Raw genomic sequence first — 72,089 nt, forward strand, 5'->3', positions numbered from 1 at the left:
TTACTACTTGCTCCTGCAACTCAATTGGTAATAGAGCTAGATCTCTAAGGATTGAACTTTCACTGCACACACATTCCCAGTTAGAACAAATGATCGTTTTTTTGTTTCTTGTAACAACTTGGACAAAGAAAAAACAAACATACACACTACTTTTTCGGGCTGCACTTCATTTTAAAATAAAATGAACACATGTACATCAAAAGAAGTGTGGTAGTTGATGAGAGGTAGAATGACAGGGTTTGGTGATGCAAGAATTTCTCCTGCTCTTTGGGCACCAAACATGAACACCATTCGTTGTTGAAAATGGATCTTTCTACTAATTGCAACGTTTATTCTAATGTGTGGAGTAAAATGAAAGGGAAAAACCTCTATTCCTGGGCCATTATCCATGGCCTATGCATGTCCTAATGCTTAAAACAAAACAAAAATATAGACGTCCAAACTAAGGTCGTACCTAATGAGAGGCAAAATAAAAGGATTTACTGAAGCGTTTATCTCGGCCAACCTAAGAGGACCTAAAATTCTACGAATGACACGTTGAAATTGCAACTTAGTACTAACAATTATGTGTACCTTTTGCCTTGCAATGGGAATGAAGGGATCATACAAAGCTTCGTGATTCATGCAAACTACTTGACTATGCTAAAGGTTGATTCTACACAAAAATACACAAGCCGTCCTCCGTGGGGGCACCAAAATTGAGGCGGTCCGGGGCGGGCAACAAGAAGAGTGGCCTCTAGACACCCTTCAAGGCTCCCGTGCTGCTCAATGGAGCTGGGGCACAACACAACACAAACCAAAATAACAAACCCACCGCCAAATCCCAACTACACAAGGGGCACCACCTAGTTTAAGAGCGAACTAGGACGCAAAAGAGGAGAATCGTTAGAGAAACCCACAAACAAGCAAGGAATTTACACTAACCCTAACACCAATGGAATACTCTCACACACTAAAACACGAGAGAGAGAGAGAGAGAGAGAGAGAGAGAGAGAGAGAGAGAGAGATAGTGCTCGGGCTGCTTTGAAACGTATCGGCAATGATCAAGCAAACACAACTATATATTTAAGAAAGAGAGAGAAAGGGGGAGGGGGTGCTTGTTGCATTAATACCTTCTTACAAATCTGTCATGACAAATCAAAGTGAGATTAGTACTTGTTCAACATAGCTTGCGTAAATTTCACCACAACACATCACTAGAAAAGCCACCCCAATCACTGTCTTAAGGCCAGGGGAGTCCTCTCCACCCTGTTGCCCTCTTACAGTATGTGGGATTTATGGCTAGATTGATGACAACACCAGAGACAAGCTATCAAGAACTTAAAAAAAAACCAAGACACTTACGCATCATTGTTGTCCATTACTTCACGTTGGAAAGGAGACAAAATATCCAAGATTAGTCCAAATCCACCCTCCTTGATTCAGCGAATGTTGGGCTTACACTAGTAGGAGAAATGATAGATTTCCTACTCTCAATTGAATGATCACTCTCTCTCTTACAATGGCATAGATTTCCCTTGCTAATCCCCTATTACAACACATGCACATGCATAAGACAATGAGCTTCCACTCAAGAGCTCCTTCTAGAGAGGTTGAGCTTGGCTTCTCAAGCTATAGCATAGTGCTCTTGCTTATGGCTTCCCCCTTTTATGCTAGCTACACCCTCCTTTTATAGCAATTTTGAAGGCTAGGGTTACTCCTCTAACCATGGTTGAGTTAGATTTTCAGCAATTTATCTAATTTCTTTTGCTTGGAATTATCAAGAAGTTGGTGGGGAAAGAGAGCGGAGAGAAATGGAGGTGATAGGACTTTTCATAGTGGGTTAGTGTTAGTAGAGTTAGTATTAATTTACAAATGGAATTGAATATTTACAATGGGAGTATCCATGTAGGATACAAATAAGGAAGAAAAACTCTTAAGAGGTAAGAAAAGGTGGATTTCTTACAAGGTTGATGCTCCAAGTGTTTTGAGTAGGGCCAATTTTGACGCTTGTTGACGGTCCACTAGCTTTGACGGTACATTTTTTCTCCACTCTTGACCTTCCTTGAGAGACAAGGTAATTGAAGCTGAGTAATCAACCACCATGATGCTATCTTTTAAGAGAAGAGGCTGAATTTTGTGGTTTTTTTGATAGATATGGGTAATTTGGAGGAGGAAAAATGAGACTAGGTGGTCAATTTTGGAATGGAATTGTGTGTGGGAGGTATGAGTTCACCATGGTTTCTCTTATTCTTCAAGGTTGAGGAGAAGGTGAGTAGTGTGCAGAGAGGAGTGGTGAGAGAGATGGGGATGATGAGTGGAGAAGTGTGTGTGAAAGAGGAAAATGATAAAGTGGAAGAGAGAGTGTGGCTACATAGCATGGGAAAACTGGGGTCCACTAAAAAAGTCATAGCTCACAGCTGGTAGCTCCAAAAATCATGAAAAAATTTGGGGTGATTATTCAGAGCGTGGGCTACATTTTCTCTTTTGACCACCGCTCCAAATTCGGAGTGGAGATAGGTGCCAAAATTCTCACCAAAAAGCCTGTTTTTTATGCCTGCAAAAGTCTTTTAGTGGTCCCCTCCTTTGTTGAATTTGTACAATGCATCCAAGAGTGAGCCCCTCCTTTGTCATATTATAATACAAAGCATTCAAGTTGCCCTTGACCCATGCATGGAGGAGGATTATTGGTGAAATAAGAAATATATACATGGTGGGACTAGTGTATGGACTATTCATGGACTTTAGCTCAATGAGCACATGGTGTTAGAATAATGAGTAAAAATAATAATAAAAATATGGAGGAGTTATGGATATGGAAAGATATTGGAATCATATGATATGGTCCCTCCTTGAATTATGTTGGGTGAAAGAGGAAAAGGTATGCAAGTAAATAATATAATAAAAGTAACCAATGAGTAGAAATCAATTTTTTGTTTTCACGAGGGTGAGGGTGAAAATGTGGGAGTGATTTGTATAAAGGAAAAATATGAGGTTAGAGTATGTACATATTGGCCAAATATATATATATATATATATATATATATATAATTATGGTGTAAGAGGATGAAAGAAGGTGTACATAGGTTTAATAAAACACATACCTAAGTAGAAATATTTAAATAAAATACCAAAATAATTATTAAAAATCCCTATATTTAGGCCATATATACAATGAAATATTTACACACAAAGAGGCCATAATATACTTTTATTTTTTTTATTTTTTTTATTTTTTTTGGCTCACCTAGCCCAGTGACTAGCTAGCTGAGGGTTTTTAAGAAGATATGGGAAAAGTCCCGTGACTCACGCACGCCTATGTACAGTGAAATGGTAGGGATAGCCACAGTGTTTGGGTGATTTTGGTAGGGTGAGGTAACTCACTGTGGCAATTACAAAGAGCCGAAAAAACGGCTATCACTACCCACTGCAGACGCATATGGAATCTTACCCATTTCAACATGTTCTTCCTCAGACACAAGACAATCTTGTTTGCTAAGTTTCACATATGGTGGAAATGGAGCACTCAATGCCTTTCCCTTCTCCATATTGAAACGTTGAAAAACCTTGTCAATATACTCTGTTTGAGATAATCAAATCAACTTCTTTGATCTGTCTCTCTCAATGCGCATACCAAGTATATGACTTGCCTCACCCATGTCTTTCATGTCAAATGATTTTGCCATCTTTGACTTCAAAGCTGAAATTTCTTCCAAGTGCTTGCCAGCAATCAACATGTCATCCACATACAAAATAAGGATTAGCCAATTGCCATCCTTAGCCTTCTTTGTATATAGACAGGATCGAACTCACTACGTTTGTAGCCTTGAGAAAGCATAAACTTGTGGAACTTATGGTACCATGCCCTCGGTGATTGTTTTAAGCCATAAAGACTCTTTAACAACTGGCATACCAAATCTTCCTTGCCTTTCTCAACAAACCCTTATGGCTGCTGTATGTAAATTTCCACATCTAAATCACCATGCAAGAACGCTGTCTTGACATCCATTTGATGCAACACCAAATCTAATATGGCAACCAATGCAAGAAAGCATCTCAATGTAGTCATCTTGACCACCGGAGAGAAGACTTCATCAAAGTCAATGCCTTGTTCTTGCTTAAATCCCTTGGCAACAAGCCTTGCTTTGTACTTTGGTTGACTATCATGAGCGGTGATCTTATACCTGTAAACCCATTTACAAGGTAGAGCCTTTTTGCCCTGTGGTAATTTAACTAGCTTCCATGTCTGGTTTTTATGCATAGCTATCATCTCTGACTGCATGGCCAATTGCAATTCCCGGAGTCCTTCATTTGCACTGCTTCCTTGTAACATGAAGGCTCATTGCAATCAGTCAACATGACATAGTTCATAGATGGAACAAACCTATCAGGAGGTCGCGTGATACATCCAGATCTACGCACAATAGGTGGCTCAGGCTCCACAACCTATGGTTCCACTCTATCCTGTCCTTGCTCCTCCTGAGCCCTGACATTTTGTCTTGCACGTGTAGGTCCATCTTCTTGGAAGACAACTCTTCTAATCTCCTCAACCCTCTCTGGTTTAGAATGATATTTGGCTTCATTAAAGTGAACATCATTACTACGGATAACCTTTCTGGATTAGGGATCCCAAAGTCTGTACCCCATCTCACCAGAATTACCATAGCCTAGAAAGATGCACTTTCTACTCTTTGTCTCAAGTTTGTTCCTAAATTCCTTTGGAACATGAGTATATGCCTCACAACCAAAGACTCTGAGATGCTTGTATGAGGGCATTTTGCCTGACCATACCATCTCTGCCACTGAATCCTTCTACAAAACCTTGCTAGGAGATCTATTTATAAGATGAACAGTTGTTGATACAGCTTCAGCCCAAAACCCATTTGGCAGTTGTGCATTAGACAACATACTTCTGGCCTTCTCTTGTATGGTCCTATTCATCCTCTCAACAACACCATTTTGAGGAGGATTGTAAGGAGAAGTAAGTTCATGTTTTATACCTTTTGACTCACAAAAGTCCTGAAAGGCCTTTGAAACATACTCTCCACCATTGTTAGTGCATAAGCATTTAATCTTCTTGCCACTCTGATTCTCCACAAGTGTCACAAACATTTTGAAAACACTAAACGCTTCATCCTTGTTCTTGAGAAAGTAAACCCATACTTTCCTCGAGTAATCATCTATAAATGTCATAAAGTAAGAAGCTCCCCCTAGAGATAGGTTAGGCATAGGTCCACACAAATCACTATGAACAAGTGCCAATTGTGTATCTCTTCTACTGCTTCTATGCTTATGTGGCTGTTGTGTTTGCTTACCATACAGACAATGTTCATAGAATTCAAAATCATTAAATGACAATCCAGGCAAATAACCAGAACGAGACAAGATTTCCATTCCCTTCTTGGACATATGTCCTAACCGGCTATGCCACAAAGAAACGTTCGGCTGCTCAGTTACATTGATTACATTTTTAGAGACATTTGATACATAAATCATGTAAAGTCCTCCAGACTTTACTCCATGTGCTATTGTCATAGAACCCTTGGATATCTTCCACATGTTCTGTCCAAAAGTGGTGACGTAGCCAACATCATCAAGTAAACCTGTGCTGATCAAGCTCTTTGTAATTGCGGGAACATGTCTCACATTTTTCAGCGTGAAAGAAGAGCCATTTTGAAACTTCAATTGAACATCTCCAACACCTAAGATCTCACATGTATGCCCATTGCCTAGCCAAACATGATCCTTAGTGGTCACATAAGAGGTAAACCACTCCTTGTTTGGAGACACATGAAGTGATGCCCGTGAGTCTATAATCCAGTCACTCGGTGCAGTTCCATCAGATGCTGTAAGAAGAGCTGAGTCCATTGTATTCTTCAAGAAGTAGATGTCTCCTGACACTAGACTGTCATCCTCTGCAACAGTGTTTGTCACATTTATTTCTTGAATCTTCACTGAGGACTTGTTCTTCTCACCATGGTCTTCAGCTTTCTCTTTGCCTTTTTCTGCTTTCCATTCTTTGCAGCCTCTTTTCATGTGACCCTTCTTGCCACAATGGTAGCATTCTATGTCACTCTTGCCTTTAGCACTGCGGGACTTGCTACGAGACTGATTCCTCTTTTCACCTTTGTACTTTTCTTTGGTCCTTCCCCTGACAACTAAGGCTGTTCCTTTGCCTTTGTCCATTGTCTTTCTATTGGTTTCTTCAGTAAGCAGACTGCCTTTTACACCTGCTATGGTCAAACCATCTGGAGGTGAAGAATTACTCAAAGTTGTGCGAAAAGTGTCCCAACTTTCTGGCAATGTGATCAACAGGAACATAGCTCTAACAGGTTCATCAAACTTGACACCTTGAGCTGACAACTGACTGTAGATGGTGTTGAATTCATTCAGATGATTGGACATAGGTGTCCCTTCTTTCATCTTCAAGTCAACAAGCTTCTTAAGCTAGTATACCTGTGAAGCTGCACTCTGCTTCTCATAAAGATCACTCAGCTTTGTCCATGCTTGATAAGCCGACATCTCGTCTGCTACATTGAAGTAAACGCTTTCTGCCAAAGTCAGCATAATGGTAGAAAGTGCCAATTCATCCATTTTGCTCCATTCATCTTCGTCCATATCTTCTGGTTTTATCCCCTTGAGCTTTATAGGTTTTATCTGCTTCTTTTGTACCAACAAGTGCCAAATCTACTTCTTCCACAATGGGAAATTAGTTCCATCCAGCTTCTTGATACTGTAAAGAGCAGTGTCCTGTGATCCAGCCATAACTATGCTTCACAGTAGTTTACTTTCCTGGGAAAAATTCGGCAAAGTTTCCCTTGTAAACTGTCCTCTGAACCAATATCAACCTATCAAATGAACCAAGAAAGCTTCAGATTCTGCAGAAATTTTGGCAGAGTCTCCTTTGTAAAATGGCTCTGGTGTACTCAAAAACAGACCAAAAACAGCTCAAAAAACCACTATCTCTCTAACACTGTAAGCTGTGGGTGTCCTGCACCTGTACTGTCCTGTCACTGTCCTCTAAGCATAGACTGCGATAATGCCTCAACGGCAGTAAAGCAAAGATGCAATCCCAACTGTCTAACTCACAGTCAATACATCCTAGCTACCTATCTAAGGGTGCTTGAGGGATCGCTCCAAGACCTGTATCACCGAAAGGATCTCAACATTCGAGAATCTCCCAGCTCAATAAAACCTCACTCGACCCTCAACAAAGGCTGCAGTAAATCTGACAGTACATAGACTTCCCACAAAGTCATACATCCACAAATTTCCCACTGTATGTTGTAACCGCTGCGGCGGTTGTTTGCTGCGTGACTCACAGCCAACAAACCCTCAACAGACATACATCATCTCTGACAATACATCCCCTGAATAACTAGTGGATGTCGCCTACAGTCTGTGTGTAGGTGCGCTCGTGTCCTATGTGACACGCCTCCAAGAACTGTGAGCCGTCCTTCGTTGTGTAGACAACCACAAATCAGCACTCTAGAAGTGCAGATATCCTCAGCACTTGCAGTCGTAGACCAAAACCCCAAATTTGCAGAGTCGGATCTGCACCTGCCGAGACCACGTAGGCGAGAATGGCTTGTGCAGATCTTTGTCGAAGCCGAACGGTGGCCGAGATGACCTCAGAATGAAATTCTGAGAACACCTAGCCCTTTGGGCTTACCCACAGGAATTGGGGCCGTGTCTTCGCCTATCAAATCTCACTCCAATCTGATCAGGTGACTCTAGCTACTTGCAAATGCTGCCCCGAGCCTCGATCTGAGCTCTGATACCAGTTGAAGGAGTACGAGCGGAAGTGCGACGCGAGAGAGAGTGCGAGAAGAAGAGCACGACAATATGGTGAACTCGCTCTATTGTAATGTGTAGAGCATAGTAAGTTCTTATTAGGTTTTTACGAAAGAATATGTGTACATACCTGGCGGCCCGCCCACTTACCTAGGCGACCACATTGGGCTTTATACCCCAACATTTATTCGTCATTGCTTCCACTCCAGGTATGCTACTTCCCTCTCCTCCCTCTCATGTTTCCTTTCCCTCTTTCTCTTTATCGTGAGCAGTCTCACAAGCAGGGACACTCCTTGGTGTGTCATGAAAGTATGATATGCCGACTACGTCGTCTCCAGGCCGACGCAGCACTGCGCTCCGAGTGCGATGGAGGCTGAGGTTGCAATTGTGAAGGAGGTGATCCGTCTCTATTCATATATGATGTTTGTCCCTCCAGTAGATCTAGTTGATCGGGTGAAAAAGACGCTAAGAAGCGCTCTATGTCCGCTTTGCTGGGGAGAGCACTACTACTGCCATGATCACTCATAGTGATGGAGTCCGAGAACATGCAACTGCCCAAGAATATAGAAACCTACATATACAAAATACATTAGACATACCGCTCCCTCTCTCTCGTGACAGATAAAGATCTGTCGTAAGTAATTGAGAAAACAATGGAAAATAGAAAAGAAATTTAATTGATGACCAGAGTGTCTTGTCACAGCTACATATAAAAGGCATGTTGTTCAAGACATAGCTTTTACAAGATACGTAGAATGCACATGGGAGACAAATTCACAAGAACTTCACAGGAATATCTCTACACAGGAATCCCTCCCCCTTTATGAGTCCTCTCTCTCTCTCTCTCTCTCTCTCTCTCTCTCTCTCTCTCTCTCTCTCTCTCTCTCTCTCTCTCTCTCTCTCTCTCTCTCTCCCTCTCCACAGGAATCCCTCTCCCTATTATCTATAGTATAGATTATAACTTGTCCATGTTTTCTTCTCCATTCAATATCAAGATTAAATGTTTGTGTGTTTAATGTAGGTATGGATGATGATGAGTTTCTTTCTTCTTTGTCACCCCAGCAGAGGAGGTGGTGCAAGGAGCGCCATCGCTCTGCAGCACCATCACGTCGTTCCACTCCTTCAGCGTCTCCATCTATTTCGGAGCATTCAGCATGCTCTAAAGCTTCGATGTCGAGAGACAATCTTCACACTCGTCTAGGCACCGACGCTCTAGTGGTGGCGGGGATGGTTGCTGTGCGGATGCCCCCGCTGATGCCTCAACACCGCCTTGTGTTTGACGAGGCTCCTTATCTTTCCCTTCTTTACCCGCCCCACATTAGCCACGACATCGCCATCTACGCCAGGTTTTCTGTGGCTATCGGGCGTTCCTGGCTACACACCGCTAGCTATTCCTCCGGAAGTCACCCCAGTCGACACTCCTCGCTTCGGGGCCCAGACTCCAGTGGAGAGACCTGACGTCTATACCCCCATCAAGACACCGCTAGCGACCCCTATTAAGACACACAGGTTCACGCATGACAGGCAAGAGGGCTTGCCGTACTCGATCGACATCAGCGGCGGCATCGTCTTGGATGAAGAAGGCAAGAAGGTGATCTCGTGCATGCACGGTCTTTGCTCTCAGGTGTTTCAACACTATGTACTAAACACTTGGAGTGAAGTGCCAAATGAATTAAAAGGCAGAGTCATCAGTATGTTGCATGACGAGTTTCCCATGTCAAGTCGGGATGAGCGCTTCAATGAAGATCTGATGAAGGTTCGAATGCGCGAATACTGCAAGCACAAGCATTTTGAAGTACAAAAAGCAATAAATCATGGGTGGAACATACCAGATTGACTCGCCAAAGAAGATTGGAAGAATGCAAAGTGAGCATCGCTTGAGAATCCTGACAAGTGGAAGCAACAAAAGGAGGCAGCCAAAGCGTGAGTGGAGGCAAGGAGCTTGCACCACTTGGGGAGCAACAGATAGGCATCATTTGAGGCCAATTTTGTAAGTGTTTTTGCATTGGTCTTTAGGTTTGGTAGTTATGCCTATTTGTACTTTTAAATTCTAACATAATGGATTCTTTGTATGTATGTTTTGAACAGTGGTCGATGATGACAGGACGTGACCCCACACCGTATGAGCGCAAATACGCAGATAAAAAGGGCTTAAATTCCTTGATGGACATTCTTAGTTCTCGTCGCGGCATGGTTATTATTTCACTTTACTCTTTTACATTTGTTGTATTTTAATGATAAGCTAAGAAAATAGATTGTTTTGTAATTATATGTTTATACTTACAGAATGTCTTATTGTTTTTTTCTACAAAATCCGATAGATATGCCGCTCGGACGCGATGAGACGTCTAATTAGACGACGTCAATCTAGCCATAGCCAGATAGCATTAGTTTTCTTTTGTCATAGCATGTATAATGAGATGACGTGTATACGTCTTTTGTAACTATTGGAAAACCATGTATTTTCTCAATAATGACAATTGTGTTGTAACTATTACATTTTCACAGCTTAACAATCAAGTGATTTTTCCTATGATGTGTATAATTGTCATTGATTTACTTTCGTCAATTTACTTTTGTCAGTTTTGTATCTTTGATCTGCACACAATACTATGCATGATGGAGTTAATGGTTACATTGTCTTTTTGCAGGTGACTACTTTCGGTCTATACCTTGCACTTTCTTTCAAAGATGAATTTGTTCTTATCTTGGACTCATTTAGGTATACTTTATTATGGAAACATTCAATATGGTTGATGGGTGGCACGGCATTCAATGCCCTGCCACCCAAAAAAATTTACTCTCCGACGTCGCTTTATGGTCTCTATATAAGGTTCTGCAACATCGCTATAAGCGTTGCTACAAAAGGATTGCAATCATCGCTATAGCCGTCGCTATATAGTGACGCATATAGCGTCGTTTATAGAGACGTTCCCGTAGTGATGATTTTAGTGACGAGCTTAGCGATGTCTGGGAGAATAAAAACCCAATATATTTTTGTCGCTAAAAGCGTCACAAGTGCACATAACATCTTGTATAAAAGTTATCTTTTGAATGTAAAAGTTCATTTATGTGTTATTATTTATGTTAAAACAGCCACACACACACACACACACACACACACACACACACACACACACACTTGGTCAGTCCATCTAGATATGAGTATTTCACCCAGCTATACACACTTACACCTAAGCTACTAAGATAGCTAATGATTATTTTGTCTTACGGGTGCCCGTATCTTGGAGGAATCTGGTGAAGGCATAATGAAGCTGATGTATATACAGCTTCATCTCCCTTGGGTCTTACCTCTTGGCATAATTAGACGGCTTAGATAAATATTCCTATTAGGGGCTAGATGTTACTTTTCTTGGAGTATACATATACACATATCTTATGGAAATATACCTTACTGATCTCATAATCCTTGGGTAGGATACTGTGGCTTAAGTGTGGCCTATCCTTTACCTTGAAACCCTTGGCTCAAAATCCTAGATCATAATGATAATCATTAACTTGGCTTAAAATTTGTGGCTCTCCTATGGGCCGAACCCTTATTCGGCTTATGGCTCTTTGGTTTGTATGCATCCGGTGGAGTGCACCCCTAAGTACTCTTGAATTAAGATGCTACTCTCTACAATTGGTGTGATTTTCCCCCTAGAAAGATTACTTTCAATGGGTATAATTATCCTAGCACAAATCAGTATAGCCCCTAAGGAGCAGCCCCCCCCCCCCCTTGCCAAGCAAGATGGGTTGCACCATAATGGCTTTCTCCCATTGCTTTGCAGGGCGATCCCTAGGTTGTTGTTGAGACTCTACTCAAGTAGCGCATTAAAGTTAACCTAAGTTTTCCTCCTGACTGTGAGGTGAATAGAGCTCTGCAGTTCATCATCCTTGTCTATTTCTTTGCAAAACCACCTAGTCTCTACTCTCTCTCTCTCTCTCTCTCTCTCTCTCTCTCTCTCTCTCTCTCTCTCTCTCTCTCTCTCTCTCTCTCTCTCTCTCTCTCTCTCTCTCTCTCTCTCTCTCTCTCTCTCTCTCTCTCTCTCCCCCCCCCCCCCCCCCCCCCCCCCCCCCCCCCCCGCACCTTGACCATAGATGCAGGCTCATGTAGAGATGGTGTGGCACCACCTGATCATCCTAATTTTGTGCGAACTCTTTGAGAAAAACCTGCAAGCTTGTCCATTTATATTCAATTGATGGAATTTTTATATAACTGTGAGAGTGGATTATGCCCCTCGCTTAGCTTGGATTTATAGATGTGTGTGTGTGTGTGTGTGTGTGTGTGTCTCATGAAAATATAGAGTAGGCAGTGTGTTTTCTGGCTGACTTTACTGCTACTCCTCTAATCTTGGTGGGTTGTGGGTGTGGACTGCGTTTTGCAATACTTAAAAATTACACCATGGTGATAATTGAACAAGGCTCTTCTTCTGCCATAATCTTTTAGGGTTTATGTCTGCACTCTATCGCAACTAATTTATTTCAATAGATAAAAGGTTTTTTGAACTATAGAATTTGTTTTATATCATCGATGGTTTTTTGAATACTTTACTCTGCTTGATGTAAGCACAATGTCACCAATTTGCTTAAATGTCTTTTATGTCTTACCAACGTTTTTAAACCTCTTCCATGAGACTGATTGAGCAAATTGTTAGCTCCTTCTCATTTTTTATTAAGTGCAAATTTTAGATATTGCTCCTGACCAATTGCTTGCTCAATTTGCTTAGATAATAGGGAGAGTTTTTCTCCATTTGATCAAATAGAGTTCATGTAAAGGACATCATGGCATAACCATTGAGGAATAATGAAATCGTAAATTATCTACTGCTAGGATTACTACCTTGATTTATGCCATTGCTGAGATATTGATGTACTACTAGCTTAAATATTATAGCGCTTGAATCTCTCTATTGGTTACAAATCTGCTAAATGACGACTATATGATTGCTTTGGAAAATGAGGGTATTTTCAAGAATATCTATGAATGGTAAGAATAGTGGGGATGATTGAGCAATATTAGCTCCCTCCCTCTGCTCATTTGAAAAATCTGTTATATATATTTCTCTTGGTCCTACTTTCCATTTGACAAAGTTGCCAGCTTATTTATTTACTTTATGTAACCTTTTGAGTTATTCTGATATCCCTCACATTTTGACAATTAGGAATACTTTTACATCAAAGTACTTATGTGGATCTATCCTCGTTGTAAATAATTTTGGGCATGGAAATATTGTACCCTATGGTAGGCTTACTCCTTTGCACATGTTTTTTCAAAAAACCTGCTGGTATACTTGGTTTAATTTGACATGCAATTTTTACTAACAATTTGAAACTTTTATCCTCATCTAAGATAATCTAGCCAAATATAGGAACATCTTTTTCATAAGGTGATCATGGGCATTAGATGTTACCTACTGGCTGGTGGCATAAAGTTTTATTGTCTCCTTGGTTTCTAAAAAAAACCCTATAGGGGATGTCGGCCATCTGATGGCTCAAAATGCCTATTTGATTTGATTCTATTAGGCTTTCCTAACTTAAGTACGTTTTGTTGATAGACTTAAAAGACTCGCCACTTTTTTCCATTTAGGATTATGAGGAGTACTAGCCACTTACTGGCTTGGAATACCTGGCTGATTTGGGGTTGCTAGGTTTTCCTACTTATGTTTTGATGCTAGACATGTTAAACTCTTTACTTTCTTTCTTTTAGGTTATAAAGGGGGCATTTTCACCTCAAACCTAGCGTACTGATCAAAACTTAATCTAATTAATATGTATAATTTCTTTTTAAAAATTGGGTAACTACTTAATTTTACTACCTATGATAAAAAATCCCACTTGGATCAAAAGGGGTGATGGCCTTCTAATCACAAGCCTAAAATGACTTTTAAAATAAAAAACACACTTGACAGTTGATAAGGAGGGATTATGGCCTCTTGATCTCACTATGATAGCCTCGTAACATTTTTTCTAAGAATGGATACTCGCGGTATTTAACACTACATGGATGGTAAGTATGAGTTAAACCAGTTTTAAGTAGGACATGGATAACAATTGATAGGCTTGTTAATACATAATATACATATTCAAGTCTAGCAACCCTGTTGTCTTCTTGTTTATATGGATGCAAATGAGGGCTCTTTTGTCTATAGGCTGGGATTAACCCACTGCCATTAATTCCTTGTTAGGTTGGTAGGTATTAGGTGGTATTTCCTTGTCTATAGATTGGATTCCTACTCATAGCTATTGTAGTCTTTGACTCTACTGGTTTGAGGTTGCAGGTTTATCCAAAATACTTACCCTTATTATTTTTTATTCTTATAATTTCAAGAACATTTTACTTGTTAACGGACTACTCTTGGCTAGATGTTTCATCCATTGAACTGGTAAAAGCATGGAAAACTTTTACAACTGATTATGACTAGAATCCATACTATTTATGACTAGCTAACAAAGCCTTAAAACTCCAACTGGATTATAATCCTCTTGGTTAACATTGTCACTTATTGCTCTAATAAGACTCTTCGAACTTTTGATATGATACAACTCTTTTACTTTAGAAGCTCTTTTACTTCAGACTTGACTATTCTACTTCTATCAACTTGGTGAGGTAGTGGGCCCATACTGAAAGGGCTGAGCCTATTGTCGAATCATTGAGTATGATTCCTAGGTTAGGGCGAGCACGCGCACGTGCACACACACACACATACAAAAAAAACACACACACACACACCCACTCGATCACTCCGTCTAGGTATGAGTGTTTCACCCAGCTATACACACTTACACATGAGCTCTACTAAGATAGCTACTAATTATTTTGTCTTATGGGGGGCTACCTTATGCCTGCATCTTGGAGGAATTTTGCGGAAGCATAATCAAGATGATGTATATATAGTTTCATCTCCCTTGGGACTTACCTCTTGGCATAATTGGATGGCTTAGATAAATATGACTATTAGAGGCTAACTGCTACTTTTGTTAAAGTATACATATACACGTGTCTTCTAGCAATATACCTTACTGATCTCATAATCCATGGGTAGGATATTGTGGCTTAAGTGTGTCCTATCCTTTACCAGGAAACCCCTGGCTCAAACTCCTAAATCACAGTAATAATCATTAACTTGGCCATGTCCATTGATGGACCTTCCACTTAAATCTTAAAATTTGCATCTCTCTTGTGGGCCAAACCCTTTTTCGGCTTATAGCTCTTTGTTTTGTATGCATCTAGTGGAATGCACCCCTAAGAACTCTTGTATTAAGATACTACTCTGCAGTTGGTGTGAATACTCCCCTAAAAAACTTACTTTCAATGGGTATAATTACCCTGGCATAAATTGGTACAGCCCCTTTAAGGAGTTTGTTGAGCCTCTACTAAGGTAGTGCATTAAATTCAACCTCGGTTCTCCTCCCAATCATGAAGTGAATGGGGCTCTGTAGTTCATCATCCTTGTCTATTGCTTTGCAACACCACCTAGTCTCTCCCTCCCTCCCTCTCTCTCTCTCTCTCTCTCTCTCTCTCTCTCTCTCTCTCATGTGCACCTTGACCATAGATGCAGGCTGGCGTAGTGATGGTGTGGCACCACCTGATCATCTTGATTTTGTGCAGACTCTTTGAGAAGAACCTGCAAGCATCACCATCCATATTCAATTGATGAAATTTCTATGTGAAGGTGAGAATGGCTCATTCCCCTCACTTAGCCTTGCTTTGTAGATGTTTGTGTGTGTCATGGAAAGTTAGAGTAAGCACTGTGTTTTTTGGCCGACTTTACTATTACACCCCTAATCTTGGTAGGTTTTGGGTGCGCACTGTGTCCTACACTTAAAAACTACACCATGGTGATAACTGAGCAATGCTCTTCTTCTCAAGTTGGTGCCATACTTTTAAGGTTTACATCTACACTTTGTCGCAATTGATTTATTTCAATAGAATATAAAAGGTTTTTGAAATAGGGCATTTGTTTTATATTATTAATGGTTTTTTTTAATACTTTACTCTGCTTTGTGTAAGTAGGATGTCACAAATTTGGTTGATTTTTTTTTAATGTCATACGAGGCTTTTTTTCAAACTCTTCCATGAGATCGATTGAGAAAATTGTTAGCTCCTTCTCATTTTTTATTGAGAGAAAATTTTAGATATTGTTCCTCACCAATTGCTTGCTTAATTTTCTTAGATAATAGGGAGATTTTGTCTCTATTTGATGAAATAATGTGCATGTAAAGGACATCTCAATATCACGATTGAGTCATAATGAAATGGTAGCACTTAAATTACATAGTAAGCAGTGTATTTTCTGACCGCCGACGTTACTGTTACACCTCTAATATTGGTGGGTTGTGGGTGTGCACTGCGTCCTACACTTAAAAATTACACCATGGTGATAACTGAGCAATGCTCTTCTTCTTAGGTTGGTGCCATACGTTTAGGGTTTACATTTGCACTCTATCGCAAAACTGATTTATTTCAATAGATAAAAGGTTTTTGAACTATGGCATTTGTTTTATATTATTAATGGTTTTTTTAAATACTTTACTCTGGTTTGTGTAAGTAGGCTATCACCAATTTGGTTAAAACGTTTTTTATGTCATACGAGGCTTTTTTCAACTCTTCCATGAGATTGATTGAGCAAATTGTTAGATCCTTCTCACTTTTGATTAAGTGAAAATTTTAAATATTGTTCCTCACCAATTGCTTGCTCAATTTGCTTAGATAATCGAGACAGTTTTTCTCTATTTGATGAAATAATGTGCATGTAAAGGACATCTCAATATAACAGTTGAGGCATAATGAAATGGTAGCACTTAAATTACAGAGTAAGCACTATGTTTTTTGGCCGAGTTTACTGCTACACCTTTAATCTTGGTGGGTTGTGGGTGTGCATTGAGTCCTACACTTAGAAATTACACCATGGTGATAACTGAGCAATGCTCTTCTTCTCAGGTCGGTGCCATACTTTTAGGGTTTACATTTGCACTCTATTTCATTTGATTTATTTCAATAGATAAAAGGTTTTTGAACTATGGCATTTGTTTTATACTATTAATGGTTTTTTAAAATACTTTACTCTGCTTGTTAAGTAGGTTGTCACCAATTTGGTTAAAAATAATTTAATGTCATATTTTTCAACCTCTTCCATGAGATTAATTGAGAAAATTGTTAGCTCCTTCTCATTTTTTATTAAGTGAAAATTTTACATATTGTTCCTCACGAATTGCTTGCTCAATTGCTTAGAAATAGGGAGAGTTTTTCTCTATTCGATGAAATAATGTGCATGTAAAGGACATCTCGGTATAACGATTGAGGCATAATGAAATGGTAGCACTTAAATTACCTAGTGCTAGGATTGCTACCTTGATTTATGCCATTGTTGAGATACTGATGCATTACTAGCTTAAATATTATAGCACTTGAATCTCTCTATAGATTACAAATCTACTAAATGAAAACTATATAACTGCTTTGGAAAACCAGGTTTTCTTCAAAAAATTCTATGAAAGATAATAATAATGGGGATGATTAAGCAATATTAGCTCCCTCCCTCTGCTCATTTGCTAATTCGGTTATCTATATTGCTCTTGGTCCTACTTTCCATTGGACAAAGTTGCTAGCTTGTTTAATTACTTTCTGTAATTTTTTGAGTTATTTTGATATCCCCCACATTATGACGGTTAGAAAAAGTTGTATTTGTGCAGATCTATCCTTGTTGTAAATTAATTTTGGGTGTGGAAATACTATACCCTGTAGTAGGCTTACTCCTTTGCACATGTTTTTTCAAAAAACCTCTTGGTATATTTGATTTAAATTGACAAGCATTTTTTAATAACAATTTGAAACTTTTATCTTCAACTAAGCTAATTTAGCTAAATATATAGGGGCATCTTTTTCATAAGGTGATGATGGGAATTAGATGTTACCTACTAGCTGGTGGCATACAGTTTTATTGTCTCCTTGGTTTCTAAAAAAAAACCCTATAGGAGATGTCGATCATCTGCTGGCTCAAAATGCCTATTTGATTTGATTCTATTAGGCTTTCCTAACTTAAGTTTTGTTTATAGAAGTAAAATGCTAGCCAATTTTTTCCTTTTAGGAGTAAGAGGAGTACTAGCCACTTTATGACACAAAATACTTGGCTGATTTGGGATTTCTAGGCTTTCCTACTTAGTAATGTTTTGATGCTAGACATGTTAAACTGTTTACTTTTCCCTTTTAGGTGATAAAGGGGAAATTTTCACCGCAAACCTAGCTCTCCAAGACAAGTTTCATTAAGGTATTTATGTGGTAAGCAATAAATTTCAATTTTCCTTGTTATTTCCTCAAGCACATGTTGCATCCCGCCCGACATATGGCTTGTGCCAATCGTGTGGTTCTCATACCATAGCGTGCACGTATGGGTTTATCAAACTTTGATTGCCCTGAGACCACTGATTGTGTTGATCAACAGCATCAAGCATGGCTTGAGTATGACATGGTTATGATGTTTCTAACAGCAAGGTAGGAGTTTAGCAAACTTTGATCTCCCAGAGACCATTGATTGTGTTAATGACCAGCATCAAGCATGGCTTGAGTATGACATGTTTATGATGTTTCTAAATGGTTAATGTTCATTGCAACATTTTTCATCACGCAAGTACAACTTGATTTTGTAACAACAAGGCTGTGCATTGCTTAGGAAGCGCATTCTTCAAATAGAGGAAGTATCACCTCTATTGCATAGCTCTCGCATGCATCAGAGGACATTGCATCTCTATTGCATATCTCTACATGCATCAGATAAAGTGCATCTTCTGCACTCCAAGCACAAGCACGGCTTGTGACATTTATCTGAAGCATTAAATTTTTTTGCATACATTGTTGGTAAAATCCCAAAGATAAGCTTGCAAACTTGAATCATGCACGGCTTGACTCCCAACCATCTGGTGTCGTGCAGCTCCACTCCCATGCTAAGAAATATGCCAAGAAGATGCAGATCAAGCTTATTGGAAGCCTACTTGATTAATGGTTAGTGATCAGGGCTTGTTGACAGGCTAAGTCTAATGGTTAATGTATGCCAGATGCAGCTTAAAAGGGCCAACAGATGCCTTAATGATGCCAAAAATGAGAATGTTTGAAGTGAGCATAGATGGAAGATTATGATCTAGAACTGCACTGCTTGAAGTGCTCTACAAGCCTGTCTTTACGACTTGTCGATTGGAGCTACGGTGAAGAAGTTATGGCGTATTGAAGTATGAGTCAATTGAAGATCTGTACCAGATTGGGAAACTGCAGCTGAGGTGACAGAAATGAAATGAACATTGTCCAGCACTTTGTGGATTGTTTCCATGCTCACCTTGCCAAACTTGTACAATACTGACAGCTCAATGGATGTGGTGTCGAGGTCTTCTGGTATGTCTTTGAAGGTAGATGCATCCGTTAGTGTTGGTGTCCTTGAGGCCATTAGGCTTGCAGCTCCCAATATTTCTTCATGATAAGCCCAAAGCCATAGCCTTATGGCATGGCCGCCCATACAATAAGACCGGCCGCCCAATGAATTTGGCCGCCCACATGCTAAATTAAAAAGGGGCAACCCTATTTTTTTATAAAGGAGGTGTGAAGCCAAAAAAATGCAGACGGCAACGGGCAGCGCATGCGAAGAGGAAGAGCTCATAGTGAGCTCTGCGGGCATCGGATGAGCGTGGCTAAGGAACAAAAGTTGCCTAACAAGTGAAAGCAAACCTATTCGGCTCCGCTTTGGCTTTTTTTCATGCTAGTCATCACCGGGCCTACCACGTCATTACCTGGATTCCCGCGCCATGTCAGTCACGGCGCCGTCACTGATGGGCAGGGCAAAAATAAGGATATAGGGGAAAATAAGGGCATGTGTGGAGTTGTTCGTAGAAGAGAAGAGGGGAGCAAAGAGGCAAGCAGGGCTCTCTCTCCCGATCTCCAGCTCAAGCAAGGCGTGACGAAGAAGAAAGGAAGGAAGGAAGGAGGGCAAGAAGCTCAAGCAAAGAAGCAGCAATCCTTCTCTCTCACGCTCTCACTTGATCTCTTTCTCAGGCTCTCTCCCTTGGCATGGAGGAGCTCGATCTCTCGATAGTGAGGACTTAAATGCTATCTCTCTATCTCGCTCTCATCCTCAAGGCAAGCAAAAACGAGGGCATCGAGCAAGGGGCATAACAAAGCGGACCCCAGTGGAAGCAAAACGAGGAGGAGAGGGAGAAGGGAGGTTCGAAGAGTTGCAAGAGTAGGGAACGAGGAAGCAAAGCGAGGAGGTGAGTGTAAGCAAGAAGGCGAGTTCTCTCTCTCTCTCTCTCTCTCTCTCTCTCTCTCTCTCTCTCTCTCTCTCTCTCTCTCTCGATCTCCAATCAAAGCAAGGAGGCTCACTCTCTCTCTCTCTCGGCTATAAGCAAGCAAGAGCTTGAGAAGCGACCAAAGCAAAGAGAATAGGGTTATGAGAAGGGAAGTTCGGGAATCTTGGAAGGTGAAAGAAGCAAGTCCCTCTCTCCCTCTCTCGACTGTAATCAAGTGAAAGAAGGTAAGCAAGGCAAAGCGGGAGAACAAGAAAGTACGAAGTCTCTCTCATCCTCAACCTCGAGGTTAGCTCAATAACGAGAAGAATGCTTGGCAAGAGTAGGTAAGGCGGATCTCGGCAAGGGAAAGAGTGAAGTTTGGCAAGAGCATATAAGAAGATTTCGGCAAGGGAAAGATAAGGTGAGTGAAGTTTACCAGATATGTACGTCCTAATCAGCTTCAAATGGCTCTAATGGCAGGCATAAGTGAGAAATTTACAATCGTAATCTAATTTGAGAGCATTAAACTCTCCTAACACCATCAGTGCCGTTAACGGCAAACATTTGTAATCAAATTTCACTTCGGCTAATCATTAGTAGCTTAAAAAATTCCGGTTGTCAAATTTTTAGCATTTAAGGTGTTTTGAGAGTCTTTTGCTTTGTGTTTGGCATCTAGTCTCTTGCACCTCCCACAGCCAGAGGCCGGCGCCTTCCCGGCTCAGGTAGCGAACACATATCCCCCGACATCTTTGGTGAACCCGACGTGAAACGAGCCGGGGTGGGAGGTAAAGATGGAGATGCCAAAACAATTAAAGCAGGTTATTGAAGATTTCAATGCCAATGGATTTGATAAAAATCTACCAATTACAGATTTGTCAAAAATGATGGAATTGGTTCAGGGGTATCTACAGGAAGCAAAAGCCATGCAGATAAAAAAGCAGATTGATGATGCTGTAGAGCTAGCACTTGATGCTGTTCGGGAGCAGTATTATAATTTTCAAGGATATGATCCAGAAGGTTTTATTGCATGTTATGAAGCTGAGATGAAGAGCCGAAATGTTCCAAAAGATTGGATGATTGCAGCTTTTGAAGAGGCTGTAAACTCGGATTTTAAGAAGCAGGTTCAAGAACTGGCAGAAGAATATCCCACACGGTGGGAGTATTTTGCAGAGGAATTTATTTACAAAAGTTTAAGGTTTCTAGATCAGGACATAAAGGAGATTATTGAACAAAATAAGGTTGTCTTCAGTAAAGGTGAAGGGGATCAGATGCAGATCCTCAACTATGATGAATTCTGGGAGCATATTTCTGCAAGATGTAAAGCCAAAGAGAATGCTAAGATGGAAGTAGCAAATTCAGTTTCAGAGGAGCTTAATTTGATCAACGAAGAAAAGGTAAACGATGAATTTAATGTTGAAACAGATTTGTATGAATTGTTTTCAAAGATTGCTCGCATGGATGCTACCTCCAATAATGGTTTCAATGAAGACATAAACTATACAGCAAGTGGTTCACACGCTGATGACCTTGACATGGGTTATTTCGAAGGAATTCATCAAGCAGATAAGCCTCTACAGGACATTACTAAAACTATCGGCACTATAGCCGAGAAGGATAACATGTCTACTGCAGATGAGTGCATAAATAAAGCTATTATATATACAGTAGCTGATGAAGTGACTAAAATTGTGGACCCAGCACAAGATGAGCTTGAGGATGTCAATGAACCTATAATTGCTACTAACAATATGCTTGCAGATGATGCTATCACAGAAGAGGATGCTATAATCAATGAATTTCTGTCTAGATCTGAAGGAGATGTTTGTGGCAGTATAGAGGAGCTTTCTGATGCGTATACCTCTTCAGAGGGGGTGCCAGATGAGCCTTTACAGTTCTATAATGTATTGCTAAGTGCATATGAGGAAGCAGAGGATGATATGGATGAGTATGAAGACTGCCTAGGTCATGTTGATTGTGAACAAGTTATCGACGACAGGGGTTTTATATCAATGCTTGTAGATGGACTACATGAGGAGATAACTCCTACAGTTTTGATTAATGTTGAGACTTCCAAGGGTGATTTTCTCGAGGATATTATGGATGAAGATCTACAGGATGAAGCTGTTTTTCATGATCAAGCTGAAATCCCAATAGGTGAAAATTCGTCTGATGATACAGGTCGAGAGACTCCCAAGGTTTTTTGTGATGGCTATGAAGCTAGAGGGGGTGATGATGCTAAATCCTCCTTGATACTGCAAAAGGTTCACATGGTTTTTTATTTCCTTGGACAATGTGCCAAATGTGGCTGGATATGGATGTTATTCCTATTGATGCTTATGTCAGTGATGTCTTGGCTGCCGGTAAAAGGGAGTCAGACTTCTTTAATTCTTTCTGGTAACGAGATTAAGTTGCCAAAAGTTTATGAGATGTGGGTGCTGCACTATGCTTCAAGTGAAGCTGTAGTATATTGCGGAGCCCATCAATGCTATGTGATCTTGATGGTGTTTGATCTAGGAGATTCTAAGGATGTTCATAATCAGATTCAATATGGATGGATACTGATCAGTATGCATAGTAATTGCGTGCTATTTGCACCAAGGGTAGCATATTTGAACAAGAAATTCTTGATGTTGATTGATACATGGAATGTATGCTCATGTGGATATTATGATGCCCCAATGTGTGGGAAATTCCTTATTATCCCATTTGATCCTGGGGGTTACTAAAGTGCAAGTTGCAGATGCAGAGGATACCAGATGCCTAATGTAGCAGGCTGCATGATTTAAGATTTTGTTTTCTAGGTTATGTTAATTCAGAAGAGTGGTTATGTGTTCAATAAGTTTACATGGTTGGCTTTCAGTGGACTTCTTTGGATAATTGATGAAGTATCTTCACATCTTTTGAGTTGGTTCTGCTAACAGAACTTGAGGTAAAGGACTGCAGACAGAGTAAGGCATACTTGAGCGTGACAGGGTTCCTTAAAGAGAGCTTAATGGTCAAGACGTGTGCATCATTAACTGGAGCACTTGAGTGGCGGGGTTCACTAAACAAGTTATCCATGATTGAATGCTTTGAAGATACGGCAGATACAGTTCAGAGATTTTTGATGGGTAGCTACCTAATGATTAAGCTAGAAAATTGATGATAGGGTATAAGCCTTATTTCATTTTGTTTCATATGTTTATCAGTTATGTGAGTCTGATGATGGGTAAGGAGCTTAAGGTACCTGTAGCATATGCAGATTGAAGTGCTGTTGGCACATACCGGAGGCTGTGCAGGTTCAGAGGGGGTGGATGTCGTGCAGCTCCGCTCCCATGCTAAGAAATATGCCAAGAAGATGTAGATCAAGCTTATTGAAAGCCTACTTGATTAATGGTCAGTGATCAGGGCTTGTTAATAGGCTAATTTGAATGGTTAATGTATGCCAGATGCGGCTTAAAAGGGCCACTAGAAGCCTTAATGATGACAAAAATGAGAATGCTTGAAGTGAGCATAGATGGAAGATTATGTTCTAGAACTGCACTACTTGAAGTGCTCTACCAGCCTATCTTTACGGCTCGTCGATTGGAGCTGCGGTGAAGAAGTTATGGCATATTGAAGTATGAGTCAATTGCAGATCCGTACCAGATTGGGCAACTGCAGCTGAGGTGACAGAAATGAAATGAATGCACGGGCCTGAAGTGCTCACTTTGTGGAGCACGTCGGTCTTTTCAGATCAGTGATCCGAGTCCCGGTCGCCAAGATATTAGCCGTTAAAGATTCACCGAGGACCGGCTCTGTACCAGTCGGGTCTGCTCGATCGGAGTTCCATTTGGAATTTGAGAAGCAACCAGGGTTTTGAACGCAACAGAGTAAGTGCTTGAGGAGAATCTTGTCCAGCACTTTGTGGATTGTTTCCATGCTCACCTTGCCAAACTTGTACAATACTGACAGCTCAATGGATGTGGTGTCGAGGTCTTCTGGTATGTCTTTGAAGGTAGATGCATCCGTTAATGTTGGTGTCCTTGAGGCCATTAGGCTTGCAACTCCCAATATTTCTTCATGATAAGCCCAAATCCATAGCCTTATGGCATGGCCGCCCATACAATAAGACCGGCCGCCCAATGAATTTGGACGCCCACATGCTAAATTAAAAAGGGGCAACCCATTTTTTTATAAAGGAGGTGTGAAGCCAAAAAAAAAAAGGAGATGGTGTGCAGACGGCAGCGGGCAATGCTTGGGAAGAGGAAGAGCTCATAGTGAGCTCTGCGGGCATCGGATGAGCGTGGCCAAGGAACAAAAGTTGCCTAATAGGTGAAAGCGAACCTATTCGACTCCGCTTTGGCTTGTTTTCATGCTAGTCATCACCGGGCATGCCACGTCATTACTTGGATTCCAGTGCCACGTCAGTCACGCCGCCGTGACTGATGGGCAAGGCAAAAATAAGGATATAGGGGAAAATAAGGGCATGTGTGGAGTTGTTGTTTGTAGAAGAGAAGAGGGGAGCAAAGCGGCAAGCAGGGCTCTCTCTCACGATCTCCGGCTCAAGCAAGGCGTGACGAAGGAAGAAAGGAGGGCAAGAAGAAAGGCGTGACGAAGGAAGAAAGGAAGGAAGGAAGGAGGGCAAGAAGCTCAAGCAAAGAAGCAGCAATCCTTCTCTCTCACGCTCTCACTTGATCTCTTTCTCAGGCTCTCTCCCTTGGCATGGAGGAGCTCGATCTCTCGATAGTGAGGACTTAAAGGCTATCTCTCTGTCTCGCTCTCATCCTCAAGGCAAGCAAAAACGAGGGCATCGAGCAAGGGGCATAACGAAGAGGACCCCAGTCGAAGCAAAATGAGGAGGAGAGGGGGAAGGTAGGTTCGAAGAGTTGCAAGAGGAGGGAATGAGGAAGCAAGGCGAGGAAGTGAGTGTAAGCAAGAAGGCGAGTTCTCTCTCTCTCTCTCTCTCTCTCTCTCTCTCTCTCTCTCTCTCTCTCTCTCTCTCTCTCTCTCTCTCTCTCTCTCTCTCTCTCTCTCTCTCTCTCTCTCTCTCTCTCTCGATCTCCAATCAAAGCAAGGAGGCTCACTCTCTCTCTCTCGGCTATAAGCAAGCAAGAGCTTGAGAAGCGACCAAAGCAAAGAGTATTAATAGGGTTATGAGAAGGGAAGTTCGGGAATCTTGGAAGGTGAAAGAAGCAAGGCTCTCTTTCCCTCTCTCGGCCGTAATCAAGTGAAAGAAGGTAAGCAAGGCAAAGCGGGAGAACAAGAAAGTACGAAGTCTCTCTCGTCCTCAACCTCGAGGTTAGCTCAATAACGAGAAGGATGCTTGGCAAGAGCAGGTAAGGCAGATCTCGGCAAGGGAAAGAGTGAAGTTTGGCAAGAGCAGATAAGAAGATTTCGGCAAGGGAAAGATAAGGCGAGTGAAGTTTACCGAATATGTACGTCCTAATCAGCTTCAAATGGCTCTAATGGCAGGCATAAGTGAGAAATTTACAGTCGTAATCTAATTTGAGAGCATTAAACTCTCCTAACACCATTAGTGCCGTTAACAGCAAACATTTGTAATCAAATTTCACTTCGGCTAATCATTAGCAGCTTAAAACATTCCGGTTGTCAGATTTTTAGCATTTAAGGTGTTTTCAGAGTCTTTTGCTTTGTGTTTGGCATCTAGTCTCTTGCACCTCCCACAGCCAAAGGCCCGGCGCCTACCCGGCTCACGTAGCGAACACATATCCCCCGACACTGGCTTCAAAAAGCACGGCTTCTCAGCAGTTCAAATTTTGTGCCAATGGACTCTCAAGGAGATCGGCACACCATGTGGATCGCCTTTATGAAGGGTGCATAGAGCTCGGCATGGCGGACTTCTTGTCACTTCTTCCAGCAGAGCAGGCAAAGATACTCACCACACGGCACTAGCCAACTTCAATCAAAATTTCTTGACAAGGTCAATTCTTGTATGCCATGATCTTTGTATGTCAATACCAACATCTGTTCACTACAATTTGGGCATCTTTCCTTGAAGATTCCTGCAATTGGACTATGCTATGAGCATACAATCTTGGCGGGGGAATTGGCAATATGATTGCAGGATCTTTCATTACATACGAGATGAGCGTATATGATATACGATGGTGCATATGTTACACACGATAGTTATCTCTTGCGCAATGGATAGGGCTATGCGTTGCCTTTGAGAAGCACGTTTTTCCTTGACATCTCAAGACAACTGGTTCTAGCAGGACAACCAGGTTAGCCAAATTTATGTTTTGTTTGTTTTTTCATGATTACATATTTACGTTGTTTGTTATGCAAAACAATGTGCTTTGCTAGTTCACATGAAGCACGGCTTCTAGATCGTGCTCAGATAATGCCCATTGACTTGGCATCAAGGGCATTGGCACGCAAGTTTGGGAAACGGGTATGATAAAAAATTTGCTCCCATTTTAGGTGTAGTGACATCCTGTTATGATGTCCCACTACCCATGCAGACTGTGCAAGGCACTTCTATTTTTGGCTCTCGCGCTTAAGACCGTCACAGTAGCCAAGGGCTTACAACTTGCCTGCAAGGAATGCTATCCACGTGGACTGGACTCCACCAAATCATGGATTACGCTTCCGCTATAACACCAGACACTTTGTCATGGCCAAGATAAGTTTTGGATTGTATATATGACATGCTTTTTGGTTGTTGTCAACACACAACACCACTAAAAAGAACCTAAAACTTTGACTAGATTCACCGAAAAAGTTCCCTCTTCAAGTCATCCTCGTACAATTACGACTCTATACACGGTAGATGGTCAAGATTTGACTTGTCTATTCTGCTACCTCTCTCGATGCGAGCGTCATACAAACAGATTGTTATATGCTTATAGAATAAGCTGCAACCTAGGCATAAGATGCACACAAGCACATGGATTGGGTACGCACTACATTACGTTAAGAAACCTTCCTCAACCCAGCATGCTACCTCTTTCTCTCTCTTTTTCTTATTTTTCTCAAGAATAAATGAAAACTTTCTAAGACGCTTTTGATACATGTTTTGTTTGGGAGTCTACATGAGCCAAGGTGCACTAACTCTCAGCTAGAAATTGGCCAAGATGCCATTCACATTAGTCTTCATCGGTTTATCCACTGAACACTAATTGCCATAAGGGCTAGGATCCACACACAAGCTGACTAAGAGCCATTGTCAGATCTTGGGTAGGACCCAACTATTGGCATTCCTTGGGTGATTGTTCTTACGACCAAACAGATCTTCCTAGTGGAGTACACATCGAATACATCGCCGTTAATGGACGAGCAAGAGTCTTGTCATTTTGGATGATTAGGGTGTCATTTTTGCACTACATGTTTTTAGTGAGACGCCCAAGTTGAGTTTTTGATACTCTTGAACTCACATCAGCTGATCTATACCAAGGATTCTAGAGGCAGCAAACAGTTGAGACAGCATGGCTATTCTTACGAGCTAGGCATCTCACTTGTGTGGATCTCCTGCTCTCTCTATAGCACTAGAGTGTCTATGAAAGCACAATTTTGGGGTAAGACCCAATGGGTGATGACTAAATCACTCCATAGGTATTCAGGATCACATTTTGATCTATCCCAGTTGCACTTTCAAGGAAAGACGTCTACAATCTACCACGGGGTAGTGGAAAAATTCAACTTTTCAAGTTGATTCCAATCATCTTTGTACACACTTGACTACGTTGGTTACCGTTACCTACTAATTGAGAAGTTTCTACAAAAGGTCTTACCAAGGGGTTGCCTACGTAGATTCTACCCAACAGGTTTGGATTGCGAAGGCAACACCCAGGGTTTCCAGTGCAATGTTGCTCGGTTTTTTCAGAGAAGAGAGACGTACTCGTGTGCATTTGAATACGGGTAACTGAACTTTCAGTTCAATCCCCAGGGCCATGCCAAGGGCATGTCAAAACAAGTATTTTGGGCCATAGTGTCCAATGTACATTATGTTGTTATGCATCCACTTGTAGGATTCGATTTGGCACATGTTGTCACATGGGATACAACATGGTCTAGGGACTCAAGGAGTTCGGTTTAGCCAGTGTGGAGCAATGAATGAGGGTCCCTCTCACTCTTGTCGTGGAGTGTTTAGAGTTACCTCCACACACAAGTACATCTTGTACTTCCACGATGTTCTTTTTTAAAAATCCTTACATGAGACATATTCCACATGTTGAGAATATGAGTCTTTGGACTGACACTGGCGCCCATTATTTCAAATATGTGTCACGACAAAGCCCCTAGGTGCTGGTCAAATGTTTTCTAGACCATTTTCAGCACGACATATCAGGAGCAATTTCGGTGGCCAAAAGTTGTCGGATACTTAGAATGACTTGTTCAGGTACAAGTACTGCTAAACAGCATTACAGATGGTTGTTTATACATATAGCAAGGCTCTATGTTGTTAATGAAAAAGTTTCATTGTTCGTACCTGGAAGTGATCATTGTTTCACCTTCTATTATGGTTCAAACGTTTCAGCAAGGCTTGCAAAAGATTGCAATTGAAAGTATTTTAGTTTCTTTTCAGGAACTATTTACATTTCTTTTTAATGTGTGCTAGGTGCATCACATTTGCCATAAGTATTGGCAAGGATCACCATGGATATACAGGTTCGGATCTGTTTTTTGCTAAATACATGCACACTAGGTGTTATGGACCCTAGTGTTTAGCAAAGGCTGAACTGGAACGGCATGCGTATTCCTCAAGTTGTTGCTTATGAAGTATTTTTCACTCTATGTGCAGTATCTCTATGAGATAACTTTTTGGGTCTACTAATCACCAATAGAGGTCATGTGTGTTCTAAATGGAGTCTACACACTATGATTGGATAGGAATCGGTAACACAAGATGGTTGCAAATGGACAACAATGTGAAAAAATCAAGATGTTACTCTTGGTTTCATTGAACCTCCTGCTGAACCGTGTTCCGGTCAACCAAACAGTTGGATCCATGAAGGATGCCACTATAGAAAACATTAGTGTATCATCACTCTTGTTTTCAAGGATGAAAACGCTTATCCAAGGGGGGAATAATGTCATGCCAAGGGTAGGACCAGGCACGACCAAGGGCCAAGATGGACATGGAGTCAAGGGGGTCCCTATATTTATAAGGACAAGGGTCTATATAGGGCATGGCTGGGTGATGATGAGCATGTTCCAGTTCCCTTGTCCTTTCAAACATTGGCATCTATTTCGTAATGAAATGTCGTGACAGAGTCCTAAGGTACTGGTCACATCCGTTTGTTAGACCATTTTAAGAAAACAGTACCAGGAACAATTTCAATGGCTAGGAATTATCAGGTACTAAGTATAGACTTGTTGAGGTTACAAGTATGATAAACAATATTGACAATGGTTGTTTACATACATAGCAAGGCTATGTTTTGTTAACAAAAATATTTCATTGTTGGAACTTAGATGTGATTGACTTTTCACATTCTATTATGGTCCAACTATTTGTGACAAGGTTTTCACGTATGTACCTTGGAAAGTCTTGTCCATGCATAATATGGACGACCAATATAATATTCCCTTGTCCAAATCTGATGAATACGATAGTATATAGACCCAATTTATTAATAACTCACTTGAGTACTTTAAATGAGCTAAGAATTTCCACGGTATTACTCTCTATGCATATATGGACGACCAATATTTTTAGGTTAGTTTTCCCATGGTGGTTTTGAAGGAAATTATTCAGGAGTTTCATATTTAATTTCCATTATTTCAATGACTATGCCCAATTATATAGGTACTCAAATAATGGAAAAATATTTTTCACAAAAAATATATATTGTAAGATCGCACTTTTGAAAAAAATATATTCAGTTGATCAGATATACTTTGATTGAATTTTACTTTAATCAAGAATATTTCACTCGAAAACACTCTACAACAGGCAATGCACTTGCAAACCTCTCTCTCTCTCTCTCTCTCTCTCTCTCTCTCACATCTGGAGATCCAAATTGAGCTCATCAAATTATATAAGGAAACCATGTGGAAAATGATGCATTCTGGTGGACAATTATCACTAGTCCTGTAATTGGACACTCAAGTATCTTGAGACACTAAGTGTCTTGTTTTCCTACCAAGTTTTGGCAATTTATTTGTCAAGCTAGAAAAAGGGTTTCTACACCTTGCTTCTACCATAGGTTGGTTATTAGGGAAAGAAAACATTGGATTTTTTTCCATGTTAAAATACAAGTCTTATGAAGAGAATAGAGATGACCTTTTTTATGTTTGTAAAAGCGAAATGTTAGTACTCAGTGTACAAAACAATGGAATTCCCTTCAAGGACTAGTTTCCAAGTCACTTGCAAGCCTATAAACATAATTTTATACTTGAGCATGTGCTAATGAAAAGCATAATTTTGGCCTTCCAAAGGTTTTCTCATAGAATTAGGGCTATTCTAGTGCCGTTTGACAACTACGTCAAATGACTTTATTCGTTGAAACCAAGAAACTACATGTTTTTTCGGCTCACTAACTCTATTAAATCTCGTTGCTTGAACTCTATCTTGAAATTTCTATTGTGCAAAAGCTCTTGAAAATCATAAGTCTTCCATAATAACATTAAAACCAAGGTTTTAGGTGCTCCAATTGTGTCCGTACCAAGAAATTTCACACATTTAGTTGATCTATGTGGAAAGCTTGAAGTTATTTGCAGTTTTAAATGCTTATGTGTCAAGAATTAAAATATCAAAGTTTTCTTATACGCGGTTCTAAATATTTGAAATGATCAAATAATTGTTCCTTACCAAAACACTTCTAGAAACTTGTCACCTTGAATCCTCAACGGAGAGGGTAAGCAACGTACCACTTTCTAAAACTCACAAATACATCAAAAACATAGTTTTCTTTTGTATACAAAGATATGCTTGAAATGACCATCTCAAACACGTAGAACTTCCCATTATTTTATATACTCTCAACTAATTGTTTTTGCACATGAAGCTTGCAATTATCTATAGCACAATTGTGAAAGGGTCACGTACAATTTTTTACAAGGTCTCTTCATTTTTCTTGAGCTTGTAAAGTCGATTTCATCAAAGCATCAATCACAGTCTAATTATGGGGGTCCACTTGATCAGTATAATTCTTGATCATGATAGCTTCTAAAATGTAAGGTTATATTTTTAAAAGATCCTCTAGCTAATATATTTAATCGTATCAAGAGGGTTTTCTTAAATACACCGTATGATGCAAGTAGCATTTAATCAAAATTTGTAAAAAAATGACACTTAAGTGTCCTTTTCTGGTACCAAACTAGTGTTAAAAGACTTGTTACCTTGATTGAACCTCATAATATAACACTCCCTGTTAGAATGCTTATCCAAGGCACATTTTTTATCTTTCACCTCCACTGTATGTTCAAGTATCCATCAACTTCTTTGAGCGTGCAATGCTTTATAGCATTTTGAGGTAGTAGGTGTCTCTTTTGTCAGTAGAACAATCATGATCTGTATCCTATTACAATTAACTAATCTATGTTAAGGCGAGAAATTCTTTGCACATATTTTACTCAATTCGTGCATCACTCACTTACCTCATAAAAGGGATACCTCATCTCCTCAAGGATAACTTGTGGACATACTAGAACTCCTCTTCATCAACGAGCCAAAAGATTTTTGTTTAGTTGTCCTCTATGGTGTGTAGATAAACCAATTAGTTTGATCAAGGTAGGCATACCTAGCACAAGAAGATTTAGAAATTTTCTCATGTAAGGAAACCGAGTCTTTCTAAGTGTTTTTCATACAATGCATAACATCATGAGCTTCTGCTCCAGAGGCACCTCATATCTAGCTAGGGGCAGGGGACCACTGGCCCCCCCACTGGGCCGGCAATCCCCTGCCCCCAATCGTACCTAGCTAGGTATGCGACGCCTCCCTCACAAAAGCTCATGATGTTGAGGTAAGTCACAATGTGGAAAATATTGTGAGAATTTGTCCAAAGATTCGTGGTAAGCATTATAAGTTTTGGTTCTTTTTGCTATTTTGCTACTGGCCTATCCACTTATTAAGTGGAATCTCGGCTGATTCCGTGCCCTGACCCGACCCCCTTTCCCTCCATAAGGTGATGCTGGTGCCGTGCACATCCGTCGACGACAGCTACTGGCCTCAGGAGGACATGCCGGTGCAGAGAGCATACATTGCCCAGTGTTGCTGGCGTCAGGGTTTACCCATCGCCCAGTGTTGCTTGCCTTAGGTCTCATGCCAGGACGTCACACCAGAGAGAGAGAGAGAGCCTATCCGACATCCACACACACTCTTCCCTTGTGCAACCTTCTGCACGGACTGCGCACACATTTGCTTCCGACTTGAACTCGTTCTGCTCTGCGATCCGAGAGGAGATGAACTCGCAACCGTCCTCTGCTCCCGCCGTCCCCTCTCACCAATCTCAATGACGACAACTAGTCACTATGGCCAGCACAGAGACCAAGCTCGGTCGGCTCCTGCTCCCGTGCACACTGATTCCCTTGCGCTCCTGAGACAGATAGAGATAGATAGAGAGAGAGAGAGAGAGAGAGAGAGATTATCCCTGCGTTGGCTCTGCAATTCGAGACACGCAGATGTCATGGCTCAACTACGTTGCGTCCACCCCTGGCTTCACTCTACGACGCAGACAAAACTCTCCGCCTCAACAAAAGAAAATATCCCAGCTCGCTCTCTCTCAATACGTACTGACACGCGCCCCCCTCCCTCCCTCCCTCTCTCTCTCTCTCTCTCTGTGTGCACCTCCACGTCACTGCAATTTGATTTTGCTTCGCTTTTTGAAGGGTATCTCCATGAGATACCCTCTAATTTGTCCTGCCTACAAAATTGAGGCAACATACTTTGCTTTGTTCCCATTAATTAGTGGCTTAAAAGTTTTCGTGGCTTCCATCTATGTTTGTTACTAAGGATCTTAGTGCACAAACCCACTAGTTTACATTAATTTAAATGCAACAAATGCGTTCTTGAATAAAATCGACAGTATGTGTAGAAACGTAAAGTTGGTAAAGAACTTGTGGCCTTTGAATAGTCTTGATAGCGAATAGATCAACATAAACAAAAGAATAGCTTCTACTCATATATATGTTCTAGGATTTCCATATAGTCTTAACGCCTTCTTATTTGTTTATTTGTTTAGGCCTTATCATGCATGTCTACTTGTTAGCATTGTCGTGGATTCCAAGCAAAGATATTATTCTCGGTGTCAAAGATAACCTCAGTTGAATGCAAGCTAACAGCACCAATGACCATGGATGCGAAGGTGCTGCTCTCTTCACTCTTCTGTAGGAATGGCCAACACATGCGTCGAACATTGTTGTCGTCAATAAAGATGAGTTGGGTGGCTTCAGGTGAAAGCCGGAGGACGTTGCCGTTGCTAAAAAGGAAGCCAATGGAAGGGAGACCAACAACATTGGGGTAGTCCCAACAAGTATCAAGGCCATCGGGGCCGGGAACACCAGGCTCACCAAGGATATCAATAACAGCATTGATCCATGCAGCACGAAAGGGAGCGTAAGCATCAGTGGTGATGATGGAGACAATGTCCCCTACATCCACAATGACACCACCAGTTTGATCATCTGAGTCGATGTCAAATACATCTGCAGGGACGCCCACCCTTTGGTCACCAATCACAAAGTCCACCAGCTCAACGTAAAAGTACACGCTAAACCCTTCATCTTGCAGAAGTGGCGTACTGGGATAATCAGATGCTGCAAAGAAAAGAGAAATGATGCTTACATATACAATATCTCAACTCATGTATAAATAATGTAATATTATGCTCAAGAGCAACGTCGTGTACCTCATGCATATTTAAGTGTTAGCAACACAGGCACGTGCACGTGCACATGTACGAGTGCACGCTCGTGCACATGTGTGTGCATGTAGGCACGTGTGCACGCACACACACACAATCATGTGTGTGTAAGTGTTAGCACGCAAGCACATGCACGAGTACGAGTGCACGCTCGTGCACATGTGTGTGTGTGTACATAGGCATCCACGGGCACGCGTGCACGCGTATGCACATACACACACACACACGATTTGCCGATGCCCCCATCAATCGGGTGATCCCTTGCCCCCAACCACACCTAACTAGATAGAGATTGCTTCCCTAGTAAAAGCTCATGATGTTAAGATAAGTCACAAACTAGGAGCTTATCCTAGAATACATCTATACTTCCTGTCTATGGGTGGCATGACAATTCTAGTGCTATAGGAAAACTACCTAAACAAGAAATTTCTTTTTTAAACAATACAATGATATTAGTTGCATCTATTTGGGGGAAGCTTTTGAATATTTAGAGCCTCGTCGCCTTGGGACAACTATAGAGTTTTCCAGCTCTATTTGTCGATTAAGGAAACCGATGGCTATGGAGATAAATGCTTGATTTGATTGAGCGATGAGACAAACCTTGAGCAGTTTCTTGCTATTCGAGAGGGCCCCAAAAGTCAATTGTGCAAGGGACTAGTTCCGACTTGGTTTTGAGGGAAACCTACAAGGCTCTGCCCGTTTTGAGGCTCTTAGCTACCACGATTAGATTGGTAGAGAGAAAAGAACCAATGACTGGTGATCGGGCGGTAGACTAGACATCAGGGCCACACGACCTGGTCCTTGCTCAGGCAATTGTGGCTCCCCATAGTTTTCAAGATTATGAGTTGGTGCTCGAGGGGGGCTGCATTCGTAGTGGTAGGTGCGGCTTGGGACAAGGGAGTGATAAACCCCACCTTGGATTGGCAATCCTTTGCCTCCAACCACACCTAGGTATGTGGTCCCTCCCTCTTACTTTCAACGTCATGAGCTACCATAAAGGAGAGGACACAAATCTGCTATGTGTGGTTGGGGCTAGGGAGTGATGATCCCAACCTTGGACTGGCATTCCATTGCCTCCGACCGCACCGCACCCAGCTAACATGGTCCCTCCCTCTCTACTCCTTGGGAGAGACCACCTATCTACTAAGTTGCATGCCCCACTCAGGGAGTCCAATCCTCCTAGAATGTGACAAAAGCTTTTTAAATGGTGGAAGAAAAAAGAATAGTGGACACGAATACTCACGCGGAAGTGCTCCGTCACCAAACATGAGCCAACCGGAGTTTGGGTCGGAGAAGATGGGAGCGAAGCAGAAAGCAAAGGCGGGGCTGACCCCGTTGAGCGCCAAGAACTGCTCGCCCATGGAAAGAGCACGGCCGAATCCCATGCCCAGCACGCCGGACACCACCGTCTGGACGCCGTAAGTGTTCTTGGTCCCGCAGCCGAACCCCATGCCAGGCACACTGACAGTCACTCCGTCCGATCCAGCACCGGCATCCCAGAAGTTAAACTGATCCTTGGCTATATAGCCGAAGGTGGAAGTGCCGTCGGCGTAGCCGGTCTGATAGTCGCAGAGGCTATCGTCGGCCCCGCGGCCGATGGTTTCGATGGCCTGCACGGAGTTGCAGTAGGAGTCTTGGTTGTTGGTCATAACGAAGCCTGGGGACTGTTTGGGGTCGAAGATGGGGAAACTCTGAGCATAGCATTGATCACAGGGCTGGCATTGCACCCAAGCGAGATCGCTGCCGGTGTCTATTGACATCAGAACCGGCTGTGACGCTGAGCCAATGCTGAGCTCGACGTAATACTCTGACACCTGGCCGCCGGAGAAGAAGCCGTGTTGACTTCTCCCCAGGGTATGGAGTCCAGGCGGCCACCGGTCGACGTGGCATTAGCAACCACACTGTCATTGCTGTGCAGAGATGCGCGGCGTGCCCGGACGGCAGCGTCATACATCCGGCGGCGTGCCTCCCTTGCCTCACCGATTCGCTTCATTCGGAGCCGTGATGCGCAGTCATCATCGCAACCGGCCGGGCGGAGAGGAGAGTGTGCATCGAAAATATGGCTCACTCCCAATCTGACTGGTCGTTTGTTTACTGCTTGCAATGAGGTAGCTGGTGCACCACTAGTAAATATTGCAAGTGCTAGTAACGAGCATGAAAGCATGAAAGCGTGCTGAAACCCCATTGCTCTTAATCAAATTTGCTATGATCACGAATTGCCGATTTATACAGAATTCCCGGGAGCATATGTATGGAATGTACTGCACGATTCTTTCTGCCGCCCGTTTTGCAGCATAGATTTCGACAATAAACTGCCCTAAAGCCCCTCGATTTTGTAAACAACAAATTGTCTAAACAACAAAAGCCGTTCTGATATATGCAGAGGCTGTCGTCGGCCCCGCCGCCGATATTGGTTTCGATGTCCTGCACGGAGTTGCAGTAGGAGTCTTGGTCGTTGGTCATAACGAAGCCCGGGGACTGTTTAGGGTCGAAGATGGGGAAACTCTGAGCATAGCATTGCTCACAGGGCTGGCATTGCACCCAAGCGAGATCGCTGCCGGTGTCTATTGACATCAGAACCGGCTGTGACGCTGAGCCAATGCTGAGCTCGACGTAATACTCTGACACCTGGCCGCCGGAAAAGAAGCCGGTGTTGACGTCTCCCCAGGGGATGGAGTCCAGGCGGCCACCGGTCGACGTGGCATTAGCAACCACACTCTCATTGCTATGCAGAGATGTCCGGCCGGAAGCTGCATATGCCCGGATGGTAGCTTCATACATCCGGCGGCGTGCCTCCCTTGCCTCACCAATTCGCTTCATTCGCAGCCGTGATGCGCAGTCATCATCGCAACCGGCCGGGCGGAGAGGCGAGTGTGCATCGAAAATATGACTCACTCCCAGTCTGACCGGTCGTTTCTTTACTGCGTGCACTGAGGTAGATGGTGCAAGTGCTAGTAACGAGCATGAAAGCAACGCCAGCAGAAGAGCGTGCTGGCAAAAGAGAAGCCTCATTGCTTTTGAAATTTGCTATGATCACGAATTGTCGATTTATATGCTGGGCCGGGCGCATATGTATGGTGCAAGTGCTAGTAACGAGCATGAAAGCAACGCCAGCAGAAGAGCGTGCTGGCAGAAGAGAAGCCTCATTGCTTTTGAAATTTGCTATGATCACGAATTGTCGATTTATATGCTGGGCCGGGCGCATATGTATGGAATGTACTGCATGATTCTTTGTGCCGCCCGTTTTGCAGCATAGATTTCAACAATGAACTGCCCTAAAGTCCCTAGATTTTGTAAACAACAGTGACAACGCACCGCGTCACTATTTGGTACCAGATCATCATCTATAGTTCTAACCAGGCGTCCATTCAAAATCGTTGAAAATGAACCACTTAGGACATACTAGCTCTTTGCCCCATATTCCTCCCGTCCCAACCTTGCCACTCAATTCTCTCTTTCCCTTACAAAAGGAGGAGGAGGACTATGTATTAGAACTCGCACACCAAACTTCAGAACATTTCACGAGAACTACTCCCATGACCACTCTAGAAGTAGGAGCATGGATTCTAACTCACACATCAAACTTAAGAACATTCCAAGAGAACTCCCGTAAAAACTCGAGCAACCATGTGGATCAGCTGCTACTATGGCGAAGCCGTGCTTTTAAAAAAATGGTTTGGCTCCTCACACAAAGCAGGATGCAACCTCCCCCCTCATCGTTCGTTTCTCGAGCAACCATGTGGAGCTAATACTACGGCGAAGCCATGCTTACAAAAATAAGGTTTGTCTCCTCACACAAAGCTGGATGCACCCTCCCCCCTCGACGTCGTTCGTTTCCCGTTGCAGCTCTCAACAACCATCACTGTCCACCACTGCTTCTACCACCTGCCATTGTGGTTGCTGCCCATGCGCATGAACCTGACGCCTTTAGCTTTGGTTTCTTTCCACAAGGGATATATCGCATTTATTAGTTGATTTTTCCATTTTCATGCAGTTGATAACCCCTACTTCGGACTACACTCGGGAGAATCGAAATTGAGGGTTTGATCGCACATGATGCTAATATCTTTTGATACACACCCCTTGAGAGTGAATTAGGGGTACTCCCAATTCCTCCCATTTCATTTTTTACTCCTAGTTCACCTCAATCATCTAATGGGGCATATCACTGATGATCTATGATGCCCAAATTCAACGATAGATCCCTTCCTTAAACATTTTGTGTCAAATAGTAATGTGATATCAAGACCATGAGAGCTATTGACTCATTGTAGTCCTCACACTTTCATTATGACAACTTCATAGCGACTATTCAAGAGGAATTGCACATGAAGCTAGGTGTAGTTGAAGCTATGTGTGGTTGCGACAATGGACTGCCCATTCCCTTGCCCCCAACTAAACCTAGCTACGTATGTGGTCCTTCTTAAGCAATATTTAACTCATAATGTTGAAACCCTCAAAATAAATAATAGCAAAAGAGCCCGTTCCCCATACGAGGAAGTGTGAAAACCTTTTCTGGTTCCACACCCCCATGAACCCATTGTATATTTTTGAGGTGATCTCTAGTTTTGGACCTTGTTAGAGTTTTCACCTCAACAAGAGTTTTAGTCTGCAAAAAAGACTCTTGATATTGTTATAGTTTGGAGTTCTCACAAAGACAACTAGAAAAGTACACCGCATTGCTTTCAAGAAGTTTGTGGTGCATCCGAGAAGGCATAATACTTTCAAACATAGGAATATGTTGAATGAGCAAGCTTGAGAGCAATGTAAGTTTTTTTTGTTTGCATTTGACAAAAACCAGACCCTTAGTAAGGTATGTACACGGGAGTGGCAATGGGCATGAATCACTTCGCATTATGTATATTGTGGCATGCACTCCGAGGTTCGTTTAGCTGTTTAGTCCACACCCAACAGTTTAGGATTCCATAATATTTTATTTTGTCATCTTCTTACTTTGACTTTGTATCAGATCCATCACATTGTAACTTTCTTGTCTCATCTCTCATAGGTCACTTTGGCCTTTCGAAGACATTAATATAACATTTCATTTCATTTCTCTCTTTAATTTTTTTTCTTTAATTTTAATTTCCTAAGCATACATTAATTCTCTCTCTCTCTCTCTCTCTCTCTCTCTCTCTCTCTCTCTCTTTGATTACCTACACATACACACACACACATTTCTCTCTCTCTCTCTCTCTCTTTCCTACACACACACACACACACACATTTCTCTCTCTCTCTCTCTCTCTCTCTCTCTCTCTCTCTCTCTCTTTCCTACACACACACACACACACCTCTCTCTCTCTCTCTTTCCTACACACACACACAACGCTCTCTCTCTCTCTCTCTCTCTCTCTCTCTCTCTCTCTCTCTCTCTCTATTTCCTACACACACACACATACACACACCTCTCTCTCTCTCTCTCTCTCTCTCTCTCTCTCTCTTTCCTCTACACACACACACACACACCGCTCTCTCTCTCTCTCTCTCTCTCTCTCTCTCTCTCTCTCTCTCTCTCTCCCTCCTTCCTACACACACACACACCGTCTCTCTCTCTCTCTCTCTCTCTCTCTCTCTCTCTCTCTCTCTCTCTCTCTCTCTCTCTCTCTCTCTCTCTCTTTCCTACACACACACACACACACACGATGTAGAGGTAGAGAGAGAGAGAGAGAGAGAGAGAGAGAGAGAGAGAGGGGTTGGGGAGGGTGGAGATGGACATAATATCTGCGTAGCAGGTTTCGGCCAAGACCCGAGCAGGCAAAAATGGCCCCTGCACGCGAGTTTCGCTTTTTTTCCTCAATTTTTTTTGCGTCGCTATACGTGTCGATATACGCGTGGCAAATAAAAGCCTTTCCACGCGTATATCGATGCACACTGCGACGTGTATAGCGACGCCCGCTAATGTCATCGATATACGCGTGGAAAAGCATGGCCGTCGATATATACGCGTCGATATCTTCATTTAGTGTTGTAGTGATATAAATACAATGACGCAATGAGACAATTGTTCAAATAGGAGAATCCTACAAGAACTTGAAGGTGCTTGTAGCTTTGGAATGTTCAAAGGCTAGCAGCAACAGAAAGCGTTCTTCTTCTATTCAACTTGAGTGATGGAAGAGGCAAGTGCATAACTCTGAATTTACAAAACGGAGCAAAATTGTTCAAATACAATATTTATGGCTTTAAGAGATCTCTCTCTCATCCTCGCATAGCTCAACATAACTTCCTATATCTATATAGAGCTCTCCGTTTAAACAGATGTCCTCTGTTTCATTTTGTAGATCCTCTGCATGCACCCCATAGAGAGTAGCAGCTTGATGTTCATCTGGCACCACCTCCACGGCTTTTGACTGAGCATCTTCTCCGATCTCCTCCAATGATGCCGCTGTGATTGGCACATGGTAGCCTTCATACGTCCGTGCACACGAGGGGCTACCTCTATGACGTACCACCAGTTTGATGCAGACTTTGTAGGATGAAATATCACATGCCAGAGCCACATAACTTACATGAGAGCTTCCAAGCACATAAATTCTAAAATGGGATGTTAACTATTTACATACTTACTTGTTCACAATGCTCGGGTAGTACGAAAGTGTCTCTTAGGTCAGTCCATTTCTTAGTTGAATCCACCTCAAGAAAACCAGACTCTCCTCTACGCACAGTAGCGTTGCGACCCACCATGATTATCTTAAACCATTGCACGTCGAACAAGTTGACAAAAAATCCTCTATAATCGATCCTCAAAATCTCTTGTAGCGTGCCAAAGTAAGTGAGTTTCGCCACCACAGGATCAGCATCAGAGGACCGTCGTCGACTAAATTGTTCAAATTTTGCCATGATTCCACAATCTTGAGTAAGAAGCTTTTTGTCGATCCGTTCCACCCTAAAAATGTTGACCTTTACACCATGCTGCTGTGTATGACTTATACTACAACCAACGAAGATTATGAGTGGCCGTTCAAACATCTATAAAGTTACTAGTCGTACATTGCAAACTTACGTTGGTCGCGCAACCCCAAGAGTACTCCCACTCTTCCTCAGTCACTTCTTCACCGCAGTATTGTGCGCTTTTCAATGGGTTGTGCAACCATCTTAAGCTCATGAATGTTGGTAGGCTCTCCAGACCCGTCGTATAGTGCATCGGTGGTCGTCTTCCCCGTCTCCACTCGATTCGTGCCCTTTGTCGCTCTTGCTTTGCATCCTCATATTGTGAAATCCACTTCTGCATAACTGGATTGTGAAGCATGCAAAATCGGTTGATTTTAGCCTCTAGATCTTCCGTCATCTTCTTCTCAACACCGAGACTGCACATTACAATCCCAAATATGCGCTCATCATCTATGGTTCGCCATAGCATGTCCCGGGCTTTATCAAATCCGTCTAGCCACTCTCCAATGTACACTAGGGACTCTGATACTAGCCAACCTTCTGCCATGCTACCCTCCGGACGTGCCTTCTGACGCACATATCCCTTGAGCGTTTTCATGAAACGTTTTAAAAAGAACATCCATCTGGAATGTACTGTGCCAGCTATTTCCACCTCATCAACTATGTGAACAAGAAGATGCACCTGAATGGTTACCATGGTAGTAGGAAAATGTTTCTGAAATATGCACACAACCTCCGCAACGTTTAGTTTGGCGAATGGTATGGAGTCTACGTTGATCTCCTTTTGTGAGATCCATTGCACCAACTTCGCAAGTTTGTAGATTGTGTTACGGATGTCAAGAGAAAAACATCCCTCAATGGCAACCGGTAAAATAAACTGCAAAACACGTGCAGCAATGATATTAAAGTCCACACACGAATTTGTTACACAATTCCCACTATGATATACTCCACTATGAACATACTTGACACATTTTATGCCAGTCATGTGACTTCAAACCGGTAAGCTTTCCTTCTTTAGTAAAACACGTTCGGAGCGAGTGCATTACGCCATTGGGGGTCCGCAAAGATCGAATGGTCTCTTTTAATTTATGTTCTTGGGCTCCTGTGAAAATCCATGGTGCTTTAGGGAGTTTTATCGATCCATCGGACGCTGTTTGCGGCCAATATTGTTCCATATGATCCACATTTCTAAGGTCAACTCTGGCTCCCAAAGTATCTTTCTTGCCGGTCAGATGGTCCCATAGTAGATTACCCACATTCTTGAATATGTGCATTGGATCGAGCAAGTGATTGATCATGAGTCGGGGCCAATATGGTAACTCGTACCATAGAGATAGTCTCTTCATCCCTGGGGGCAATCCGTCATCACACATCTCCTTCTGCTCTAACCATGCTTGTGCAGACATCCTCGGTGGCTCTCTTCCCAAAAATCCGTCACGTAAGACATGATTCTCTGGAAGATACGCTTGATGACCTTCGTAGATTTGCTTCTTCAATGAGGGCGCCCTACGTGCATTCAGTCTAGGTCCACATGTGACACATGCTCTATATCCACTTGTTTGAAGCGCTACATGTATACACATGATAATAGATCAGCTTGAGAAAAACCAAGATTTACACTGTTTGAGTGAGGAGTGTAAATAGATCACCTGAGCATTCTTTTAGTCCGGGATAGTCATGCATGGTCCACATTAGAATGCCTCTGATCAAATCATTCCGTCGACCTGTGTGTCGGCTCATATCCACCACTTCTATGTCAATCCACAATTGTTGTATCTCTTCCAATAGTGGATGAAGATACACATCCATATTCTTCACTTTATATCGGCCCGGCACAATCAAGCTTAGCCATAGGTGCCCCTTCTTCGTAGTCAACCACGGGGGAATGTTGTAGTTGACGATGACAACGGGCCATACACTGTAAGATGTTGATCTTTGACCAAATGGATTTACGCCATCCATAGCTAGGCCTAAGCGCAAATTTCGAGCTTCCCTGACAAAATCCGACCATGTTCCATCTATATGTTTCCAGGCTACATAATCTGCAGGAATCCGTAGCACACCATCCGAATATTTATTCTCCTCATGCCATGATGCTAGGGCGGCCATGGACTTACATTCGAAGAAATTATTGATGCGAGGAAGCAGAGGAAAATGTCGCAAAACCTTTTGCGGAATTTTTGTTTTGTGAAGATCTACTCGATATCTTTCGGAATCACATTTCGGACACTTCTTCATGTCTATGTATTCCCCTCTGAAAAGAATGCAGTCATTAGGACAAGCGTGGATCGAATTGTAATAAGTTTTGCAAAATCTTTCTTGCTTCCTCTCGGGAATCTGGCATCACATTATCAACTGGTAGTATGTGCTCTTTGAGAAATCTACACAACATAAAAATACGGTACAATTGTGTAGAAATCTATCAGATCAATATACATTTACAGTTTTATTAAAGTAAACTAATTGTAATAGATCACCTGAAAAGCACTGTGATGCTAGTGTCACTCCATCCAAACTTTGTCTGCATGTTGAGAAGAAGCAGGAGCGCTTTCAATCTAGACACAGGTGCTCCATTATACAATGGCGTATCGGCTTCACTTTTCATATCATCATAGATAAGCCTTTCTGAATCCATGATCGTCTCGATCATTTTATCAATCTCGGGCTCAAACATTGCCTCGTTGGGAATGTGGTCTGCATGATCATCCCCCGAGCTGTTAGAGGCTACATCTTGTGGCCTCACATATGATGCTTGACCAAAGTGCCTGCGAACACGTCTATTGGGTTGCAAGATTGCTGCCTGTTGGCCAGCGTCAGAGTCCGACGAGTTATAATTGGCAACAACTCGATCTATAATAGATGGATCGAACTCGCCAAATTCGTGAACGTGCTGCAAAGAAATGCGTCTTGTCCGTCGCACAGCATGCTTGCAATGATTACAAGGACTTTAGATCCTCGTTGAGAGATAGGTGTTTCGGTTGGACGGCCCCACATCCTCATCACTACTCATAATGAGGGTAAAAATCTTATAACTTAGACAACAAATTTAATCTTCTATTGGCATTCTTCGTCTTATCTCTCTCTCTCTCTCTCTCTCTCTCTCTCTCTCTCTCTCTCTCTCTCTCTCTCTCTCTCTCTTTGTTCACACTGTAAACTACCTCACATTCTCTAGTCATGTCCAATCCCCGCACACCTCGGTCTAGAGGTGCACGGAGATCAGAACCACCGGGTTATAATCTCGTCTTTATTGGTCAATGCCTATATTTGTGGGTACAAGAAATCTACACACCCACGTGTACATGATACTGCATGTAGTGGACAAAACCCCTTTGCCTCTTCTCTAGCTGTAGCATTTCACAGCATCTTAATATCTTTTCACAGTAGATCTTTGTTTGTAGCATGCAGGTACGCCATTCTTGCAATGTAGCTGATGTCTGCTCAAGGCACTTAATTCTTACTCTAGATTTGACGGGATGTGGTGTGTGTGTGTGTGTGTGACCCTTGGAATCGTCATCTTGCATCACTAATTTTTGTGTAGGCTCAATTTTCTCTTCCATTAGCTGATCATGATGGCTTATTGTATGGTAGCAGCAGTCGAACATGCAGGTGAAATTGTTGGTCCGCATGGACTGTCGAGGCTGTGAGCGCAGGAAATTTTCTCGCCATTTTTGACAAGCGTCGGCGGCTCTCTGAGTTGCGCCTACACGAAAATCTAAATTTAACCTTATCTTAAACGATAAAAATAATAAAATGGTATAACCTTTCTATCACCCAAGTGTGGTAGATTGGTTATGCCAATTCCCTCTTCCATAACAGGTAAATAACATAAATAAACCCAAATCTAATCTAATATAACGTAAATCTAAATCTAACATAAATAAACGTAAATTAATAAATGTAAATCTAATCTAATATAACGTAAATCTAAATTTAACGTAAATAAACCTAAATCTAATTAAAAGTAAACCTAAATCTAATCTAATTTAACCTAATAAACCTAAATCTAATTTAACATAAATCTACATCTAACCTAATCTTTAACGTCTTTTGGGATAGTTTCCCATGACGTTAAAACTCTCTTCTTCTTGTGTGTGTGTGTGTGTGTGCCAATAAAAAGAGAAGAATGGTATAACCTTTCTATCACCCAAGTGTGGTAGATTGATTATGCCATTTTCCTCTTGAATAACAGGTTTTGAGTTCAACGCCTCGTCGGCTAGATCTTTAGGTCTCTTTAATTAGTTTCCTACGACGTTAGATTAAACTCTCTTCTTCTAGGGGGGGTGTGTGTGTGGGTGTGCATGCACGCCAATAAAAGAAGGAGAAAAATGGTATAGCTTTTCTATCACCGAAGTGTGATAGATTGGTTATGCCATTTCCCTCATGCATAACAGGTCTTGAGTTCAACTCCTGTCGACTAGATCTTTAAGGTCTCTTGGGATAGTTTCCTACGATGTTAAGACTCTCTTCTTCTTCTCTCTCTCTCTCTCTCTCTCTCTCTCTCTCTCTCTCTCTCTCTCTCTCTTTTCCTCTCTCAATGTGTGTGTGCGTTTTTGGTTTATGCATGCTCTCTCTCTCTCTCTCTTTTCCTCTCTCAATGTGTGTGTGCATTCTTTGTTTATGATGTGTGTGTGCGTTTTTTGTTTATGCTTGTGCTCTCTCTCTCTCTCTCTCTCTCTCTCTCTCTCTCTCAAAAACACAATGTGTGTGTGTGTGAGAGAGAGAGAGAGAGGGAGAGAGAAAGAGGGGAAGGGAACATGAGAGTCAAGAGAGGGAAGGAGCATACTTGGCTCTCCTTCCTCTCCTCGTGTGTGTGTGTATATATGTGTGTGTGTGTGTGTGTGTAAGGAGAAGAAAGAGAGAGAGAGAGGAAGAGCGCGTGTTACCTTGCTTGCTTGAGCGCGCGTCGAAACCTCAGATCTGAGATTTGAGTTTTTGAACGCTCTCGATTATGTCTTTTATCCCTGGCGGCATCGCTATAGACGTCGCTATACTTATAACATAACGACGCTTATAGCGACGTCATGGTTTTTCATGTTTGAGCGTCGCACTACAAACGTCGCTACTATTAAGTACCTCTTGTAGTGTTTCTCGTTTTGCTTGTTTGAATTCAAAAGCTATCATTGATTTCTTTGTTAATCCTAGAGGTTTGACTCCTAAACTCCATTCTCTTCCTAATGTATAAGCTTAGACTCTATATTCAAAGGCTTATTCCAAGTTATTCATTGTAGCATAGCATGTCAGGAGTTAAGGATAGCTTATGGTCATTCCAAAAAGACAAAAACAATTAGTTTTCACCACTATATGGAAGTCTATATCACATACCCCTAGTCACACTTCAATGCTCTAACCACTGCTTAGAATTATTCCTTTACTTGTGGAGTATGCACCTACGATTTCAAAAAATGATACATAAATCAGAATCTTTTGAAGATGCTGCGAAGGTAAAGACGAACGACCAGCGAGTAGAGGCAAGGAGGGGAGCCAGCCTGGGTGGCCTCAAGCTCAGCGACGAATCAGCAACACAGAGGGGGGGGGGGGGGGGGGGGGGAGAGGGCTGCAACAAACAAGATACGAAGCCGAATGTTGAGGCGAAGACAAAGCATTGAGCAGAGGTGGCTGCATTTGTTTTTTAGTTTGCTGAATCGACTGCAATCGCAGCTCGACATGGTGCATGTGGTTAGGCTTGAGGATTTGAAATGCTGCTCGCTGAGGGGCCTGAGTTCAATTCCCCTCCAATCCTTTTATAAGATAAGGCCTTGATAAGGGGGATAATCTCATCAATAGAAAATTAGAACCGTAACTTCAAGTCTCACCTCATATTTTATATACTTCATTATCTTGCACTATTGTTTGTCCAGTTTCTATAGGACTTGTATGCACTCTCACATTCATAGGTTAGGAAATATCATTATAAGGTGAACTAAAATAGAGTCATGTATTGTCTTTTCTCTAATGTATATACCTTCCTTAAAGTTGGCGCTGACAACACCCAAACTGTTTCTTTAACTTCCTCAAAGCTCTTTAATGTACTTCTTCCCATGGAAACTTATAGTTTGCCTCAACATCTAATAAATAGGGTTTGCTACATGCTCATAACGTGGAATTCAAATAAGGTATAGAACACATCCACCTACAATTCTTTGAACCTTAGAAATGTGTGCATGTCTATTTTGTCTTTTGCATTGCATTCAGTGTAGCAAAGAAACTAGTGTTGGAACTAGGTTTGCTGAGAAATGCACATAGCTTGGAGAAAATGAAGGAAGCTCAAGGCGCATAATTGAGAGTGTATTACTTAGTGTGCAATGAAAAGATAGATAGCCCTAGAGTGATGGGCGTATATACAATGCACGGGGGGAAAAACCTCCTAAAGAGGGAAAATTTTTTCCGGCGGTCCTAGTGTGTTCACACACATCACTACCACATGTATATGGTAACAAATCCCCCATGAAGTGATGCGGTGAACACGAGGTGGCACATGAGTAAAGGGAAGTGCCATGCCTACAAAGGGGAGCAAGCCCAAAGCTTTGCACAAAGCTTCTCGCTTCTCACGAGACAATGCCTTTGTGAAAAGATCCGCAAGGTTGTCCTGTGTTGGCACATAAGCCAAGCTAATCTCTCATGCTGAGAGCCTCTCCCTGACATTGTGGTAATGCACCTCAATGTGCTTTGTGCGAGCATGAAAAAATGGGTTCCTTGCAATTGGGAATGCGCTCTGGCTGTCAGTATAGATAGTGCTGGCAGTGTCGTGTCCAACACCCAAATCAGCCATAAGGCGTTTGAGCCATACACACTCAACCGTAGCTGTGAAGACTACCCTGTACTCAGCCTCACAACTAGAAGTGGCCACAGTAGGTTGATTCTTGATCAACCATGATATACATGAACTACCAAGCATGAGACAAAAACCACTAGTGGACACTCTCGTGTCAAAACAACCAGCCCAATCTGAGTTCGAAAAAGCATGTAAATCTGGCGGCAATGATCCGCCCTTGGGATAAAACAAGCCAAGATGTAAAGTGCCACTAAGGTAATGGAAAATCATCTTGACAGCCTGCCAATGCTTAGACCCTGGGCTATGCATAAATCTGCTGACCTGTGAGACTGCAAACTGAATATCGAGCCTCGTGTACATACATAAATGAGGCAGCCAGCAATTTGGTAAAGAGTGACCTCAACAGGATCACCAGCATCATGTAGAATCAACTTCAAACCTGTTTCCATGGGAGTGGCAATAGGTTTGCAATCCTCAAGTCCAAACTTACATAGCAATGTCTGTATGTAACTTTTCTGACAGAATGCAATACCACCATCACACTGCTTAAACTATATACCCAAGTAATGATGCAACAGCCCCAAATCTTTCATCTTGAAAGTAGCATTCAAATCAGCCTTAAATTCAGCAATATGTCTCTCATTTGGTCTAGTGATAAGCAAATCATTGACATAAAGAACCATGATGAGAAGTACATCACCCTCACGTTTTACATACAATGTGCTTTCTGCTAGACTGTTACGAAAGCCTTGTTTGACCCGCGAGTATCAGCTTTCTCATACCTAGCACGAGGAGATTGCTTCAACCCATTTAAATTATACTTACATCTGCACACTGTCCTCTTGTCCTTTCTTGACAAAACCGCGAGGCTGCGTTACATAAACTTCTTCAAATATGTCACCATTCAAGAGAGCAGTAACAATGTCTAATTGATGTACATCCCAACCAAAATGAGCTGCCAGTGCACATAGAAAACGCACAGTAGTCATACGACAAGTGGGAGAGAAAGTCTCTTCATAATCTATGCCTTTTTGTTGTGCATAACCCTTTGCCACAAGTCGAGCCTTATGGCGATCGATCTCACCATCCGGTTTGCGTTTCACTTTAGGCAAAATTTGGATTGTGACTTGCATAAAGACCAACCAAAATATCCCAAGCTTGTTTTGCAAATTTTGCTGAACAAATGTGAGGAACAATTGTGTGCTTCAAAGACAATGCAATCAATGCATGAGCCTGTGCATCCTTTACATCCCAACAAGATTGTTCTGCCATATGCAAAACAACTCTAATAGCAGCAATCCTTGCAGTAAGACCTGCAACATTGCCTGCATCCTCAGAACCAGGACATACATCAATGCCCTGCACAATATTTCAGATGCCCTTTGACATAAGAACATGTTGCATCATGTGAGCCCACATAGGGTAATTGTCCCCATCCAATCTGTCCTCAGTAGCAAACATCTTGAACACATCTATGTTGTTGCAGCCATGGTAAATGCTGCACCCGATGTGAAAACTACCCAAAAAGAGAAGAAACAAAGAGGGAACAACACGTGCTATATAGCACAGACCGTAGAAGACTATAACGCACCTCTTATGCAAAAAATCGGCACTGACAATACAAAATGACGAAATAGCCTATGCAGTACTACTTGTAGTGGAAATGGAGGCTGAAATGAGCCCGAATAAAAAATCTGAGCAAACTTAGCCCAAACTTTTTGTCGACCTGCGAACGCTTGCCAAAGCTCACAGAAATCGTAGAAAGTGAGCAAGGCGTGTACTGGAGCTGTTGGTGACTGAGCCCGGGAGGACACAATCTGCTCTGATACCAATTGTTGGAATTAGGGTTGCAGAGAAACGCACACTGCTTGGAGAAGACAAAGGAAGCTCAAGCCACACAACTGAGAGTGTATTACTTAGTGTGCAATGGAAAAATAGATAGCCCTAGAGTGATGTATACAATGCACGGGGGAAAAAACCTCCTAAAGAGGGAAAAAATTCCCCGACGGTCCTAGTGTGTTCACACCCCGGGGCGGTCACTTATCAAAAGCTTCTTATATCATGTGTGATCAAGAGGTTATTAATAATACCTCAATATACATACTATATTTACACTACATGCCTATTTAAAAAACCCCCACCCCCCTCTATATGTATACATTTTGATCTTTTAATAATCCTCTTCAGTTAACTCATGTGATAGCATACACATTCTAAAAAGTGACCGCTCCGGGGTTCACACACATCACTGCCACATGTATATGATAACAACAAGGCTTTTTATCATGAGGACCACACATTTGACTCCAAGTACAAGCTGCTTTTTCGTTGAAAAGGTAAGGTTAACTTTCTCAAGCCTAAATAACATCCTCTCACCACTTGCTGTACGGTTTACTACAAGCTTATGACACCTCATCAAATCCAAATTTTCCTCAAGGCGCCCACTAGGAATTATGTAAGATATCACGTGTGAACAAAATAATGGATGTATAATTAGGTACATTTACAAAAAAATGTACATACATAAACGTCTTTTTAATTGAGAAAGTGAAATTTTTTATATATAAGGGCTAGTTGTGTTTTACAAAAAATGCATACACAAGAGGTACATATAATACTTGAAAATATACAAGTAAGGGATTATTTAAATACCTCTTGTTCACGAGTGCTATATGCAATTTCTACAAAGTGGACTCCCTGGGAAATTTTCATCTTTGTCTTTTTCTTTGCTTCCTTTGATAAATAGATCGTTGTAAAATGAGAGGGTTATCCCAATCATCATATGTATACTAAATCAGTTGTACCTTGAGGTAAGTGTTGGAAGATTCCAACTATAGCAACATCGAGGGATTCCATTAATGTGATCACAAACACGTTGTCGTGCTGTGGCACGTATATAGTGGGAACGGGCATTAAACGATTTATCTTGTGACTTTTTGACGCATAAGTATACTTCATATAATACTCATATGCATAAATAAAAGCTTTCTACCATACCTTAGTATTTACCTTTGAAGTAATATAAATGTACATTACTATTAGAAAGTACTGCAAGAGAAGTATCAATGATTGTGCCTCTTTTTTCTGGGGGAAAAACATTTGTATATTTCTTATAATATCTCATCTATACCCTACCATATATAAATTATTTTCTTATTTTCACATTTATTTAATAATATAACCCTTCAATAATGCATTCCTTCTTGGATACATACAAGAGTGAAGGGCCTACTAGAAGACTTTATGAAAAGGAAGATCCAAAGCTTCTTGGACCATCCCAATTTGGAAATCCCTACCTAAGGGCGTGGAGAAAATTCCAAAACCAAGTCAAGCTCTTTTAGTAGGCCAATTTGGCTTTTTGAAGCATGTCAATCCGAGTTACAGGTCAAAAGTTATAGGGAAAACAGTAAAAAATCATCTCACAACTACACTGCAAGAAGAGATGGTAAATAAGTGAATCAAGTGAAAAGAGGTAATCTTGGTCTTTTTCCATAAAATAAGATATTTGGAGGATAAAATACATAAGCATGTGAATGTAACACTTCAAAGATTCCTTGAAGGACAAGACACACAAGTTGAGACCCCCTCTGGAGCCACACAGAAGATGCATAGGTGGGGCCCACTGAGGAATCCCAATCCTCGAGCGAGTACTTCCGAGCGAACAAGAAACCGAGCGAGCATAAGCAATGTAAAATATTAGATCAAGATCTCAATAGTTACTCTATAGAGTATAGTGTAGCAAAGTAACCATGTTGCATCTCAAATAGTTTGAGCCATACTCTTCCTTTAATGTGTTCACACACATTACAATAGTCTCAAACAAAAGAGCCATATTCTTCCTTTAATGTGTTCACACACACATTGATACAAGTCTTTTCCTTGCTTCCGAACCATCTTCTTGAGCATATTCCAAAACTCTATTTGTGCAAACTTATTCTCCATGGTGAATTCACATGTTGCAATTGTCATAATTTCGGGCACAAATAAACCAAGAGATAGTAACTCAAATGCCACATGTCCGTCATAATGCATAGGTAGCTCTTGAACTTGAAAGATATCCTTTGCTTGCTTAAGTGCCATGTGACGTAGGCTGCTTTGTGAAGGCATTGCATGCAGTATACCAACTACTTTGGAGGGACCATGGGCTATTACTACCGTGTCCTTCATTCCAATGCCTTTAGAGAGAGAGAGAGAGAGAGAGAGAGAGAGAGAGAGAGAGAGAGAGAGAGAGAGAGAATGAGGTTCGTCTTCCACAGTTGCGAGATCACAACAGAGGAATCTTTTCTAAAAAACCAACCTTTTTGGTCGTGCATCAAAAATGACTTTGATGCACTGATGCCCTTGTTCAGCATTCCCTACCTCCACCTTCTTCTAGAATTCCACAAAAGTGGGCATGACTCCGCCACTGGCAGCGAGCTCTGCATGGAAGGGGTGTGCATGCTCTCAACCAATCTAGCAAATTACGCTATCTCTCGCTCCTCTCAGACTCAGTTCCACCTATATAAGTCACTCACAGTGCTCGAAAAAAACCTAGGTTTAGTGTAACCCCACCTACAAATTTTGAGATTTACCTCTAAATTTTATAGTTGGTGAGAAACCTCCAAAATTTGAAAAAAATTAGTATAAATTGGTATAAAAACCTTCAAATTTAGTCAATTTACCTCAGTTGTTTCTAACATGTAGGTTTGACAAGTTTTTGGAAAAAAAGTTTTTTTCGAGCACTGGTCACTCACTCTTAGCGACCGAGTTTAGTGAATTTTGAGTGTCGTGTCTTGTTCACTTGCAAGGCTTCTCTCTATCATGCACTTAGAGTCTCAAAAGCAAGTCGGACTCTCTCTCTCTCTCTCTCTCTCTCTCTCTCTCTCTCTCTCTCTCTCTCTCTTGGAAAAGACTTTAGAAAGACATTTCCAAAACATCAGATACAAGCCCGTTCAAAAGACTCAAAATTCACTCAATGTCTATCCAACTGTTGGCTTCAACCACAGTGGAAATGCTCGTAGCATGCGTCTTCTAAGAGCTCTATGATAGAAGTCAAAATTCATGAGCCTTCTTCCTCTACTGGCTTATGCATTAATTAGACACCTGTCTATTTCCTAACAGTACGAACATTGGTACGCTGATTCTGGTTCTGCATATGCTCCTTGCATCTAAACCTCTGTGGTGTCTCTCGAAATCTTATCGTTGTACGGGATCTCACATAGACAACGTGAGTGAATGACACATGAAACACAGTACTTTATTTTGGCGTAAAGCTTGGGAAGTGTGTACCCATCATAAAGGCAAGCATCTTGCATATCTCGCACAACAGCTTGTTCAACAATATTTCTTACAAGAAACCACTTGACAACCTTGTCCTTGGGCACACATAGCCCACCATTGGAGCATCTGATGGGGTTGGTGTGTCCTCTTCCATGCTTGTTACATCCACCATTACGACGCTTACCGTCATGACTGCTTATGCTGCAACTACTTTTGCTTCCTCTTCGTCGTGGCCATCTCTCTCTCTCTCTCTCTCTCTCTCTCTCTCTCTCTCTCTCTCTCTCTCTCTCTCTCTCTCTCTCTCTCTCTCTCATAAAGGGAAAGTAGGCTACATTCAATCGTCGCTAGGCTTACTATCTCTAAATTGTTCCCATGAGGTCACTTGATACACCTTTACTACAGACTGTCTCTTGACCTGGAGATGCCCCCATTAGCGCTTTGCAATACTATTTTAGCTTTTATGACAGAAACAGCCTTGAGTATAGAGACAGTCACAGTGTTGATATTGATGGTGCTTCTCATGTTCATCGCTATGTCCCTGGCAATGTCGCACAGGCATCAGCGGGGGAGGGGGAGCTGCAGTATGAGCCTCTATATATTCGTAAGATGCCCTTTTCTCCATCAATGTAAAAAACTGAGAATTCTACTGTAGCCATATTGAGGAGGCGGATTTTCTGGCGTAGCAAGATCCCTTTGGAAGGGGACATCTCTGCAAATCCTTATACAAAAATCCTTTACAACTAAATTGAGAAGCAAAAGAAGCATTGTCATCCGCCTACACGTTAATAGAAGGGAAGATCTGACCATCAGCCTCTTTGATCTTCTTCTCCGCAATCTTAGAGAAGAAATTGGCTTTAATGACTAGAGGAGTGGGGGGAGCATTGCCTTTACCTAGCACCTTGAAGTACCCGAACGGTGTGACATCCAGCAAGGGCCCCTTTCGTTCCGGAGCAGATTTCGCAGAGTCGGGCAGAAGCAAGAAGAGATGATCCACATTCACAATGGGACAGTGGAACTTGTTCATTATGTTGTGGAAGTAGCGCATACCTACCTTCCCAAAGTACCTAGGGTGATATTTGTCGAACAGAATGCGATGGTGGTGCATACCTCCTGCATTACCACGACCTCCGGGATGCTTTTTGTGTTTGCCAATTCTTCCATGGCCTTCACTGATGTGACCTCTCTTCTTCCTGTTCTTCTTCACCCTGGTCGTCATGGCGGACTTCCTACTCTCGAACCGCCACTTGGCTGAGTTCGTTGCTGCTGTCGTGGGGCAAATGTTAAGTATCCGAGCGCTTGCTCCGTGTAGATTCAGGAGACCGACACAGCCGGTCAGGCACCTTTTGGGGTGGGCGAGCACCTCAGATAGCATTAAATGCAGGGGCAAGAAGCATCTCTCAAGTGCGTGCGTGGGGGCGTAGTGGTAAAGGCTCAGGTAGCCATCGCTCAGGTGACCGTTTTGAGACGTGTCAACTCCGCGTTGACCTCTGTTTTAGTCAACCGGTTTTTGCCCATTCAGTTTGACTGGCAACTTGACTGGCAACCGGCTGAGGTTTGCTTGCCACGATGGCAAGCACCCCGAGATATAACCACCACCCTGTTGTGGGCCAATGTACTGAGGACGAGCCTATTGAGCACCTGGATATTGCGTCTGAGGTAGTTGGGTGGCATGATATTGAGACTGAGCATGCTTGAAGTACCCGAACGGTGTGACATCCAGCACCTTGAAGTACCCGAACGGTGTGACATCCAGCAAGGGCCCCTTTCGTTTCGGAGCAGATTTCGCAGAGTCGGACAGAAGCGAGAAGAGATGATCCACATTCACAATGGGACAGTGGAACTTGTTCATTGTGTTGTGGAAGTAGCGCATACCTACCTTCCCAAAGTACCTAGGGTGATATTTGTGGAACAGAATGCAATGGTGGTGCATACCTCCTGCATTACCACGACCTCCGGGATGCTTTTTGTGTTTGCCAATTCTTCCATGGCCTTCACTAATGTGACCTCTCTTCTTCCTGTTCTTCTTCAACCTGGTCGTCATGGCGGACTTCCTACTCTCGAACCACCACTTGGCTGAGTTCGTTGCTGCTGTCGTTGGACAAATGCTAAGTATCCGGGTGCTTGCTCCCGTGTAGATTCAAGTGACCGACACAGCCGTGTAGATTCAGGTGACCGACACAGCCGGTCAGACACCTTTTAGGGTGGGCGAGCACCTCAGATAGCATTAAATGCAGGGGCAAGCAGCATCTCTCAAGTGCGTGCGTGGGGGTGTAGTGGTAAAGGCTCAGGCAGCCATCGCTCAGGTGACCGTTTTGAGACGTGTCAACTCCGCGTTGACCTCTGTTTTAGTCAACCGGTTTTTGCCCACTCAGTTTGACTGGCAACTTGACTGGCAACCGGCTGGGGGTTGCTTGCCACGATGGCAAGCACCCCGAGATATAACCACCGCCCTGTTGTGGGCCAATGTACTGAGGACGAGCGTGTTGAGCACCTAGATATTGCGGGCGGTTGTGGGCCAATGTACTGAGGACGAGCCTGTTGAGCACCTGGATATTGCGTCTGAGGTAGCTGGGTGGCATGATATTGAGACTGAGCATGCTGGCCAGCACTCGGATACTATGAACGAACACCTGAAAATTGTGGTTGCAATAGCGGGACCCCAAGATAATGTGGTTGTGCTTGCTCGGGAAGTGTAAATCGTGGCTGTCCCTGCTGCGCGACTGAATAAGCATATAGTATGGGGCACTCTGCATGGGATTGATTCCTCCATAGATGACGAGTGAGTATTGACCAAGTTGCTCTCCAACAGAGCATCTCTCTCTCTCTCTCTCTCTCTCTCTCTCTCTCTCTCTCTCTCTCTCTCTCTCTCTCTCTCTCTCTCTCTCTCTCTCTCTCTCTCTCTCTCTCTCTCTCAAAACTCAACTCTTTCAAGGAGCGCGCGCCGGCGCGCGCTCTCTCTCTCTCAAAACTCAGCGCGCTCTCTCTCTGTCTCTCAAAACTCAACTCTTTCAAGGAGCGCGCGCCGGCGCGCGCTCCTTGAAAGAGTTGAGTTTTGAGAGAGAGAGAGAGAGAGAGAGAGAGAGAGAGAGAGAGAGAGAGAGAGAGAGAGAGAGAGAGAGAGAGAGAGAGAGAGAGAGAAAGAGAGAGAGGAGTGAGTAGTCAGCTTAATATCCAAAATGCCGGTTAAAAGCAAGGCGAAAAGGAGAAATTCTGCCTCAAAAATAGAGAAAAATAGTCTAAAAGACGGGTGAGCAGTCAACTTAATATCGTGCCATTTTAAAATAGTTGGTTAAAAGCCCAAAAAATAGTCGCGGTCATATTCTTGAGAATGTGCACACATACTCTTCGTTGCTATGTGGATGCAGCGAAACTTGCTTCCTTCTCCTTCCTTCAAGGTCGGGGGGGCTGAAGATCCTAGCCATCCAATTAGGGCGTCTGCAAATTGTGGAATCTAACCAACCGTTCGTCACAGATGTCTAACAAGTTAGCACGTGGAAAGCTCTTGCCATTCCACTAATCAGGTTAGTCCAGTTCAGCAGTGGGAATGCGCTCAACTGCCAACACATCAGCGCTCATAATCCCCTCAATTTACTCATTGTCACCCGTTCCAAGGGATTGTCTCCTCCAATCATTGCCCATTACGCTTGCCAGTCATTGCATGACTGATCTGCAATTCAAGAGCACTCAGGGACTACAGAATCGGACAGATGGTGCACAATCAAGACTCAGTGGGTTCTTGAGGAAAATTTGCGCCAGATGCCAGGGCTGTACACTGCTGAATAATCAACCCAGTACGTTAGTTTGGCCTCCCTTCCCCCGATGCTTGAAGGCCGGGAATGGTCGCCTACAGACCGTTCCCAATGTAATCAGGGTTCCCGGCCTCTGTCGGTCACCCATGATTAACAGGAATGGTCAGTAGGAGACCATTCCCTACACCTTCTTCAACCCGTCGACAGTGAGAAGATGGGCGCAATAGCCTACCTTTTGTGGTTCTATTTCAGGCTCTTTACCTTCCAAAGGCCCATTTTTGTCTAAATGCTCCCTTTTTCATCTAAATGCTTATGCTAGCTTATATATGTTCTTTTAAAATAATTCAGAAAACGAACCAAAGAGGACATGCCCCCACCTTCTCTAGCTCACACCATACCTCGCAAGCACTAGCATCAATTGAGTGAGCAGGACTGCCATAACTATGGTTGGACCGTGTAGCTATAACTTTTACATGTTGTATCTTACAATCTTTTTAGTAGAATTTTTTCATCTCCCTCATAGATGTAATCTCACTCTTGTTGTCCTCTGTATGTAAAATCAACCTTGCCTTCTCCAACATTGCATCAATGTGTTCTCAGGTTCCATCAATGGAGAAGCTATTACCCAATAGATCAGTCACTCATCCAATGACATTTGCTGGCTAGAGACCTGCCCTGCACTTTGGCCTCACCTACACTCTCACTTTGCTCACTCTATCATGGCATCAATATCTCGACCTTCATAGTTGGCCAATTTTGCTACTTCACATTGTGCAGAGTCTTTGAGAGGTCTCAACGTCTCCAAAAATATCCGGTAAGGTTAACTTGGAACACGTTCGACCTTCCATATGCTTCACGATCTTAAAATTCTTCACAGTTTACATTGTTTACTTTTCATCTTACAAAAGTCGATGACTCTGCAACATTTTTTTTTGTTCTAAGATTAGAGAGGCCTACTTGCTGGCTACTCTCATAATTGCATTGTGTAAATTCCTCCTATTAATCTGACCATGCAAGCCGCTGCAGCACTGGATTGACCTTTACTTCTTCTTTTGCTTGCCCCTCATTCCTAGCATTCGCAACAACAGGGTTTTTCTCCATGGTATTGTGTCCCATGAGCTCTTAGCTAGTTTCTGACTTGCAGACTCCTTTTCCTTCTCCTTATACATTTAAGAACATCAAGCACAATGGAAACATTTCTTTTGATGATGTGATTGAGATTGCCCGTGTGATGCATCCCAGCTCAATAGCAAAGGAGCTTGCTGGCATAGTACAAGAAATTGTTGGTACTGCGTTTCTGTGGGTTGCTCTGTGAATGGCAAGGATCCCAAGGATTTACAAACAGAGATTGACGATGGGGATGTTGAGATTCCAGAGAATTAGATTAACTAATCTTAGGTAGGTGCCTCTTTGGAATGTAGTGCTGCTAAAGTAAGTTTTACTTTGTGGTACTGCTGCTGGGTTTTTCTTGCAAATCATTTTTTGACAAATGTCAGCTTGTTATACTTCTAATGAGTGTATGCTCAGTGTGTCAAAGAGAGCGAGAGAGAGAGAGAGAGAGAGAGAGAGAGAGAGAGAGAGAGAGAGAGAGAGAGAGAGAGAGAGAGAGAGAGAGAGAGAGAGAGAGAGAGAGAGAGAGAGAGAGAGAGAGAGAGAGAGCATCGGTTCACATGCTTCAAATAGTGTTCGGGAAAAATTAATTTCACAAACATCCATAGAGGAAATTTCTCAAAATAACAGCATTTTTTACAATTAAACTCTATTTTCTTGAATTATCAAACCGAATTTTATCCTTCTTTCCCTCCCTTCAATTGGTTGTTTTGAGTTTTCAATCGGCTCTTAGCATTATATTTTAGCAGACTTGAAATCTAAAAATTGAAAGAGACGCACTCCAGCCTGCTACAGAGCTTACTCCACAGGAGTGGTGCAGTGAGAGAGAGGAGTGTTGGGAGCTCATCAGTGGCCTGACGCTCTGGTTCATCTGGCGGGCTCGTTGCTTCCTCATCTTTGAGGCTCACCCTGTGCCACCAACAGAGACTGTTCGCGATTTTTGGCTAGAGCTGATCCATACTCTTAGTGGACAGCTTGAGGGACTACAGGGCAGCTCTGACCGCATGTGGGAGCGCAGAGAGGCTTTCCTTCGATTCTGGCGTCCTGGGCCTTTTTACACCATGGTCCAGGGTGTACTCCGATGGCATTACCGACCACCTGTGTGGATTTTCCCTCCCCCCATTTCTTGATTTAGCCCCATTGTACATATCCTGGTTTTTTCATTGGGAGAGTCTAGTCCCATCATGGTTGTTGTAGCCCTCTCTTGAAGAGCTGTTTGTAGCCCTATGGGCAGTTTCAGTAACTAATAGAAGGATCTTTTTCTTGTTTTTTTTTTTTGAAAGAGACGCAGACTTTTTCATAGAGTTGTGTGTGTGTGTGTGTGATATAGAGAGAGAGAGAGAGAGAGAGAGAGAGAGAGAGAGAGAGAGAGAGAGAGAGAGAGAGAGAGAGAGAGAGAGAGAACAGATCCTACAAGGTAGTTCAATTGTGCTCACACGTTGTCTTGGTTTTCATGAGGACTAAAACTTAAGTGGGAGAATATGCAAGGTGAAGTGAAAGAGAAGAAAAATAAGTCAAAGATTGAAGTAAATCTAGTCAGCTTTGGTCCCTGAAAGTGAAAAGACTTTTTCTTGGAGATTCTCCAACCTCAACATTTTTTTGTAAAGATGTTTTGTATATGATGAAAAAAGTCGGTGATAGTGATATTGTTTCTCTTTTTTTTTTTTTTTTTTGGAGAGAGAGAGAGAGAGAGAGAGAGAGAGAGAGAGAGAGAGAGAGAGAGAGAGAGAGAGAGAATATCTAAGCATCTTTTCTCACTTCTTAGCGCTCCTCCTAGTGGACATACATGGTAGCTCTTGGTTTAGCAAGTCTCTATCATCTGCAAAAAAATGCGATGTCAATACGATGCAACCCTTTCCCTCATCCATGCCAACTAGCAAGATTTCCTTACCACCTTGTCTTGAGCAGATACAAGCTCAAAAGAGATTGAAATTTGCCGCAAACAAATTATGGCATTCTAAACATCTGCTAAATTTTTCCAAACAATGATCCAAAATGGAAAGGAGTCGCATCTTCCATCTTTGTGAACTAAGCTATTCAATCGATCTATATTTAAGTTTCCAAAACAACATATTTTTGCTAGTAATGCTGACGTGTATATATACGTGAGAAACTCACTTGATAACTTTTCTCGGTTTTGAGCTTGCTCGGATAAGTTCGCTCGATGTTCGGTAGAACTCGGGCCCACATACATCATGCACCCACATGGAGCCTCAACGACAAAAAATGATGAATTTCATGATATTTTGAGTTGTAATATTTCCCATTTTAAGAAATATCCAAAGAACATTTGATTTGGGCTAATTCTTTAGCCTAATCAAGTGATTATGTAAAATATGGCTCCCTCACCTATAAAAACGGCAACCTTCTCTTCATTGGGGGCAATTTATGAGTGAGTGAGAATAGCTCAATTCCATAGTGACACACTCGTCTTAGTGCCATACTTTCCCTTGAATAAAGGCTGAAGTCTTGCCTCATCTTCTCTCTCCATTAAGGTGGTGACGATTGCTCTCATGTAAGATATATGTTGCTATTTTTTCTTTCATTTGCATATCTAGTCCAATACTTGTCTTTAGCTCTATCACTATCTCTCATTATCTACCTTTAATACCACCACCACACTTAGATCTATCTCTAATTCTATCTTTACTCCTCCTTTCATCTCTCTTGTTGTGTCCTAATTGTTTCATTGGAAGGTATTCAAGCAGCAATCTTGTCAATGTAACAGGCACAACCTTCTTGTGGGAAACAATTATGTGCACAAGGTTAGTAACCATATATTCATCTTTCACAAGCATATCTCTCTCTTAAGGTTCTCATTCTCTTCCACAAACTCTAGGATCTCCTCGCTACAAGTACTTCTCTCCCCGCAATATCCTTATTGCCTAAGGGCAACAATAGGGCTTGGGAGAGAAACTATCTTCTTCTTCTCCTTTCAATTATTTCACACCTTTATCTTTCAACATACTAAGTATATCATTGATCAATAACCATAATCCATAGAGGCAATTTCTTTCATTTCCATTATGTGCAATCTATTACGATCAACATTTGGATTAGTCGAAAGACTCACTTTCAGCAATGCATAGTGTTTCTATTTGGTCCTGAAAGGCTCAGAGAAATACTTCTCTCACCAGATCCCATCTTACCACCTCTTATTGACTATAACTTCTCTTTCAATGTGAATGTGGTTATTTTATTATGAATCAAGAGGATTTGCACTCACAACTAATCCCAATCGGTAGACAAAACATATACATTATAGTAAGCACAAAGCTACAGTTCCAAAGAGCAATCCGTAGCTTATTTGGACAACAAAGATTAAATATCATTAACCCATCCATTAACCCTTTTATCCTACCCATGATACAATATGATCGTAATCTCGATGTTTTCATTTTTGTGTTGTTTTGACTATCTTTCATGAGTTCTCTCCATCACGTGTGTGTTTGTAAAGGAAAGTGAGAGGTTTCTTTAGCTACATTTCTTCTTTAGCTCTAGAAGCTATGTTATCTACATTTTAGCTCCTTCTCACAACCCTTGAGCTTCCTCACAAACTCTCACAGCAAGAGGCCAAGTGCCTTCCTGGCAAGACCGCCAAGTTCTTGACATATTTTTGGTGAACCCGGCGTGAATCTGCCAGGGTGAGAGTTTGTGGGTAACCATGGGTGATCATGTTGAGCAACAGGGTATGCATTTTGACCCAACAACAATGCAAATGTTTCAAGAATTTTCAATGTTCATGCAACAACAACATGCCACAGAAAGAAGGGAGATTTCAACAATGAAGGCCATACAAGCAGTCGTCAACAGAATGGACCAGTTCAATGGCAAAGATGTAACCAAGTACTTACGCGAGTATGTGAAGGAGATGGAGTTGCATCGCGTGTTAGAAGGTGAGATGATTCAAAGCTTTGAGCTAGTTGTTGCTCCAAAAATTAGGGAGCATGTTGGGGCAATTAAAGATGTGCATGGGAGAAATTAGGAAGATTTCAAAGTACCTTTAAAGGAGGAATATTTCATGGAGGACTCGGAGAGAGTGACCAAAAGGACATTCTTAGAATGGGTAGTCAAGCCAAAGCAAGGACTATCAATAACAGAGCTACTTAGGGAATTTGAGCGGCGCTATGCACAACTCACCAGGATAGAAAGGGCCACTAGATGGAGAGAAGACATATCTTTTCTTACAAGCCGCAGGTAAAGAGTTTCAAGAAAATTTGGAGCTTCTTCTTGAAGATAAAGATGCTGAGCAAGGGCTAAAGACCGACTGGAATGAAGTTGAAGGTGCTGTCTCATTGCTTGCCAAACGACAAAGAAGAAGGGACAAGATGGCAGTAAACACTACAAGTCCTTCAACCTCAACTTCTGACAAAATGGTAAAGCCTACTTATATAGCTCCTAAGTTTGATGAGTCTATGCTAGATGAGCTTGTGAAGGGAATGCGTGACTTGAAGGTGAAGCTTGCAAAGCTTGAAGAAAAAGGCCAACCATCAGGGCCACTTCTTAGGCAAAGACAACAGCTCAAAGAAGGGTTTGTTAATAGATGTATTTGGTGTGATAGTACAGACCATGTAAGAAGGGATTGTGATGATTTTAGTGATGCTTTGTCAAAAGATGTTGTCTTTTTTAAGGATGGTAAAATCCACTTAAGAGAGACAGGTCTACCCTTGAGAACTAACTTTGGGAAGGAGGGAATGCAAACGTTAGTTGAAGATATGGCAACTAACCATGCTAGCTCTTCAGTTGAGGCAGGCAAGTGAATTTCTCAAATGATGATAAAGAAGTTGAAGCTATTCCTAGGAGTTACTATTCACGAAGTCATTGGGCAAGGGCTACTATAGAAACTTTGGTCAAGGTAGGTGATCTTGAAGAGCCATTTGTTCCCTTGATTGACCATGGCTCAGAAATAAACATAATGTCAAAGAGTCTCTACAACAAGTGCAAATGGCCGATGGACACAGATCATGGCTGGATGGTAAAAGTGGCAAACAATTCATCCGGTGAATTGTATGCAGCATGTCCAGGTGTGAAGGTGACAATAGGTGATGTAAATATTGACCAAAACTTCTTTGTACAGGATACATCTTCATATCAACTCATCCTTGGACAGCCCTATATTGTGGGAGTTCGAATGGAAACAAAGGTAATGGATGATGGTTCAGCATATGCTAGGATACGCAGCAAAGATGGTAAACGTACTGTCCAATTCCTCACAGTTTTTGTAAACCATGAAACAAATCGTGACAATGGGTTTTGGCCAAGTACCATTGTAAAGCGGGATTGCAGTGGTACAGAAAGAAAAAGAGTCTCGCTTGATCCAAAAAAAGGTGAAACTTTTTCAACGAGCTCCTTGGTAACAAGAAATGGATCAGTATGTTTTACAAAACTTGAAGATTTGAAGAGATGTGAGAGGCAATATGTGCATAATGTACAAATAGGCATGAAAAAGAGTGGGTTGCTAGAGCCTACTGAAAATGTTTTGGGTTTGTGTGAACAAGTTTCTTTTGTAGATACTATGGGTGAGCTTGATGCTATAATGGGGTCTAGTTTGCATCTTGAAAATGAACTTGTGGAAGTTTTCTCTATGGAAATGTATCAAGTAATAGGAGACTTTACAGAAAACCAAACAGTTGGCCCAGAAGTCCACGTTGAAGCTAAATACAAGAGTGTAGCAAAGAAGGTGAAACCAATATCTTCACCCTTACCACCCAACAATAGGGAAAAGATTGAGCAGGCTTCTTTACAACCAAGTTTGAGGAATCCTAAAAAGATTGGGCATACCTTCACAAAGGAGTCTTTCCAAGAGGTGCAGATTGGTCGCGAGGAGTTTCTAACACAGGAGGAGACAAAGTGCTTCAAAGAAATGCTTTCAAAGCATGGTAAGGCTTTTGCATTTGATCCACATGAGATAGGATGTGTTGATCCTTCTATTGTAGCTCCTATGGTAATTTTCACAATACCTCATGTGCCTTGGAATCTGCGGCCTATTCCGGTTCCAAAGGCTCATTTGCAAAGTTAGTAGAGCTACTGAATGAGAAAATCAAAATGGGAATCTTGGAGCCTTCTTGTGCTCCATACTTAAATAGGTGGTTCACAGTTCCAAAGAAGAATGGTTCTCTACGCTTCATCCAAGATATGCAACCAGTGAATAACGTGACAATTAGAAATGTAGGTACAGTTCCAATTGTGGATGAATTTGCAGAGGCGTTTGCAGGGAGGGAAATCTACTCAATGTGGGATCTCTACTCAGGGTATGATCAATTTCAGCTTGCAATTGAAAGCAGAGACTTGACAACCATGAGGACACCTTTGGGTTTGGTAAGGATGTGTACCTTGCCACAGGGAGCAACCAGATCGGTTGCACATATGATGAATGGGATGAATAAGGTCTTACGTGACTTTATTCCTCAAATCACAATGCCTTTCATTGATGATTTGCCTATCAAAGGATGTGAAGAAAGTGACAAAGGTGAAGCTTTGGATCTCAAGGGATATCGCAGGTTTGTGGTAAATCACATAAATGATTGTGATAAAATTTTGTCTAGGTTGGAGGAAGTGAATCTTACACTGTCACAGAAAAAGTCCATGTTTGCTGTCAATGAAGTGCTCACTGTGGGGCACATGTGCGGGCCATATGGTATGAAACCTTGTCCAGCAAAGGTAGATGCCATCCTAACAATGAAAGAAACATGCACTAGCATCATTGAGGTTAGAAGGTTTCTGGGAGCATGTGTCTTCTATGTTATTTGGATTCCACATTATGCACATGTAGCTGATCCTCTTTATCAGTTGCTTAGAAAGAATCAAAAGTTTAAATGGACAGAAGTACATGTAAAATCCATGAAAAAGCTAAAGGAGTTTCTCTAGTGAGCACCAACTTTGAGAAAGGTAGACTATGAGTGTCAATGGCCAGTAGTTGTGACAGTAGACACCAGTCCTACAGGGATTGGATGGGCAATAGGGCAAGATGACGAAGAAGGATGCAGGTATGTGGTAAGATTTGGAGCAAAGGTACTAAGTGATCGCCAAAGAAACTATCCACAGATAAAGAGAGATCTATGGGGTATGGTTACAGCCTTGAAAAAAGGGAAAGAGTACCTAATTGGTGCATGTGTGGTTGTAGAAACAGATTGTATACCGCTTCTTGGGATGATTACAAGCTTCTCAACACCAGACATTGCTATGTTGCGGTGGATTGCCTACATTAAGTCCTTAAATCCCGAGTTATGCACATTGCAGGTAAAGACAATACAATGGCAAATATGCTATTGATAGCCGTTTTTTCGGCTCTTTGTAATTGCCACAGTGAGTTACCTCACCCTACCAAAATCACCCAAACACTGTGGCTATCCCTACCATTTCACTGTACATAGGCGTGCGTGAGTCACGGGACTTTTCCCATATCTTCTTAAAAACCCTCAGCTAGCTAGTCACTGGGCTAGGTGAGCCAAAAAATAAAAAATAAAATAAAAATAAAAATTATATTATGGCCTCTTTGTGTGTAAATATTTCATTGTATATATGGCTTTCATATAGGGATTTTTAATAATTATTTTGGTATTTTATTTAAATATTTATACTTAGGTATGTGTTTTATTAAACCTATGTACACCTTCTTTCATCCTCTTACACCATAATTATATATATATATATTTTTTGCCAATATGTACATACCCTAACCTCATATTTTTCCTTTATACAAATCACTCCCACATTTTCACCCTCACCCTCGTGAAAACAAAAAATTGATTTCTACCCATTGGTTACTTTTATTATATTATTTACTTGCATACCTTTTCCTCTTTCACCCAAAATAATTCAAGGAGGGACCATATCATATGATTCCAATATCTTTCCATATCCATAACTCCTCCATATTTTTATTATTATTTTTACTCATTATTCTAACACCATGTGCTCATTGAGCTAAAGTCCATGAATAGTCCATACACTAGTCCCACCATGTATATATTTCTTATTTCACCAATAATCCTCCTCCATGCATGGGTCAAGGGCAACTTGAATGCTTTGTATTATAATATGACAAAGGAGGGGCTCACTCTTGGATGCATTGTACAAATTCAACAAAGGAGGGGACCACTAAAAGACTTTTGCAGGCATTAAAAAAAGGCTTTTTGGTGAGAATTTTGGCACCTATCTCCACTCCGAATTTGGAGCGGTGGTCAAAAGAGAAAATGTAGCCCACGCTCTGAATAATCACCCCAAATTTTTTCATGATTTTTGGAGCTACCAGCTGTGAGCTATGATTTTTTTAGTGGACCCCAGTTTTCCCATGCTATGCAGCCACACTCTCTCTTCCACTTTATCATTTTCCTCTTTCACACACACTTCTCCACTCATCATCCCCATCTCTCTCACCACTCCTCTCTGCACACTACTCACCTTCTCCTCAACCTTGAAGAATAAGAGAAACCATGGTGAACTCATACCTCCCACACACAATTCCATTCCAAAATTGACCACTTAGTCTCATTTTTCCTCCTCCAAATTACCCATATCTATCAAAAAACCACAAAATTTAGCCTCTTCTCTTAAAAGATAGCATCATGGTGGTTGATTACTCAGCTTCAATTACCTTGTCTCTCAAGGAAGGTCAAGAGTGGAGAAAAAATATACCGTCAAAGCTAGTGGACCGTCAACAAGCGTCAAAATTGGCCCTACTCAAGACACTTGGAGCATCAACCTTGTAAGAAATCCACCTTTTCTTACCTCTTAAGAGTTTTTCTTCCTTATTTGTATCCTACATGGATACTCCCATTGTAAATATTCAATTCCATTTGTAAATTAATACTAACTCTACTAACACTAACCCACTATGAAAAGTCCTATCACCTCCATTTCTCTCCTCTCTCTTTCCCCACCAACTTCTTGATAATTCCAAGCAAAAGAAATTAGATAAATTGCTGAAAATCTAACCCAACCATGGTTAGAGGAGTAACCCTAGCCTTCAAAATTGCTATAAAAGGAGGGTGTAGCTAGCATAAAAGGGGGGAAGCCATAAGCAAGAGCACTATGCTATAGCTTGAGAAGCCAAGCTCAACCTCTCTAGAAGGAGCTCTTGAGTGGAAGCTCATTGTCTTATGCATGTGCATGTGTTGTAATAGGAGATTAGCAAGGGAAATCTATGCCATTGTAAGAGAGAGAGTGATCATTCAATTGAGAGTAGGAAATCTATCATTTCTCCTACTAGTGTAAGCCCAACATTCGCTGAATCAAGGAGGGTGGATTTGGACTAATCTTGGATATTTTGTCTCCCTTCCAACGTGAAGTAATGGACAACAATGATGCGTAAGTGTCTTGGTTTTTTTTTAAGTTCTTGATAGCTTGTCTCTGGTGTTGTCATCAATCTAGCCATAAATCCCACATACTGTAAGAGGGCGACAGGGTGGAGAGGACTCCCCTGGCCTTAAGACAGTGATTGGGGTGGCTTTTCTAGTGATGTGTTGTGGTGAAATTTACGCAAGCTATGTTGAACAAGTACTAATCTCACTTTGATTTGTCATGACAGATTTGTAAGAAGGTATTAATGCAACAAGCACCCCCTCCCCCTTTCTCTCTCTTTCTTAAATATATAGTTGTGTTTGCTTGATCATCGCCGATACGTTTCAAAGCAGCCCGAGCACTATCTCTCTCTCTCTCTATCTCTCTCTCTCTCTCTCTATCTCTCTCTCTCGTGTTTTAGTGTGTGAGAGTATTCCATTGGTGTTAGGGTTAGTGTAATTCCTTGCTTGTTTGTGGGTTGCTCTAACGATTCTCCTCTTTTGCGTCCTAGTTCGCTCTTAAACTAGGTGGTGCCCCTTGTGTAGTTGGGATTTGGCGGTGGGTTTGTTGTTTTGGTTTGTGTTGTGTTGTGCCCCATCCCCATTGAGCAGCACGGGAGCCTTGAAGGGTGTCTAGAGGCCACTCTTCTTGTTGCCCGCCCCGGACCGCCTCACTATCAAGAGCAAGGTATGAAGATGAGTCACAAATGATTGATGAGGGAGATGATGTAGGCACAAAGTTCTATTCTATCTCTCATGTCAAAGGTAACAATGTCTGCATGACTAATTTACTTGAATTGTTCTTGAAAGATCTTTATGAAGGTGATTGGCTTCTTCTTGGAAGCTACTTGAGTACTCTAACAAAACAGGATGATTGGTCTGAACAAGAATTCAAGAGGATATGCAGGAAAGCATATGAGTACTTTTTGAGGGATGGTTACTTGTGGCAGCACAGGAGACTTGAAGGGTGTCTAGAGGCCACTCTTCTTGTTGCCCGCCCCGGACTGCCTCAATTTTGGTGCCCCCACGGAGGACGGCTTGTGTATTTTTGTGTAGAATCAACCATTAGCATAGTCAAGTAGTTTGCATGAATCACGAAGCTTTGTATGATCCCTTCATTCCCATTGCAAGGCAAAAGGTACACATAATTGTTAGTACTAAGTTGCAATTTCAACGTGTCATTCGTAGAATTTTAGGTCCTCTTAGGTTGGCCGAGATAAACGCTTCAGTAAATCCTTTTATTTTGCCTCTCATTAGGTACGACCTTAGTTTGGACGTCTATATTTTTGTTTTGTTTTAAGCATTAGGACATGCATAGGCCATGGATAATGGCCCAGGAATAGAGGTTTTTCCCTTTCATTTTACTCCACACATTAGAATAAACGTTGCAATTAGTAGAAAGATCCATTTTCAACAACGAATGGTGTTCATGTTTGGTGCCCAAAGAGCAGGAGAAATTCTTGCATCACCAAACCCTGTCATTCTACCTCTCATCAACTACCACACTTCTTTTGATGTACATGTGTTCATTTTATTTTAAAATGAAGTGCAGCCCGGCAAAGTAGTGTGTATGTTTGTTTTTTCTTTGTCCAAGTTGTTACAAGAAACAAAAAAACGATCATTTATTCTAACTGGGAATGTGTGTGCAGTGAAAGTTCAATCCTTAGAGATCTAGCTCTATTACCAATTGAGTTGCAAGAGCAAGTAGTAAGGCGTCTCCTTCATAACAAGAGGGTGGTGAAGTTAAGACAGAAGGTCCTACGTGTTGATTCCATTTTCCTCTTGTTGTTGGGCACTAAGGATGACCGCGCATTCATCCAACTAGTGTGTGCCCTAAGATTGGTAAATAGAGTGAAATTTGGCGTTTGGCGAGTGCATTTCACCATTGAGGAAGACTCTTCAGGAAACTTGCGGCCAGAGTTCATGCTTCATAGACTCACATTTGGTGAATTTTTCCCTCATTTGCGTCTTATTAATAGTCTTCCTTTCGCTTTCAACAAAGGAGATAGGGAGCTATTCAGAGCTTGTCTTAATAAAGAGAGCATAGAGAAGATTGCAAATTTGTATAAATTCTCATCCTTCTCTACTTTCTATGACACTTTGTTCATAGAGACATTGTAAATCTCTTTATGCTTTTGAATGATTTAACCATAATCCTAAGGAGTTTTTGTCCAGGAATTTTGTAGCACAAGTGGAGTCTTTAAATCTTGCAAACTTGATTGGACTTGATGAGGATGTTCTTTATGAAATTGTGAGAAGGTTGCCTCACTCCGACTGTGTGGAACTCGAAGGAAAGGAGCTCCTAGTCAATTGCTACTTTCTCACGGCCTTCGACGAGCATGAAGATCTAGTTTTTATACAAACCGCTTGTGCATTGGGAATTGTAGAGCAAGTGCAATTTATCACTTGGGACGTGGTTGCTCTTTTGGATCCAGAAAATGAAGTTCTAGAGATTTCTATTTATCGCCTTAGCTTTGAAGAATTTCAACCATTCTTAGAGCTCATCAATAGTCTACCCTTTTGTTTTGATCAAACAAATCGAGACCTTATTGAAGCTTGGATAGCTGAAGAAGAAAACCTAGAGTGGTATTTTCTCACTTCTTCATTTGCAGGCGAGTGGTTCTAGATCTCTATTGTATCCCTTATTGTAACTCGTATTGTAATCTTTCATAATAATGGAGAGCCAACGCCAAATGTCTGGATATCCTCTTTTCTTTGGAGAGCCTGGAGAGGATGCAGAATTATTTTTAGCAAATTTCAAGATGTCTTGCCGTATCAAGAGGATAGTAACCGATCAAGAACGTGTAGAAATGTTTGAGGTGGTCCTTAGGAAAGATGCTAGTACTTGGTTTGACTCTTTGCCTGAGGAAGTTAAGGGGAATTACACAGAAGTTTTGAATCGTTTAAGAGATACTTCTTTGATCCCCAAAACACTCAAAAACTATGGCAAGACATTGTTTCTCATAAGCAAAAAGACTTAGATGACTACTAATTGTACAAGCAAGAGTTTCTACGTCTTTGGGCTCTATGGATACGAAATGTTGCTAACCCTGGTGATGGTGCATAATTTTTAAAGAAGGAGAGGTTCATAGCCGGACTCTTTCCTGACCTTAAGGTAAAAGTTGAGGCGGGTGCACCTGCTACCTTTGATGCAGCTGAAACTAGGGCTGCTGAGAAGTATAGGAAACTCAAGTGCTTAAGGGGAGAGGTTCCAATAGAAGGTCTTAGACCCAAAGGTAAGTCACAAGCATCAACATCGAGGGAGCTTCCTGAGGTAACGGCGGAGTAATTGAGAAGTTAAACGAATCTTTAAGCAGCCTGTCAATTCACCTTGCACAAGCTGTAGGTCCAAAGGGACAAGCAAAGAAGTCTGAAGAGCGAGATCCACGACCTAGGAGAGTCTTGCAATGTTGGAATTGCGGAGAGTCTGGACATGGGATGTATAATTGTCCTTGGCCCCGTGGGGAGCCAGGGAGGCCTAACTTGAATTACCCAGTGATGAATGCAGGTGAAGGAACTGGTCAACAACCAAGGCTTCTACAAAGGCCAAATGGACCAAGACCACCTCCACAAGGGGTAGAAGGAGTTCCACCTTTGCCAGATCCAAATGTGCATGTGGTAGAGGTGACAAATTCAAATGAGGTTGGCATGGAAGCCAATGGAATTAAGCGTGGCCGAGGAAAAGGTAAAGAGAAAGAAGGAGTCACATCACAGAGTGACCATGGACAAGGCAAGAAGGCAAAGGGAACCAAGGAAACCAAGAGGACTCGACATCGTATCAACCTCCAAGACTTCCCTCTTGGACATGGTATGGCTCCGTACAACTTGTTGGAAGGCTTGGAGGAGGTAAGGGTCCTGATATTTCATGGCCTCAATTTCTTGCATTATGTCCACAAGTTAGGAGGGATTTAACAAGGGCAGTTAGCACTAGGAGAAAGGTAAAAGAGAGTGTGCCTGTTGTAAAAATTTCACAAGCTGAAATGAATGAGGACATTACACCGGTGCTAGACTGTTACATCAAAGGGAGATTGGTTAGGAAAGGTCTAGTGGATGGGGATGCACAAATTTGCATCATGACAGAGGGACTCATGCAAAAACTAGGCATGCACATCCATGAGACACCTGAAATTAGGGTCAAGATGGCAAACAATAGCAAGGCTAGGTGCGTAGGCATTTGTAAAAATGTTTTTGTGGAGGCCTTTGGCATTAAGAAGGCAGTGGATTTCTATGTCATGTCTACCAAGGGAAATGGTTACCCATTTATCCTAGGAAGACCATGGCTAATGAAAATGCGAGCTTTGCAGGATTGGGAGAGTGGAAAGCTAATTTGCAGGAATGACAATCACAAGAAGGTTGTCTTTGACATGAAGGAGCAACGCCAAGAGGAGCTCCATGAAGAATCATCTCAAAGTGAGACGGAAGAAGGTTGGACCGATAGCACTTCAGAAGAAGAAAGTAGCGGCAGCATTACTGAAGAGGAGTCTTCCATCGAAGTCATGGGGGTAAGGTTTAAGCCAAGCAACCAAGAGACCTCTTGTCAAGGCTTGGAGGAGGTAGGTCCTCAAGAGAACGAAGGTGATCAAGATGAAGGGATGCTGGAAGGTATGCTATCAACAACACTTACAAAGGATGAAAGAGAGGAGTTCAAATGTGTGCTAAGGAAGTTTCCTAGGCTTTTTGCTAAAGACTACACCGATGTGCGTGGAGTAGATGCTGTTCAACACAAAATTGAGTTGAAGCCAGAGGCCACACCTAAGGCTCAAAGCTACGAAGGCTAGGAGTCATTAAAGAGCAGGCTCTACTCAAGGAGGTAAGAAAGCTTCTAGCAGCAGGGTTCATTTATCCAGTGGAGAATTCAGAGTGGGTCTCTCCTGTTGTTGTCACTCCTAAGAAGAACGGCAAGTGGAGGGTGTGTGTGGATTACCGTCCCCTCAATGAGGCAACAAAGAGAGATCACTTTCCCCTCCCATTCCAGGATGAGATACTAAATGAGGTAGCTGGTCATGAGAAGTACACTGTGTGCGATGGTTACTCAGGTTACTTTCAAATAGGGATTGCACTGGAGGATCAATTGAAAACAACCTTTATCACTCCTTGGGGTTGTTATGCTTTTAGAGTCATGCCATTTGGTCTGACAAATGCTCCTGCAACATTCCAACGTTTCATGAATATGGTGTTTCAAGCATTC

General features: G+C 42.0%; 3 pseudogenes; all 3 read right to left on the minus strand.

The window, feature by feature from the left end:
* Positions 1-33,070: 33,070 nt before the first annotated feature.
* Positions 33,071-38,118, minus strand: LOC147434787 (aspartic proteinase nepenthesin-2-like; annotated as a pseudogene).
* Positions 38,119-53,120: 15,002 nt separating this feature from the next.
* Positions 53,121-53,977, minus strand: LOC147434788 (large ribosomal subunit protein uL15x-like; annotated as a pseudogene).
* A 411-nt stretch (positions 53,978-54,388) lies between these two features.
* On the minus strand, positions 54,389-54,802 carry LOC147434789 (large ribosomal subunit protein uL15x pseudogene; annotated as a pseudogene).
* Positions 54,803-72,089: the final 17,287 nt, after the last annotated feature.

This window comes from Adiantum capillus-veneris, chromosome 19 (assembly GCF_014529385.1).
Source record: "Adiantum capillus-veneris isolate H3 chromosome 19, ASM1452938v2, whole genome shotgun sequence".
Taxonomy (NCBI): domain Eukaryota; kingdom Viridiplantae; phylum Streptophyta; class Polypodiopsida; order Polypodiales; family Pteridaceae; genus Adiantum; species Adiantum capillus-veneris.